Here is a 72,089-nt window from a genome sequence, read left to right on the forward strand (position 1 = left end):
TTTATAACTGCACGAATTGTATTGTAATAAAAATAAAATACAATGTGTATACGTTAAAATCAGTAACATTTCACAGAGTTTAATTTTACAAAGATTTATTGTGTGCGTGTGTTTTTTTTTTAAACCTAACAATGAGTTCGATATCTACTTGAGTAGCGGTGTGGCGTCTCATGGTGTCATTTGTAGACTGCTGTGCCGGTTGAATATAATATCCAAATAAAGTACGTGTATAATAAGAATAGTATTATTGAATACTCTCGAAGGGTCAATTTCGATTTTCTACTCCAATCACATTTTCAATACACATGCCAAATATATCGGACATATAAGTATGTATGTATAGAAGAAATATTGTTTCCGGACACCATAAATCGGTGACATATACATAAAATATGTAATCTGGTCAAACCGAAACGCACGCAAAAGTCAAAATCACCACATGCACGTTTCGCACCAAACCCCCGTTAAAATTTAAGCACGTTATACGGTTCGATATGCGTTTCTCTTTTGTCCACATTTTCTGCGATACAAATTCCATTGAATAAAAGTACCTATATCATCATATTAAGTATTATAGTATAGTATATCGAAAGCAAAACGCTTGTACGTTTGTACCACAAATTCAAAAAAAACTTCACCAGAAGACACGGCTCCACGACAATATGGTCAAACGAACATTATTCGTAAATCGTAATAGTATTACAGTATTACACCTAGGTTATAGTTACTATTATGACTGTATAATATATTACGCACACTTCACTTGATTCTGTGTTGAGATTTTAGATTTTAAATTTTAAAAACGCGACAGTAATAATAATATAAGTGCAGTAAAAACTCGACTGCAACTCATAATTATAGCTCTAGTGCGAGTGCATTACACGCGCTGGCGTGTTAAACGAATGTTCTTTAATGTCTTTTATACTTTTATTAATTGTCTTATAATTTCGTTAACTTGTTTACATTTTTTTTCTTTAAAAATTCCATCAATATAGTAATCACTGAATTTATATTCCATGTTTATGATTCTCTTATTTTTAGTACATAGGCGTGTTTTAATCTGTCGATGCGGTTATCTGCTGCTATTACTTCGAGTAGTTATATTTTTTTTTTTTTACTAATTAAACAACAGTGTTTAAAACATATTGCTCTAAATTATTACGATTTTAAGGGCTGAAATAAAATAAACTAAGTCATAGAAAATACAACCGCCAAAATTAAAAATCCTTCCAAAAAAAATACAAAAATAAAAAACACTTCTCATAATAATATGATGAAATCGTTTTCATGTAGAAAATAACACAAAAAAAACGGTCCTACCCAAATATTTTGTACTGGACACGCCACTGTTTACGCAGTTACGCACACACAATACTGGATGAGCGTATAAATAGATAATATAACAGTGTGATGGGTTTTTTATAAGGCATACGATAAACTATCAACCGATTGATAGGTACCGTGCGAGCATAATATAGACAGCCAAAATATACATTTTCGACATTCGAAGTTCGTCGCGGTGAAGATTTATGCGCAAATGTAACAACTGCGATATTATGTTCCAGAAAAATGGAATTTCTAAGTACGGTTTATTACTGCATCGATGAGTGCACGGCGGGTCGTGCACCCATTACAGTTCCGTACAACAGTTACTATTATTTTTATTATTAGGTGCACTACACACTCCATTAAATATTCTTCATTTTTTGGAGGGACGCGATCTGTTTTTGACGGAACGACGCCGAATCGCGCTCAAAGCTTCCTCGTTACTAATGCGAGCACATCATAGCAGTACCGACAGTTTAGATTTTCCTAGAAATTTCATTATTATACAAAATCGTTTAATAGCGTCGGCGATAGTATAATGATGGTATAATAATCATTAGGTGAACTAAATTGACGGTATTATTACTATTTTTTTTTTCAATCGATTCGTTCCTATTAACAGCGCGAGAGCAAAAAAAAAAAGAATAAAATAAAATAAAAAAAAAAGATGTCGCGTTTGACGGTGTAACGATCTCGTGGAATCGGTCGTCGACGAGAGAGGTATATATACATTATTATTATTATTATTATTATACGTCGCACATAATGCAAATAATTTACGACAGCCGGTTGTCTGCATGTGCGGGACGGAGGGAACAAAAGTATATGCGAACTACGGGTGACGACGGTAATATGATTGCGCGCGACGGTACAAGTGCAATGCGAGAATACGCCTACTATAACGGCTTTATAAAAGAGATAAAAAATAAAAAAATTATAAATAAATAAAAAAATAAAACGTCGCAGCAAACCACGTTTGACCTCGACGGCGGCGGCGCATAATTCGTGCGGGGTTATAGAACCGCCCGAGAAAGACGAGATGAGTGGTTGGCGTCAAAACGCTCGAGTTAAAAAAAAAGTATATAATATATAAATATATATATATATAATTTATCACAGCGATATATGATAAATCAAAAAACAATGATTTGTCGGTATCGTAATAGGTATTCGTCACCGATTCAAGAGTAAATGATTCGCGACAAAACGAATGGATAATATCATATAGGTAATACCTATATTGCATAACACCTTTACGCGGCTACCGACGAAAAACGGCCATGTCGAACGGACTTGTGTTTAATATAATATAATAGTTCTCGATTTCTCATCATAAATCAAAATATTATACGTTTCAACGTGAGCTGTTTGGCCAACACGGAAATGTTTCTCCGAATAACTACATTAATAACAATAATATGATGGTGGGTTATGGGAGTTTATCCCCTTATTATAATATTCCAAGTTGCCTAAGCCACTTTTTTCGTTTAATTATCTTATATACCTTTTATAATATTCGCATGATATTTTGTTTGTTATTCTGAAATCATAAATCATAAATTGGATTCTATTTCGCTAGATTCGTGTCTCAATCCAGGAATAAAGAGAATACTATATAGTATATAATATTATTATTATTGGTGTAAAACATTGTCTGGCCGTTTCAAACTCGTGAATACAGCTATCAGAAGGATTTTACACTTAAAATTAGGATATACTTATCATGGGGAAGGACGAAGCTAACTTTTTTACATACTCAATACTTATTGATCATTAAAACATAATTTCAGAAACCACGACTTATTAATTAACAACATAAACTAAACAATTGTATCTAAATTATTAGTAAATCAGTTTTTATTTAGGCAGTTTATCTATACTTTATTTGGAATTATAATATATTTATAGTCCAACGATACACATCATTATAGTCATGTTCTAGAATAAAATAATAACTATTCAGTTAATAAAATATATAAAAGTTTAAGATTAATGTTTTAATTATAATATATTTAGAAAAAAAAATGATATTTTATGCTTCTTGATAAAGTGCTTTATGTTTGAACTATTTATTTGATAATTATTTTATTTATGCAAATATTTCTTTTTAGCCTAAAACGCGTTTTATAAATTATGCGTTTGTATAATGTATTTTTTGATGAATCTTCAGCAACCACGAAATGAGATCAAAACAAACTAACAATAATTTTAAGAGAAGTTAATTTGAGTATATTTCAAAAGTAAGTCTACCTACAGTCATCATTGGTAACCAGTCAATTTTTTTATTAGTGTCTATTATAACAATACAGTCATATAGAATAATACAATGTATATGCAATGTGCCAACTCCGCTAATGTGAAAAACGGCTTACAAAAGACAGAGCCTGTAAACAGTAATCAGATATACAGATGACATTAATTATTCGTGTTGCGCCGATTATTTTTATCATTTCTGTTGGATTTTAATAGCATTCATATCATCGGAGAGTCAGATTGAAGAACAATAAAAGTGCTGTTTATATTATAATATACTATAGCAGTCGTTTTTTGTCCTAAAATGGTCGTGAATCGTCTCTAGTAATAGTCAACACCCTGTACACATGTTTTGGTATAAAACCATAATATTTTCGTCTTAGTGTAATAATGCGGTGTAATTGAATAATTCGAGCACTTTATACTTCGATTACGGGTTGAATGCGACGTACGATAACCGCGGCGAACGGCATGGAAACAAATTATGACTAGTAAATTCAACGCGAACAATCGGTCTCCTGATAATAAGTTTTAAACGATTCTTCGTCTACGATCGTAGACGATTGAATCTATTCGTATAATATAACTCATGACATCATTATGAGTCATATGATACACGCACAACACCAATGACACATAATACCGACGAAATATTAATAATACCTAAATAATATTATATAGTAACCTTAATTCCTTTGCGTTACTTTATAAGCCCATACACACATATATATATATACGTATATAAGTTATAGGTTTATGTATAGATAATGTACGCGAACGAATGATGGGGTCATTAACTGGATAATATTATATATTAGCTAATTGGAAATGCAAGCGATGAACATTATGCTCTATGATCGAAACGGCGGTCAACCGAGGCGGATTATTATCGACATAATTCGAGTACCCGCCACTGAAGTATATTATATACCACAATAATATAGTATACCTACGTATATTATAATACGCTACTATCATGACCCACCGGATAACACACGTTTTATGTCTCAGCTTCTTCTTATAATATTAATATTCAATGATACAAAACGGAGCCGATGTCCTATCGATTCCTTTATTTCGCGAGCGCATACGTGCCCATATATATATTAGGTATATACATAAAGCATTGTAATATACTAATATTGTCTCTGCATATTATATACGATAATAATGTGCATCGTGAATATTATGTATATATTATGGACTGCTGCAGAGTCGATGCGCAAAAACCACACCGTCGCACACGCGCGCCGTGGGCCATCGCCGCGCGTAATGCATATATATTGTAAACCTGACCTACCGGGTATACCGCGGTATATACCTAGTAATAATGTGTGTGTGTGCGTACATGTGTAAATAGGTATTATAGTGCGATGATATCGCGAGTGTACAATAAACGTGCATGTGATGGTTGGCGACTGGAGTCGGCGAGGTGAAAAAACTCGGCTATATAGGTATATGCACCTAGGTATAGGTATATTTTTATATTCTCGTTCGGTTCGCGGAGCGCGCTGCACCAGCGGGTGGTTAGATCCGGTAAAGGCACGTCACATTATAATAAGTATAAAATATATACGTATAGGTACCTACCTCATCTGTACATATACTCTCATCGCTAGAGCACCTGCCACGGTGCGTTACCACCGACGACGACGACGACGAAGCGACCATATTATACACACATATATATATATAGGTAAGGTACGTCCTTACCTGTACACGCCCGTACACAATAATAATATAATACGTATAAATAATAATATGTGTAACGCGCATATAATATAATACGATATATACGTATTTATAGGCACATAAAATGGCCAAGGACGGCCCTAAAACTCACCCGATCGCATATATACATTATAAATAATATGTACGTATGTGTATGTGTGTGTGTGCTGGTATATAAATATATTATACGAATAATAATGTTTCTCTCTGCGAAGAGAAAAAAAAATGCCCCGTTTTTCCCGAGAAACTGCCAATCTGATTGATGATGGTCCGCCTGTCCATTTAACGGTTCGCTTGGTCCGTTCAATATCGCGTGTATATACACCACGACGTGTATAATATATATATTTATATGTATATGTGTATAAATAATATTCCATAAGTATAATATATATTATACGTACATATAGTAACGCAGACTGCACTGGCGGCAAAGGCGGCGGCGGCGGCGTTTTTATTTTTGCCGCCTGAAATTGCTTATGCATGCGCGAAAGGGCTCGGCCGAGTGCTGTGATGTGCTCACCCGCAGTCGCGCCCTTAACACATACTAACGCAGCACCACAAGTAGATTAAGGCTTGACCGTTCGCTCTTCGACGCACGTCGTTTATAATGGCGAGTATAAAAGATAAAACCGTATATAATATATTTTATGGTGTTTATTGTAGATATAATATAGTGGCGGTTCTATTGTCGCCGCCGCAAAAAAAAAAATACCTCCTCGAGACGCGTGAAACCAAAATATGAGAATATTATAATAATGTTAGGTATTTATGCAAAAGTCTAATACAAAACTATATAGTTACGCCTACGCGTTATAAGTCAGAAATCTATTTCTATAATTTCAAATCGACCTCAATCGTATTCTTTTAATAGTTTAATACATAATATTGTTGTCCATCGAGTCTAAATTTGTTCGTTATTTACATTCAGGAAAATAATATATCGGTTGTTTTTAACGTCTTGGCTCTAACCTAACGATTTGCATTTCAAGTTTTTAACCATTATATTATTGTATATTATCAAAACGTATTTGTCATTGGGTTTGCGTTTAGTTGTGTTTACAGTATACAATTATTATTGTGTACATTGTATATTCTTATAGAATACTTCATTTTTATATTTCTGCAATGTTTCAAAATTAAAATGATGCAAATTAATATACAATTTAATATTAAACCGGTCATTTGTGTATTAATTCTATCGACAATATCTTTTCTATAATATAAAAAAATAAATATTATTCAAATATTCATTAAAAATCTAAACGCACCTATACATATTATAATAAACGACGAGCCAATACGAAATTATGTCAAACAGTTATTATTTTGTTCCAAAACGATTTTCGAATATCTATGAAATACAAAAAAATTAATAAATATACCTGTCATTTTTCGAGAAAAGTAAAAAACGCTTTTTAGCTGATTGAAAATAAGCGCAACTTATATAAAATTTAAAATACCAAGTAACAATTTTTTTTCAACACACTTCAAAAAAAAAAAAAAAAATCTGATTCATTATTATGTTTTTATTATCATGTTGTACATTGTTTACATTTTAAAATGCTAAGATTCCTACAAATTGTGAATTTGCAGGAAAATGTGTTTGTTCTGCCTGTAAGGATGTACTTTTCTTTTTAGTCTTGTTGTGTACATTACGGTTCCTATAATGTATAAATATATAAGGTGTACTCTAAATATATATATTAATTAGTAAACGATAACTACCTATTATTGTGTATTTAGTATTCATTTATTATTATTATTTTTTTTTAAAGTGTGTATAATGAGTAACTAATTAATTTTGTGTTTTGAAATATATTTACTTAATGTTTAAACACGGTACAATCTATAATATAGGTATATATGGTTTTCTATTCAACAATGAAAATAATATATTAACGCACACTCGTTATTTCACAATCGACATTGTTCATTTCGACAACTACACGTGTACAGGTATATCGAAAATCGTAGGAATTGCAATCATTCAGCATTCCTACAACTGCGGTACAATCGTTATACAATGATTAAATAGATACGACCGGTTTGCGATTAACAGATCACCAGGACCGTCGAAGCCGTCTACCCCAAATAACATTTTAATTTGACTAATGTGTATTATAATTGAAATGAGTACGCGTACCCATAAAACATATACTAATAAATAATAATAATAATAATAATACACGGTTTGAAATAAAGTACACAATCATCGTTTGAAAATAAACGACTAGCTAATGACCGTTCGGAATTCAATTTTTCCGACACGTGTCTAAATAAATTATAATAATAAATAATAATAAGTGAAAAATAGACTACTGTGGGTGGGTGTGTACAGGGTATACACACATTATGTGCTTGTTTGTGTGAGCATATATATATATACATATAATACATGTATATTTATACTCATTTTGATTATACACTACAGAACGAGTATTTTTCGTTGAACACATGTATATTATATTCGTTATTCTATGAACTCCGCGCGCGTATGAATGAAAAAAAAAATCAATTTTTGTAAATTAAAAAGAGCCTTCTCTGTATAAAGTTTTTTTTTTTTTTTCAATATACGACCTCTCTCTGATTATCCAAATATCCCCGACTCAAATTGCTCACAATGCGTTTTGTTTTCAAACAGCCAGCCATCATCGTTCCGAAGTAAAAACCGCGCTGTTCATTGTTTCCGGGTACCCAAAAGTTCCATATCCTCCTAGGAGGGGCGTTGCGTCAGCTATCCGCTCGTGTACCACATAAAACAAAAATACGCGTTCATACGTATCCCGGCCAAAAGTCAATTTTTCCGATTCTTTTACTTTCTGCGTCTGCACCTCCCTTTGCATTGTTGTCGTTTTCGTCGTCGCACACGCGTCATCATGCGTACTTCCTACACGCAGTGCAGTATTCATTTTTGGGTATATATATATATATATATATATATTTAATATATAATGTGTATTGTGCATGTACTGCACGAGCAGTGCATATGGCCTTTTTAAGCGACGGTGCGGGGGCGTACGCGAAAAACGCGCTTGTTCATAAAGTTTTTTGTTATCTATCGCCATACGGATTTCAAAGACACAAAACGTGGTCCACGTTAGGTTTTACTACTATTTTTTAAAACACAAAAATAGGTATTACACGTCAATAAAAATATTTTTATATTATTATTTCTATTAAAAGTAATTAGTATATTAAATGTCATAAACACTTAGCTCATGAAAGTTTATAATAATATAATATGTTATTTGTCTTTATTAAAAACGACGAAACATACTTTCATTATTTATTTAATTACACCGGCCGTACCTATACCCCAACATGAAAATTTCACCGAATAGTTAAATCAGTACCTATACACCTAAGTAACTCTCGTCCGAACGTGAAAACAAAAATTGCAATTTTAAACAAAATGCGTTATCTGAAACGACGCAACTAGTTTGTGTATATATATATTATATATAGGCATACCTTCCGAAGAGAATAGGTCGGGCGAGGAAGTTTATCCCCTCGCACGGCACCGCTCTTACTTATACTATTCTACTACTATCTACTATTACTATTATTATACCATACTTCTGTACTAATACTTCCGCTGCTAATACTACTACTACTACGTACCTCTACTACATTAGTATTTCTACGGCGAAGCGCATAATACTCGTTACGACGAGCAGACCTCGTTCTAAGCTGATTTATATACTTGAATGGCTACAAAGTTAAACTCGGCGAGCGCGCCCGTCCGCATTTTCAATGGCGTACGACTGTGTATATATATATAGGTACACTGTGTGTGTGTGTGTGTGTATATATATTTTCGTCTTCAAACCATTAACTAATAGCGTTCTGAAAGCGCACTGGTGAAATCCATTTGCAATTTACGATAATTTAATTCGGCCGCCGTATATATCTGCAGACTTGTTGTTCCACGCGCGGGAATTGAAGACGAATATTATATACGGTAGGTATACACGCTAAAAACGCACAGCCGCGTGCATCACATCAAAAGTACATAATATTATCGAGCGATATACCTACACGTATCGTATATTTATTAAATATAAAACATGTACTGAAACACAGCGCGGTATAACTCCGTAATAATATGATATATAAATATTAGGCGTAATACAATTTTAACGTTATTAAATCATTTAACGTAAATATTATACAAACCTTATATACCGTAATTACTGTAATAGCATAAAAACAAAAAATATAAATATACATATAGGTACTTAATAAAGACTCCACAGTCTGCACACACGCGCACAATTGTGTATATTAATGATGTATGATTTATACAAAATCGTTTGTTAGAACATCGAACAGTTCTCTCGTATAGGTAAGTACACATTAAATAAAATTGCATACAATATTATTTTCCATTGATTAGAGCTGCATTATATATAATATATAGTTTGTCTACGGTATAATAACTTTCTTTTTAATAAAAATCTTTGATGGGTAATTTTTATACGATTTTGGAATATCGCATTAATAATCTGCAAAAAGCTACATCTATTAAATATAATATAGTATTCACTCGATGCATTTTTCCGTTTACCCAAAAACACGAATCGATAAGATTTAAAACACCCGTTTCCTCATCCGTATTAATCAACACGAGATAAAATCAACGATTATTTCCAAAAATCTAACAAACCTGTTCCAAGAAATATTCGCACGCCCTTTTTTTTTATATAATGTAGTTACTTGTATTCAAAATCTGATTTTCGGAATTCTTAAATATTTTTAAATCCTTGAAATTGTTTGTACCTACTACTCACTTGAGGACTGCCCTGAGAAGATTTAATCTCTGTTTTTCAAATCGTAATCCTCTTTTCATCTGTAAATTATTTAGTAAATATTTTTACCGAACATTTTGGTCTGTCAGAATCAAAATTAAACCATGACCGCGTGTAAACATATCCAGGACCGTATTTACTATTATACATAGTATAGGTACTAAATGTTAAAATAAAAAACAAAACAAAAACGTTGTCTATGACAAATGATAGACAAAAACCTATGTTCGATTAAATATCAAAGTATTATAATAAGTATAATGATGAGATTATTAACTGACATTGTGTGTTTAATAAAATCGAATATACTGCTGTAAATAGTCGAATTGAAAACACATAGAAGTAAACTCGCAGTTTGTTTAAATCGGTTTAAACCTTCTATAGTTGAGGGGGTCATGTATAATACACTTTATCTATGATGTTTATTTATTTACCAAAGTAAGACATAACATTAATCGTATTATTCGTTCAGACGTCGCAGAACAGAATATTATATATTTTAATATTATTATTGATGTAAGATATACTTTTTTTCAATTATTTCTACGAACTGTAGAAATAAAATAATAGTTAATCAAAAATAAATTATATTATAATCTCTACAATGCGAATAGGCATTATCTATAACGTCATATTTTCTTCGCCCGAAATCCGTGGGCCTCGTTCGCCCCACAGAGCCCGGCAATAATTAGCGGGCGTATAATAACATTAGGTTTTCGCGTCATTCGTCACTCTCATTGTCCACGGCGTTCGGATTTTATTTAAATGTAAATCTCGTATTTTTATCGCAAACACACACACGATGTGATATTACGGCCGTCCGACTGTAACATTCGATCGCAATATAATATATATTATTATATAATCGTGATATTATTCCGTGTTATTTTTATGTCGTCATTGTGTGTACCTACGCGTATATATAAAATGTCGTCCGCCGCCATCGCATCGAAATCCGTGCGTGCACCGGGCCGGTGTGTCGGAATGCCGACGCACGCACCGCTGCGACAAATATTCCCATAAATCGCGAGGTCGTAAATAGCGGGGTGCACGCCGCGGCAGACACTGTGGCCACGGGGCAGCTGCAGCAGCCTTTCAAAAAAAAAAAAAATAATAATAATAATAATAATAATATTATACGCATCGCCGTCGTTTGCATCTACGCGCGTTTTATTTATTTATTTATTATTATTTTTTGCGCTAAACGAAATTCGGGGAAAATAAAAATAATAATAATAAGACTTCGGGATCGCTCGCCGCTGCAGCGTGTGTTCTTTCTATAAATGTCGTATTATTTTAACGTGCCGAAGAGCTCTCAAAACGAATCGCGAGATTTGAGACCTACCCCTCAACGGTGAAACGGAAACGTCGTAGGTACGTATACCTATAACGTCATGTGCATATTATATATTATATGTACCCACGCGATCACGTCATTAACTCTACGCGTATAATATACGATATATACGATATATATATATACAGCTATTATGCAGCACTCTGCTCAGGCATCAGTAATATAATACATATGTGTGTGTGAGTGTGTACATAATACGCGCATTGTAATTCTGGTTTCCGGAAGTCCGTCAACGGTGCTCCGCGGAGGAGATGAAAATATAACGAACACCGAGGTCTTGAGGGGACCTACGTGTGGCAATCATCGTCGAAAAAGAAAATGAAAAAAGTATAGTGTTTAGAGTGTTTGGACCGGTTTAGTCTCGTAAACGGATTTTGATTCAAGTTTATGCTGCATAATAATATTATATTATGTCGGGTGCATGTATATAGGGTATGTACCAGGAATTAATTTTCAATAATATTCCAAAAAATATTCATTACATTTTGATAAAAAATTAAAAACGAATAATTTATTGAAATTGAAGGTAATTTATATTGTTTACTATCGAGAGCACACCGGGTTAAAAATAAATATTAAAATGTTCTCCGGTTACAGTATATTTTTTGATAAATCAAATTTCATTTTAAAAATGTATATCCATATAATATGTCAAGTCAAATTAAATTTTGTTAAGCTGTAACATAATACTTATATATTGAATTGAATGGTTTTAAAATAATGATCGTTCTTTGTCAAGTGCCTTTGCATACGACTGCAGTGTATGATTGTCATACTACACGCACTGCACATTATAATAACAAATAAATAGTTTATTCGAGTCGTTCGACTTATATATAGTTGCCATAAGATTTCAAATTAGAATCAGGGAAACTATATCTAATGATATTTTTATGATAAAATGGTAACGAAATATCGCCATACCAAATCAGTACACTTTTCTGCCGATGGACTTGCAACAGCTATAATAATATCCTCATGTTGCGAAAATGCGCACTGTAACCCGTGGCAATAAAAAATATAATTATTACCTTTTAGTCAATTAAAGTAAGTATCGTAATAATTATTGTTCGTTAACTGATACATAAGTCGTGTAATTAGGAAAACGTTATGAAATGAAACAATTTTAATGCTTAATGTACAATTTAATTTTTTTTTTCAATATAATCCTGAGATATTTTCCCTTGATGAAGCAACGATTTTTTTTTTTTTTATTATTTGAACGTAACTATTTAACAAGGTTTTAACTATATATATTTCATTACAGAGTAATATAATATATCGATTTATATGTTCGCCATTTTCAATATTCGCGTACGTTATTAAAATATAATATTTAGGTACGTATGTTTATGGTGAAGTACACAATTTATAACGCATTTCGGTAAGCGTTGAGAGGGTGGTGGTTACACCAATCCAACGTAAAACGACGACGTAATAATATGTACCTATACTATATACTAAATAAATGTACGAAGTTCGCATATTTATAAAATGTATATAATATGTATATATTTATATTATATATTATGTATATATAAATATATAATATAAACATTATAAACACGCGCATTTGTAACGACGTAATTTGTAATTTTAATGGCGTCCTTCGATTCGTTTGGCGTGTAAATGTGTACACAGCATTATTATTTTATTTTCACGAAAACGTCTACGCCATAATATAATTTAAATAATGTAATATATATTTATATACATGGTTTGCTGTTCGCATATTCGTATCTTCCGCGTCACCCTTCCGGTGATCGCGCGATTATATGTGCGTGTCACTCGTAGTATTAGAGCTTTTTATTTATTTTTTTTTTTTTTATCCACACACTTTTCGATTTTTCTACCAACACACCTTCGCAATATTATTACATTTTATAATATATAATATAACGAGCGAATTTCAAATTACCGACGACGGTATCAAGTACCCACCTACCTATATATATTAATATATTTGCGCCACTCACACTGTTCACACGTTCTGATGACGGTCCCAGCACATTTCCGTTCCACTCGTATTTTTTAATAGTGTGCAATAAAATATAAATACCATAGGCTTGTTATAACAGTGGCGCGACAGTATATAGTGTTATTGTAGACGTGCGCTTTACGTGCACGTTTAATACGACGTATAATATAGCATATCATTATTATTCATTATTAGGCGTGCAAAAATACAAAAAATAAAACAGAATAAACGACGACGTCTCTGCAAAAATCATATATAATTATATCGATTTATTTATTGATCCTGTATTGCCGAATGACCGATTATGAAAATCGATTCGAAATCTTATCACCATTATTATATGTAATACCATTACACACAATTACACCTGTTGTGGCCTGGAAATATATGCAAATAATAACTTTAACAATAATACACCGGCGTACAATGATAATAATAATAATAATAATATATTATAACAGCGTATCGGAGAAAACGGTGCATTATCAATGTTCGGCTGAAAGGCTGTACTTATATGTGACAATAATCACAACAATGTTTACAGATGCCGGCTCAAACAGTATGCTGATATTTATGTATTGGTATACCGATTGCTCCGTCCCAAAATTAAAAACTTAGAAATACATGAAAACTAAAAAAAATCACGCTAGACAATCGTTGGAGTCATTATATTACACACATGTATGCAAACGACAACAACAAAAACTGCTAATTTACAAAACTCTCTTACTACCTATACGTCGACTTCAGTTTAAGAGACATTAGCTGCAAGTAAGTGCTGTAAACTAATGCATAAATAAAATTCGAATTTTCCAAAATAATGCCCACAACAATTGAACTAAATATGATTCCCGTGTTTATATCGCTGTGATAATGTGCATTTCATAAACATTTGCGATGAAGTCAATTCTTTTTTATAAACGTTTCCACAATAATAACCTACCTCAACATTCCTACACCCTTATAAACAATGCCTATCTTCTTGTTTCATATCGGAAAGTCTCCCTTATAACGCCCTAAATCAAAAATATTGTTATTATGTTCGAAGTAACCGAAATAATGTTATAACATTAATTTCGTTAAATAATTATTCAAAATGTATAAACAGTGAATTAATTCATCATTGCGTGTCGATTTTTCCATTCAAAAGATTCATACATTTATATATATTATAATATTATGTCCGTTAACACATTAATTATTTACATGTTGTTATCATATTATAAAAAGATAGTTAATATCTTATGGGGAGGAAAAATGTATGAATTTATTATTTTGTCGTGTGGAGATAAAATACAAAAAAAAAAACCTTTTTATAAACGATCGCTGCAATATAGCGATTTGGAAACATTTAATTGTTTAGCTGGTCACCCGAACACAACGCACTGTCCACATTGCAGAATCAAACGTAAAAAAAAAAATCCGGGGAACTCACTTCTGCAGCTGTATATTCATGATAAATGATTGGTGTCAAGTGTGACAATTTAATTCAATGATAAATCATTGTACACGAAAAACGATTCCGAGCAAAGGAGACTGATAGATCAACATCTACTTCGATGTACAGTTTATATTATATTGCCCTACACCTATTGTTGTCAGAAATTTCCTTAATTCAAAAGGCGGAACTCATTTTTGTCAAAAATATCGCATATACCCTATAAGGCTATAACTTATAATTCATTTTATCGACGGCCGTAACATTTTGCAAATAATTTCGCGTCTAAATGATAATCATTTAAATGTAGGTTAACGATGTGTAACGATGAATAATTTAAAACTAGTATTAATATTTTAAAAACGTATTTGTTTAAAAATAGGTAACCTATTTTTTGAACAAAATCGATTAAGTCAAGCACTAATGTTTCGTAAATACGAGTATTCCACTTTACTCGTGAAATTTGTTACCACTAAATGCTAAAAATTGGATTGATTAATTGTCTGCTCCAAAACCTCTCGCTCAGCCCAGACCTTAAACACTTGATATCTTTAATTCCTGCAGGATTTCTATTTCTATTTTAAACTTTTTCACATAAAAACCGCTTAGCTAACATTTACTTACTCGTATGAACCACGATTAGTCCATTAAATTTGAACGAATCATTAAATTAATTAATTTTGTATGCAATCCGGTATAATGCATTTATTATCATACTAAATAATATTTATGCTATAACACAATAAGTATTATGTGTACACTGCTACACTAATAATTTAAGTATTGCGTATGCAATGTTGTAGGTACACACTACACACTTATGGTTCTCAAAGTAAATACCTACATTTAAGGAACACGGATGTATTTTCATATTATATTTACAGGTATTTACCAAAGTCAAATAAACAATTACAAAACCGTAAAGCGCTAGATAAATATTAGCATACGAGTTTAATGTGAATATCATTAGGATAATAATATGACGAATATCGAATGCAAACGTCAATGTGTATTCATTTTTTAATTTAGTGCGTCTCGTAAATATATATAATTTTTCGAATCGCATCGGTCCACAAATCAATACGATACAACTAGTTTTATATACGCGATTTTATTGCATTCAATTTATATATGATTGGATATTGGAATGAAGTCAAATTAAAAATCATATACACACACAAACATATATGTATATATATTATTACATACAAATGTATAATATATAAGTGTATTTATTCGTTTTGAATTTAAATGAGTTTTTCGATTAGGTTTTAACGGAGCACATAATATTTTAATTACGGTGCATTTCGAACGATCGGGAACAGTGTATTGTTGTTGTGTTCTATCTACTGATTCTATCGATAAAATATTCATGAAAATAATACACACGTGTGGAAATATATACAAATTATGTCTGAAAAAAAAATTAGTAATAATAAAAATGTATTGTTGATTTTACATTCAAAAATCAAAATATTTACTTAACGTTACATATTATCGTGCAAAGTATATGACCAAACAGTTTTATAGTATAAACAAAGCTAAATCGTAATTATAATAATTAGCTCATGAATTATTTAATTATAATATTATAATACGGTGGTATATCGTATGAGTAAGGTATGAGAAAAACAAAAAATAGTGCAAGTAACCCTAAGAATTGGAAGTCTATGTTATATTTAAATTTTAAATTTAGTCTTTTATGAGCGTAAAAATGATTATTATTTATTTCCAACGACAATTCATAATAATAATAAAAATAAAAAAAAAACGGTAAATCCGTGCGTAGTAATTATACACAAGTCTGCCTCTATATTATTATATAGGAGTACGATTTTATCACAATACAAGCGTATGACATTATATCGTTGAAATATTATTTTCCACGCGCTCGCAATACCTACGCCTCTCGTAATAATAATAAAAATAATGATATAATCGACGACGACGAATTTCGTATGGGTACCGCCTTATCTATAAAAATCACGGTACCCGCGTACGTACAATATATATATAATAATATAATGTAGTCGATCTCACGAGGACTTCCGGACGTCGAACTCGATTAGCGATGGATTTATACGACGAACAAGAACAATGATAATATACCGGTGTGCCGGGCGACTCTCTGGCGTGGCGGTGCGCGGTCGTCGTCGTCGGAGGAGTAGAAGAGTGACAGCGGAGGAGAAAAAAAAACCGAAAACGCGCACCACCTACGTATTCTTTGCGGGCATACCGTGGAAGGAAAAAAAAATAAAAATATAAAAAAAAAAAAAAAAAAGGAAGAAATAATATAAGAAGGCAGGGAAAAAAATATTATTTCCCATCGTGTACAAAATCGGTACAGCGTCGTGCTTACACGTATATACGTACCTATACATTATAGGTACGCTGCAGAACGGGGCGGCAGCGATACAGCACCACGCTGTGAATTTATATCCCGACAAACGCATTTTCTCGCGGACTAAGTATATTGTACATTACCTACACACACACATGTACGCGTGACCGTGATTGATGCTGCCCCCGTGTATATCATCAGGTCGCACAGGTAAATACGAGCGGGTAGGTTAGGTTCCTACACCGATTTATATATATAATTATATGCGTGACATTTATATACATATTGTATGCGGTATTCACGAACACGAACCGGTCTGGTAATTTTTTCACCATCACCCCCGAACCCATCTGCATATCCCACCCTCTTTTCGACGCTCGCCTATAATATTAAATAATATATACGCATAATATACATAGGTACCCACTACCCGGGCGTGGGCGTACGCACGATGTAGGTACCTATATATATATATAGGTAGGTAGGTGAACACGTGAAGGATTATTTATTTATTATTTTAATATTTTATACCCATCGTAAAAATTCTAATCGGCTGTCAGAGGGGTGGTGCGCGAGGATCGGAATTGGGGCAACGGCTGCTGCGGCGGCGGAGATTTTTCTCAATGAAATGTCAACCCGAAGTGTTCGGCCCGCGAACAATAGGGCGGACCGCGGGCGCGGAGAGGCGGTGGCCTCGGCGGTACTACGACGGCGGAGGGGGCGGGTCGCGGTCGGTCGGTGAGAAAAGGTATTCCACTCACACACACACACACTCACACACGCTGCCAGCTGGCAATGTCTAACCCCTCGTCATCCCTTACCCTTCGACAAGCCGCCGCACCGTAAGTCTTCGACGTCGTCGTCGTCCCCCGCGCTCGACATCACGGTGCGATTTATCTCGTATTATTATTATTATTATATGCTCGTGTGTGCGTGTAATGAAGGTATTTTGTACGGACGGCCGCCGGACACAACCCCTACCCTGCAGGTAGAAATTTATTTTATTATTATCATATATATATATAGGTACCTACTTTTTTTTTTTTTTCATTCGTTTTGGCAACGATATCGGCCGTGGCGGCGTTTCTTATGTCGTGCAGGACGTACATATATATATATATATATGCATGTGTGTTGTTCAGCGGGGGGGACAGCTCTGTATATAAAGTTGCACCTGGACTCCGCGATCCCCGCGTGAGTGTGTGTGTGTGTGTGTGACCCTTTTTATCCAGTTTCACAGAACGAAATGTACTGCTGTATATAAGACGTTCACACACACACGCACACGCATAACGAGAATATACAGTGACGGGGAGGTTACGCGTTATCGATCAAAAAAAAAAAAAAAAAATAATAATAATAATAAATAAATAAAAGGAAACCGCGATTTCTCCGCGGGTGTGTGTGTGTGTGTGTGTGTGAGCGGCGTAGTGTTTTCGAGGGCGAGGGCGGCGATGCGGTGTACGTTGCCAGCTACAGAGCAGACAGCGATGCGCCTTCGCGGAGAATATAATAATAACATATATACGTTTTTCCCACCCCCGCGCGAAGGAATGCCGTCCACGATGGTTTCATTCAGCCTTATACCGAGAATTTGTATTTTTATTATTTTTTAAATAATCGGTTGCCGCGCGGTCAGAGATTAATGGCAACTCGTATTCTCCTACCCTCATCATATATATATATATACATATACTTTTACGCCCCTCGCTACACACATCACATGCCTGTGTACCGTATGAATTATTATATATGTGTGTATAAAAATGTACCTATTATAAGTATTTTATGTGCATAATACGCGCGCACATACGACGATGCACCCGGCATCGTCCGACGACAACGACGTGAACCATTAATAAAAATTATTATTAGCTATGTTGTTTTTTTTTTTATTATTATTTCTTCTTCGCTCTTCTCCCATTACTCTTTTGGACGACCGTCTCTTCGAGGAAACGAGTGCATTATAATCCGTATATTGTTATAAAAGCGTTGCACGCATTGCACTTAACTATTTCTTCCGCATCTGCGCACTAAATAGGTAATAATAATGATAATAAACATGCATTGCGAATTAAAATACCGCGTACACTGCACCACTACCGGAAATCATTTGTTTGTTAAATTAGTAACCGAGTTACCTGAAATATTTTCGAGTGATGAAACTCTGACATTTAAACAAGTCGATATTTGACATAGTGTTAGCTGAAAACTACGATCCGTCAAAATGGCCGAAATGTATTTGGTCCGAATGTGATCGTGCGCACTCAAAGATGTTTATTGCCTAATGCCATGTATTTCGTTGTGTAGACAAGAATTAATTTCTAAAATATTTCGACTCTTTTAAAGCTATTTGTTGACATTTTCTATTTATTTTCTATAGATAACGAAGAAAAATATTTCACTTTGTCGAAATGTTTGAAAAAATTGATGATACAATACAATATTTCTCATAATGTAGTAAAAAAAAAAAATCTAATCTAAGGGACTTTTTTTTTCGTGGACATTTGAAGTTCCAATTTCAACAAAATTAAATATTTAATTGAAGAATAATTTATTTCAGTGATTTTATATTAATTCAAAAATACTGTACGCTATTATTATATTTTATGTACATAATGACATTTTCAAAGCATTTAAATTAATTTTAAGGGATTTCCTATGTATACTACGAACGACGTGGACCTAGCTATACTGCTATAAATGTTTTTATTTTGTGTTATTTACGTAAATTTAACGATAGTTTAATATTATATTAATTTTAAATTTAATTTAAAGATTGAATTATTAACTTTTTTTATTTTGTATTATTTACGTAAATTTAATGATAGTTTTTTTTTAAATAACATTTTTTTAATATTATATCATTCTTATAGTTTCTGAAATAATGTATCTGTATTTAAATATTAAAAATAATAATAAATTTGGCAACGTCGTACCTACCCAATTTCACGCGCAACCGTACACCTTTGAGTAAATAAAATTTTGTCTTTTGTTATTCTGACACTGCGCGCAATCGTACTCCGCCACTGCTATAGACACTGTTCTACGGTAAGCCGGTATTGGTCTCAAAAATGAATAATAAAATGTTAATTTTATTGGCATAATCTAAATCAATTCACTGTATAAATAATAGTAAAATAAATTATTTTAGTAGAAATATAAATGTATATAATAAAATAAATATATATGCCATGTACAGTGTACACTGTACACTCAAAATAAAATTCCGTATACATGATTTATCAATGAATTCAAAGTATACAGATTTATTACGGTTACAGACTCAATTAATAGGTTTTATATTTGAAATATTTAATATCTGCAATACACCAGAGAATTTTTCCCAGGTTAGTTAATTGTTTCTGTTTTTTTTTATTTTACATAATATAAGTCGTACCTACTCACTACTTAGCTTATTAGTTTGCATCAAATGTTCACAGATAGAATAATATTATTATAAAATAAATATAAATACTTACCTAATAATAATATAGTATATTCAAGTCGTATGTGTAGACTAACTGTTATCCATACACAATCAGAGTATTTGAGAAAACCGTGACGGTTGGATTCACAATAAATTGTTATTTAAGTTTTTCCCATATCATTTATTATAATAGTTGTTGAAAAATGTATTACTTTTCTGTAAATCACGAAAAATAACTTACTATAATGATTTTAGTGATTAGGTTATATTATGTAGTTTATAATGTTTGTGTATTAATATGGGGTATTTTAAAAATGCGAGTTCAATTTTAAAAATATACAAACATTTTTTTAATTAATCACAATATAAATTAGCATGATCCGAAAATTAAGACAAATAGAGACATATCTATATCTCGTCTACTCGATTATAATTTACAGGTTGAAATCGAGACTAACCTATATATATGTATTATATATTATATATATACCTACGTAACTTCAAGCTCGTAAGTGTATTCAAATTTATCTATTTTTGTAGGGTTTACAGTATTTTGCTTATCGATTAGAAAATCGAAATTTTATCATTTAATTAAAATAATTTTTAACCTAACGAAGTTCAAAATATATTATGCCGACTTTCAAACTTAATTTGACAAGTTATAAACACATTTTTGACTTTCTTAGCCTTGCTTTATGAGATTTAAATAATATTATTATAAAATATTTATAGTACACGGGTATATACAATAACATAATAAATAATAATAATTAATAACTATTATAATATGTATATTGTCCGTCACACACAATGAAAGCAAAACGTTGACGATTTTTAAAATATACCTACTTGTGTAGCACAAAATAAAATAAATACCAATGGTAAAAGGGTCGTAACAAAAGGATGCAATAGTTTTGTATCAAAAAAATTAGTGCCCCGATCCCGTAGTAATATTACCACATACCCACAATAGGTACACGTAAAGTTTGTGATGCGATACAGTGAATTTTGATCCAACAACTTAATATATTTTCAAACGTCATATATCATAATAAAATGTTAATATATTATATTATATGTTACGGGCAGTGCGTGCAATACTGTTCAATGTACACACTGCCCGATCAATATGGCCCTGCCCGGGCAACATATACCTAATTTATAATATCGATCTTTATTTTATTAAATTTTAACATATTAGGTTCGCAAACTTTAAAACAATAAGCTAGAATAATAATCAAAATGGTATTAAGTTTATGAAATAACAAAGAAAAGATAACTGATTATTATTGTTTTATTTTTATTATGAATTTAATTCGATTGAATTTTATAATAAACTAACACATTTTTGAAATACGCTGTTATATAAACTTATTTTTATTAATAAACTATTAAGAACTATAGTTGTCCCGTATGACCATATCGGAATGATAAAAGTAATAGCTATATTTTGATAAAATTAGTCAAAAATATTATATGAACAATAATGTTGATATTTTCAACTGACCTGCGGTCGAGTTTTTGTACTTTACAAGACACTATACCCTAGTTTTAGTCGCAAGAAGCAGCAGTCCGCTCCTTTTCTAATTTAGGAGAATATGATCGGTGTACTTGTACGCAGCTTTGTAAAACAAATAAACGCAAGTTTAGGAAAGCCGGAAAACTATGCAATTCCAAGTGCCTTTCTACTAAATCTTGAACAAATAAATAGGTAATAATAAAACATTAGGTAAACAATACATACATTAATATTATATCATTTTGATTACCTGTTAATCTAATTATTGTTTTACAATTTGGGTAATATGTAAAGATTTAATAAAATAAAAGATCACTACAATAAATTTGATATTTTTATTCACGGTTCAGGACCACATTGACCGGGCAATGTGTACATTGTCCTTAATATGTATAATAACATAACATCACATTTTTTTTTATTATAACATATAAAATGCGTATAGTCGACCGGAGCACCACTGAATGATGCCGATTCGCCTGTGTATTAATATATGATAATAATATTAATACGTGTACGCGAGGTGAGAATATATATCGGACGAGGCGGTAACCCTTTTGGATTACGTTATATAATAATACAACACGACCGCGGTAATTGGTATTTTCGAATCGATTTTTCCGATCGATTTTCGGTCACTCCTGCACAGTTGCCCAACGCATACGCGCGTTTTCCCCGCGGCGGCGACCTACGTCTACTACACACCGCCACACAATTTTTTGATTGCGGGCCGGCGCCCATTGTTCTCCGACACTGCCGCCCGTGCATATAATAATATAAACGTACTCACACATGTCCTATATATACACATAATATTATAAGAATATTGTCCGCGCCGCCAGTGAAACGCGAGCGTATTAATTATTTTATTTATTTTTTTTTTTTTTTTGGTCTGCTGGCAGCAACGTGTGATGTAATAATAATAATATAATATTGTCCATGGTCTTCAACCACCGCGTCTATATATACCTATCTATAATATAATGTTACGTATAAGGCCGTCACCGCGGAGAGTGGAGACCACTGTGCGGTATAAGTAATTTACCAAAGTTAATAACTTCTCTCGCGTGTCTTATAATATCGATATTTTCCCGTCGTACTATACACAGTGTACACACACACACACACACACACACACACATTCACATATTATTATGAGATCGTTCGTGGTAGGTACATATTATTATGTATGTATATAGATAAGTACACTCGATATTATACGTGTAGGCCTCATTGGCGCCAGACGAATTTTCACAGTCCTATTAGTTACGGTCCGGTATATACGCGTGTTATATAGTCATATATTATATATATAATATCGTCCTTGGGACGCCTTGTTTTTTTTTTTTTTTGTTTTTTTCCAGTATATTTTTTCCGTCTCTCTCTCGTTCGCTACTCCTCTCTCGATTTCCCCTCCTCTTTCGACGCTCACCTCCCCGACATCCACCCCTTTACTCCTTCCCACTGCTGCTATCGCGTTAGGTTATAGACACATCATATACGGTGTACTACATATATACATGGTAATATATAATGTACACCAATATACCTGTACCTGTACTATACCTGCATACATATGTTATTATTATAACCGTCAGTCATCATACGATCTGATATCGGTGTGAAACGCTTATTATTATTATTATTATTATTATTATTCAATATTATAATGTCACATACGTAGGTCAAGGGCCCCCACTGCAGCAGCAGCAGCAGCAGCAGCAGTAGTAGGCGTTGGAACAGACACACAATGTACCTACACTCTATCGGATGCAGGTAGAAAACAAAAACAAAAAAAAAATTCAATTTTTTTTCTCTTTACAAAAAAAAAAAACCGATAGTATTGTCGATACGATTGAAAACGTTGAGACGGACGAATTGAGCTGTAAGCACTACTAACGACCTAACATAACCGCTGTAGACGAAATGTCTGACGAAAACAAAACAGACGTCAAAACGGATGACAACCCCCGAAACCTGTGCCCGTGCAGGACCCGCTTCTTTAAGCGTACGATACGTCTTACTGTGCCGAAAAACAAGGGGCTTGTGGCGAAATAAATTTACATATCACACAATACTGCGATACAGCCTTCCCAGCAGGACCTGCAACGACCTGCAACACAAACATAAATCATGTCACTATATAATGTATTAAAATATATACGCGCGACATCGGTTTCGGACAAGATGATTGTGCGCGTTATTGTTACATTTCGACACGAAACCATAATATATTATACGACAATCTTGATACTCTGATCATTGGTCGTCGAATTATGAATAATGGTTGAAATTCATACCAAAACCCTAAACATTCAGACAAGAACAAACATCAAGATCTACCTACATGTCGCGGGTCGTATGTTGTATTCAATTTTTACAATGTCGCTTTTTATTGCACCTTATCGGTGACAATAATTAATTTTATATTTGTGAAAAAAATAAATAAATACAAGACAAACAATATTTTGGTTGAACTTGTATGTACTCTAAAAGAGTGATAAATGAATCGATCTCACAATGATGTGTGTATTTTTTTTTTTTAATTTTTTTTTTCATGTCTGAAGACATTTTTTTATAATAGAAAAGATGCTTCAATCTTCAACTTCAATATAATATTGTCTGGTAAGAAAATTAATCTAGTTGGTACTTGAAGGGCAAATAGGGTCAAAAGTAAAAAAAAAACACCACTATTTTCTTAATACTAAGAAAAATGAATAATAAAAAAAAAAAATAGAGGAAAACGGGAATTTTTACGCTCTAGCTGATTTAGTTATTTTGTTGTAATTCTGCAAATACGAAGAAATACGAAGAAACTTAAAATTTTTACCAAAGTTTTGTATTAGCATATTCTATACATAATATGATTTTCATATTTGACTCTTTGAGCTATTTATAGATATTTTACATTGTTGACTCTTTTTTAGTAGATTTTTATATTATCTATAAATGTCAATAAAAATGTATACTTTGTAAAAAAACTTAAAAATGTAATATAAGATTCCTCATGTATTTTTATTAGCGGGGTTAAAAAGAAAGTTGAGCATAAAATCACTAATACTTTCTTAGAAGCGTTTGAAGTTGGAATTTGTACAAAATTCATCAAAACTGCTGAAATTCATAAATTATTTTGTTGATAGTTAAACATTTATAATATCTTTAAAATACCTATTTCTATGATTTTAAAATGTAATCAATAGGTTCCACATAAGTTTTAATTAAAAGATTGAATTATAAAAAATAAATATTTTTTATTAGCATCTGCAGCTTAATTATAATATAATGAAATATTCACGCATAAAATAAGGATTTCTCATCTAACGTTTTTAGTTTTTATTTCATTGTAATTAAAAACTCTTAACTCTAGAAACTTGAAACTTTCCACTGTAACTAAAATTATTATTTTCTATTATTTTCTAATTTTGATTCCATTATTATAACGATACTACATACATATTTTATTTCGTGTAACTACAGTTTTTAAATTTTAATAACATGTTTATACATGAAAATAACGAGCTTAAAACATAACTATTTTCTAAAAATTGATACAAAAAAACGTTTTCTCAGAAGGACAAGGGTACATATGATACTTGAAAAGGGAAAACTTTTATTAAACAAATAATTAATTGTTCAAATAGTTATATTAAAGACGTGTGTGTCAGTGAATGATTAATAAAATCAGTATACTACTATATTATGTGATATAAATATTAATAGTATAATATCTAAAAGTATTTTATATGAAAATTATACGTGGTGATCACTGATCATATACCTCCTGTTAAGTTATATGTATTTAAATTCTTATTAATTTATTTCTACCCATTATGCTTGTATCGTACTAGTCCGTATATTAAGAGCACCAAAAGACGTAGTGAGTTTTGATTCTAAAAATAATGATAATAATAATAATTAAATTTATTAACATACGCGTATTTGATTATCATCTAAAATTCTATAAAACTGTATAAACTTTTACAAGCTTTATTATATTTTACACGATTTCATTATTTAAATCATAATCTAGTCAAAAACATTTATATACATTCTATAACTTATATACCTACTATATTTTTACCATGATAAATTTAATTTAATTTATTATGAGTTTTACATATACTTTTCTTTTTCTTTTAAATAATATGTAGAATATATGTAGTTAGTTGGCACATGAGAGAATTATAGTAAAATATTAATGTTATAAATTAGGTAGAAGTGTGACAAATGACAACTTCAAAAAGGGTATAAAATAATGATGAAATCATAGTGTATAGATGTACATATCATTATTTCACTATAATGTTATGTTTATACTTTATATTATAATATATGATATGAACAACGTACTTACATTCTTTTATTACCATACGAATAAAATATTGTTTTTATATTTTTTAATTAATCAATATCGTATGTTAAATTAATTTTATGTATGATTAATATTATATTTACACCATATTTCTCATTAAATAATCAACTTTAATCAGTGATTTTTTAAAGGCCATACTTTTATATGAAATATTAATTTTAGATGATAGGTACCTAGGCTTATTTTTAGTATGGATAAAATCGAATTAATTGGTCGGTAGTCAATACGAGTCCTATCGGCTCTTACTAGACTCTTATATTGTGTTAAATCATTTTGCAATTTATTGATTAAAATACGTCTTAAATTTTTCTGTGTAATAGTTATTATTTTATTAATATAGACATACAGTGTGACATTCTCACCTCCATGAATTTATAAAAATTCTGATTTTTAGAAATTTTTAATAAATTCAAATACCATATTTTTGAATTCTTGATATTTTTTAATATTTAAGTGTTCCGTGATGATACAAACTTCTATTTTTAAAACAAGAACCTTCATTTTTACTGTAAGTTATTTGGTACGTATTTAAAAATTAGAAAAAATAATTTAGTTATTTAAATGTTAAATGTTAAGGACAATAGATTTTAAAAATGATTTTATAAAGATATAAAGTAGATATAATTTTGGATCTGTATGTTTGTATCTACTTATGTTTACAAATTATTACTGTCGATAGATTAATATTAAATAATTTTAATTATAATAATTTTGAAATCACCATTTAGTTATGTATTATGTATCAAAGTACAACGAAAAATATTCTGTTTTGGTGTTGGAAATTTAAAACGCACGATGGTGACAATTTTATTTTCATCAAAGTTAAAGCTAACGAGGTGTGAACACTTAAACGAATCACCTTGTAACTATAACGCAGATAAACTTTATCAAATCAACGATCGCCAATGCCGTACAGTTTCAATGTAACATAAAATACTTCACATCATTGTGACGCAACTATATACATACAGCAGTATTTTTTTTTTCGGATTTATAATATAATAATAATATGAACCTAACCACTAAGCATAACCAGTCACAGCCCATAGGTAAAATAATAAAATTAAAAATAATTATCATCGTTAATATCCGGTGTACAATGTACATAATATCATATTAATATGGTGTAGTTATGGATTTTCCACGAGGTAGGAAACGCTTTTGTGATTTATTCCATTGCAGTCGGTAGTAATATTATTACGCTGTAAATTTCCACAACTTTACTACAGTCGTGTGCGCCGAAGAAGCACGTATAGTGTCCCAGAATCCATACACACACGAGTAAATATTATTATAATGTGTACCGTATGAGATCCATTATTGTGCTGAACTATTAACGTAAGTCGTGCAACACTCGGAGTTACGAGGAATGGCTTATAGATTACTCGTCATCGGTGTATTTCGCGTACGCGTCAAACTTATATTTTCGTCGCGTTTTCCAGCTGATCTCGACATTTCCACTGTAAAATTACACTACTTCGTACAATATAACATATTGCGCACATTGCGTACATCGTAATTTTATATTTTGATGCGCACCGATTATTATTATATAACATCGCACAAAATAATATACCGAAACACTACGATTTCCGCACCGATGAGACCGAAATGACATTCCGGTAAACGAATCTGATTTTACCGAATACGACTATGTTATCTAAGTCTTTTTAGTGAATTAAGTCCAACTTGTATACACCGATTATACGAACGATCGAGGCAATTCATTTTTCCTCGACGACCGTCGTCATCACTATCGTTATTCGTTTCTAATGTAGATACTCATCTGTACAAACAGAAATGATTACGATTTTAGTCGAACAACAATAAAATCATTTACATTTTGAGTTTTGACTAGTGCCACGGAGTTTCGATAAAACCTTTGACATAATCGCAACGTTCTGGAAATAGACGCGAGCGCGTCTTTAGACGGTAGAAATCCAGGGCAACAATGTCGGTATATTTTAAGTATATATACATGTATATAATATATACCTCTAACACAATATTACGCGCACACACACCGTCTCACTGCGAGGATTGTGTCTGCCGGCGTTTGTGTAATATGCTTGCAAAATCACAATTGACGCACTTTCGCAGATTACTATCGAAATAATTATAAAACTACCGTTCCGACGGTCGGTCGTTCGGTTATTAGAAAGTTGCGAGAGACGGCGTTCGGAGATTATTATCATTGTACTCGCGTCGATGTTTGTACAATTATATATTATATTATGTTGAAGCGAACCTCCTGACAGCGGGAGCAGGGATATTCCTTCTCGGATATAGAACGCACAGCGATTTCTTGAATGCGGCAGTTCAAATACGTGAATGCATATAGTATAATAATATGATAATAAAATCGTAATTTTTATATCGATCGGTGTTAGTTGGTCGATTCAAGACTTTTGTGGAACCGCCAACTCAATTGGTACATAATATATTGAATATAATGTTTGAGTTGTTATAATCATCCGTATTGCTTAAAAAATACGCTATAGAATAATTCAATATTACACACACACGGTGAAAAATTCCATTGAATTCGGATTAGAGGAATTATTAGGGGAAACTTTCGGAATACAGGCGAATGCGATCATCGTGCTTCGTCGAAATTCATTAGATCTATAGTTGATAAAGTCTGTATGCAGTACAGTAACCACGGTATATAATCTCGTTCAAAGCGTCCACTGTTCGTATTAAAGTCGGACATTAATTTATTATATACGTATTGTGCTTATTTGGGTAATCACAGTAGGTATTTTTGGTTGTTCGTAAAAATTTTACGGAAAATGTACAATTTTATCTTAATAATTTATTTTACAATGCTGCAGTATCAAACAAAACGGTATTAAAATTTTTCATATTAAATCAAAGGAGATATAATTATAACAAAATATACTCAATAACAATAAAATATTTTATAAAACTTTGTAAAATATTGTCTCAAAAATATTAATTTTGATATGTTTAACTTAAATAAGTGTTAGTAGTTAGAACAACAATAATAATAAAAAAAAAACATTGTAAAGTGTTAAATTGGGTTAATACGTAGAGTTGTTAATGCATAATATATTATTGAAGTAATCGTTATAATGGTGCATCTGATGAAAAACTGCAGAACAAATTAATCATACAGTTGAACATGTAAAATGTAATTAATTTCTAAAATTCATACTATATTTCTTTATTTTCAAATACTTACACGGCCTGTATTTGCAAAAAGTTGCAAATGATACTTATATAATATATATACCTATTAATATAATACAATAATATTATGCGAGTGAAATATATTATCCGTTTTACATAGCTTGACAAAAAGCTACTATCAGTGGCAACACTTCCAATATATATATTTTATTTTAATACATAAGTTAATTTATATCAATTTATTAAATCTCCACGCCATCACGCTTTAATAAGTATCTTAGAGAATTAACAGGGATGTTACTTTTTTATAAGCCTTGGATCAATGGGTTAGGCTGTTAAAAAGACAGCCAAGGCGAAAAATAAACGAAAAAAAATATATAAACACTTATTCAGTTTTATACGATAATCATTAATCACCAATCACAAACACACGCATACACATATGTATTTATATAGCGTATAGGAATGTCTTTGTATAGTAATATTTCGGTGATTATAAGCCCCTCACTTACAATAATATGTTTGAAAGTCACAATATAATACGTGAGAAATATAAGAATAACAATTATTATTATTAAGATCGAAATCACAGACGTCTGACGTCGGACCTCCCCTATCGAATAAAACCCCCTGAACAATCGTATAAATAAACAAGTATTGGTACCTATTCACAGAATTTTCGATTATTGTTATAACGCTGATAACACGCATGATAACCGTCATCGCGACAATTCCAAATAATATCTGTTGTCGCTGTTTCGTATCATTAACATTGTAATGACATCGACTCTTTTGAATAGGTACTGTATACATAAGGTGGCCAGTGGCGCCATTATTATAATTTTTTTTATATACAAAATATATTTGTGTGCATGCTACACACAAACCCTGTCTGAAACTTATCTATTTGTTACCAGAACGGTGGTAAACTCTCATCGATTCTCAAAATGATAATTAGTAAACTATCTGAAGTCAACATTTACTCATAATATGTCCGTAGAGTGTATATCGTACGTATTATTATATGTGTATTCAAAGTCGTAGTCTACTGCAACGGGGTAGTTCGTATACTGAACCGTTTCAAAGACGTGTACATATGTATTAGCACCCCCATCGGGGGAGTGTTAACCGCGTCCGGAGACGACGAGGTTACAATCGTCCTTTTCGGGCAACTATAGGATACCTAAGAAACGGGCCACAATACATAAGGATCGCGAAATTGTATTACAACATTTGCAGACCTGAACTTTACTATAATTATACATGATATATACTCGCAGAATACCCGCAAACGCGTAGCGGTGAACATCGCTCGGTCCAAAAGACTCGTGCACCGTGTGCGACGGTTATACCGACCTACCAAAGTATGTATACCTACATAATATAATACTATATACTACACACAAGCATATGTATAATATAATGCTATTTTCAGTGTACGTGCGTGGAGCGTTTCGTGCGGATTGACCTAATTACATCGCCGGCGAGAACAACATAATGTAATATATGTGGGTAAAATAATAATAACGACGGCGGCGGCGACACAGGCCTCCGCCATCCACGTCGGTAATTAGCTCGCTCGCGCCAAGACTAGGAGGCGCGCGCGCGCGTGGTGTGTACGTGCAGCATCTCGGCCGGGCCAAAGACGCCATGGTGTGAGAACGACGACGACGACGACGACGACGGCGGATTCGCCCGGCTCAGCATGGAACTATCGTCGGTGTTCGCCGCCGGCAGCCCAGGCCGACACGACCTTTCTCCCTGCGCGTCGTCCGATTTCACGGCTCATTTTTCTTCGACGATCCTCCTCCTCCTCTCCGCTGCCCGCCGACGACGCTCGCCCCGCGCGGTCTCCCGAGGAAATAATATTATTACTATTATCATTATCGTTATTATTATTATTATATACGGGTTTTTTGTTTTTTTTTTTTTTTATTTCAACTTCTTTTCTTTTATATCCGCGTTACGATCCTTTGTTATTGTACTCTACACACGTGATTTCGCGCGCGGCGTTAATTAATGATCGGCGCGGCGGCGTACACGTCGTATAGCGCAGTCGACTTCGTCCTAGTCGTCGCAGTCGTCGTCTTCGTCGGGCGGCTATCGTACATATATTATTGTTGTTATATATATATATATATATATATAGGTATGTGTTATATACACATGTAGAGTTTATGTGTACGCGCCCGCCGCCGCCGCCGTACACAATCTCGCAGGCCGTCGAGTAGGTTTACCCGACAAACAATGCTCAATCAACGAGATCGAATTTCGATCTTAATTATATACACGCACGCACACACACACACATATTATACTTGATACACACACACGCTCGCGCGCGCGGTTATATGGGTTAGATTACATAGCGAGCGAACGGAGAAACTACCTCGCGGTATCTTCAAAAAACCAAAAAAAAAAAACTCCCGTCGTCAGTTTTCGGGATAACCGCGATCAGGGCCCTGTTCAGATAGAAGTGGGCACCGTGTACCGTGTACCGTGTTTCCACCCGGAACGCGCGTTGTAGGACTACGATCTCAGAGGGGTCCCCCTAAAATATTCCTGCAGACCGACGATCGAGCGAGTTAACTAGGATATGAGAAAATCCGTATCTGACTTCGATTTCAACGATTTTATTCCGTTTTTGGAATTGTGTAAAACTTTGTCGCGAGACTTGCGTATATAACAGGTTATTGCTCACGTTCCACGTTTTTCGTGGGTATACATAGAGTGTTATGGTTGCAATACCGAAAACTGTATAAACTACGCGTCCACGAGTTTGTATATTCCTCGGTTGTTCAAATTCCTTAACATTTTGCAAATCTCAGTGACTGTTTTAAAAACAAATAATAATAATACATCGTGTCGTGGCGATCGGGGCAGGAGGAAGGACGACCACGCTTTAATTAATTTGTCTCCGGTCCGAAAAAAACTTTGGGACGCGTCTGATGACCGTCGTCGGGTTAGGTTATTCGATCGAATAGCTTTATGCGTCGTCCTTTTTCCGCAGTCGATTCACGCGTGATTTTTTTTGTTGTTTTTTTTTTGTCGTTGTCGAACTCGGCATCAGTTTTTTACGCCGACTAATGAACTCTCGGCTGCGGCGTTAATGAGCCCGGCCCCCGAGGAAGAGGACGTTTACCGTCGGAATCCGGTCGAAACCGCGGTCATCGTCGTCGACGTCGCGATCGGACCGAAAGTCAGGTTTTGACGACCGTTCGCGTCGGAAATAATGTATACAGCATGTGCGCCGGATGCGGCCGTCGTCGACGCATAAATGAATAATAAATAAACGCCGAAAACAAAATGGTAATGACGTCGACGCGTCGTCGGCTGTCGGCTGTCGCTGCTGCTGCTATACAGAGTCTCCGCCGTCGTCGGTGGCGCCGCGTCTGAAGACACCACCGTCCGACGTCGTTTTATTTTCGTTATACTTATCGTAAATCTTGTGCGACCGGAAAAATAGGTCACGGGAATACTACATGTGTAACAAACCTTTTGTGCCCGCGGTCTATATAAATAGACTCGTATACCTGCGTACATAATATTATTACGACGTATACCTATAGGTAGGTATAACATACACGCGCGGTTTCGGTGCCGGTACGTTCGGATAACGCCAAAGATTTTATAACACCTAAAAAGCGTTTTTTGTTCGTTTGTTTTTTGTACACGTTCCGCTAGCGTTCAGGTGTGATGGCGACAGAAAAAGAGAGAGCCGAATTCGGATTTTTAAAAATAAAACGGCGCCATACGACGGGTCATAAATAAAACGTCCATGCGCGCCGTTATTGTGCGATGTGGGCCCGAGTTTATGCACAGGTACCTACATAATATTATACACCCACATATCATTTTGGTTCAACAGACGATGCGTATACCGCTCGAGGTCGACTGCACGAACATCATCCGTTGTACTTGCTCCTATATAACTGCGTGTGTACCATGTATTATTATTAAATTGTATGCACGAGGCATCGACGTGTTAATAATAATGATTATAGTCGCACGAATAATATTCAACGAAATAATTTAAAATTGTTTATTGACTTAACACTTGTCAACTTTGAGATAATGCAATGTTTTTTTTTTCAATTATTACTCCGATTCAATTGGTTTTGCGCTTTCATTACTATATTGCAACTATAACCAGCTATATATATAATGTTCACGTGATATTTGTAAATCACACTTGCTACATTATAGCAGCGACTTCAGATCGTCTCTAATTACCTAAATAATTTTAGAAGTAACTAATTTTTCATTATAATTACAGTACCTATACTATTTTTTCGACAAATTGCATTGCTTATCATTATAAACATTATATTTATTTGTCTGAATCTAAGTTGGGGTACCGAATTAAAAACTGTTATACTAGTTGATTCCAGGATTTTACAGTTACTACAATAGTTGGGTCCCTAATTTTCTTTTGGTGAGTACTACACTGTAATACAAATTTCTATAAATTGCGTCATGTATTAAGACTAAACAGTAATGAACTAATATTATACTTTAGGTTCACTCTGTGACACCCCAAAAACAAAAAACAAAAATCCTTTTTTTGTATTTACGAGCATTATATTTTTAGAAAACTAGAAATTATATAGAAATATTTACAAAATGTTAAAAGACATAATAATAAATAGGTATTGTACGTTAAGAGTAAAATTAGTTCCATTCGATGGATGTACCACGTACACATATGATATTATCTTGTATGTATACCGCATTATAATAGTATCACATGTGTGACAAACCTCGTACATGTAATACATACGTCCGTCGAGAATATGCTGTACGATATTTTCGAACGACCTCAAAGACCGAAAATTCTATCGAACTGTCAAATCTACCCCTCTCGACCCGCCACTGTTGCGGTGTGAAACGCAAAAAACCTTGATTTTCAAATTGCGTCATGTGCCCGCCGCGTATGTTTGACAATATCATAATATTGACGAATTTTTTTCATGGCCCACATAAGACATAAAGCAAAATATTATAATTAAATTTCGGCGTTTTGATGATTGATCCGTGACGATAAGCGCGTGCGTGTATGAGACATGAGTGTGCGTTCGTGTGTTGTTCGCGACAACATAGTGTGAGTGAATTTATCGAATTGTACTACACACATTATGTCTATGATAATGATAATAATAGGTAATAATATGTGGTATTAAATTATAATTTATAGCACCGGAAGGGAGAACAATGCAATAAATTATGTTTTCTAACATTTGTTTTTTAGATTTTTCAATTATACCGAACTGGTTTTTGGCTGTTTTTCGATGTTGGCGGAATAATGAACGCATTTAATCGGTGTCATATTTCACGAGTTTGCTGCAAACAATACCGAATATACCTGCTTAGAATAATGTTTTTTAGTTATTTTGATGATTTTCGACGTACAGCGTTTCAAAAGGTCGATGCAAATCTAAGCTAAGCTCTCCAGTCTATATTTAAATCAAAATCGAAATACTCATTTATTCCACGGAGGTACCTAAGTAATAATATTATTATTATTATTATTATTATAGCTATACGTATTTGCACGCGCGCGCGCTCGCGCATGTGGAAGACACGACTATATATACGATGACGATGATGACGACGACAGAGTTGATTAAATTTCCAGTACGAAGACCGCAATAGAGCCTGCAGGCTTCTCTCTTATTAATCTAGATTGTAATTAACCGACAGACAGTAGGTGGCCTCCGAGGCGCTAGCGGGGGGTCCGGCTAAATTAGGACGGCCTAAGTGCACCAGAACTCGTAGCTACTTGTACGTATAATATTATACTATATACACACACAGGCACACAACTCTATGATCGCAAGCGTCATAATGCACCCGGCAACAGCAGTCGTCGCGTATATAATATTATTATCGTGTACCTATATTATAATAATATTATAATATATTCTCTGATGTTGGCATACCTATAGTAAATATATACAAAGTCCGCGTTCGATTTACAAATAGATTGCATCGAATTGTGCATAATAATATTATTCTATAAGTTCCATTGCCACCAAATAGTGTTTACTATATTTATATAGGTGTAGTCACCTATTCGTAATACGTACAATGTATGGGCCATTTGCATGTAATATAGTCAAGTACAGTAAACAGTAATAGTATACGACTATACGAGTATTGAAAGCGTACGGTCGCATCATCACTCACAATCCGTATGATGATTATACCTCATCATAACGTCCATCGTCTGTTAGATCATAAAATTATAAAAAATATAATTATACTCACGCCGTCAACACGTGTCTTACTTTGCATTTATATTTTTGGCTAATTTATTGATTTCATTCGACTTATGAAATGTATTAGGTTTCATATATTATTATATACTAGTTTAATAATATGGATTCGTAATTTTAAAAAAATAATAGTATTTATATAAATATATATCCATACAAAAATTATAAATTTAAAGAGCTTGTACGTTTCAACACTGTAGCCTTATAAATTCTCGAACCACTTTCGATAAAATTAGATTTCCGGATTTTTTAGCTTTTTTTCCTGCTCTTTCGAAAATCGAATAATTGTTTGTTTATAATACATAGGGTTGCTATTTGTTACAAAAATAGAAATTTAAAAATAAAATCAGTAGGTAAAAACTAGCCGGCATGCGTTACTACGTGATTTTATTTTTGAATAAAATTATAATATTTAATTTATTGTTTGTATTATTCAAAAGTACAACAAAAGACGATCTGATGACTTATGTTTGTAGCCTATAGACTCGACAACTATATTCGACCGATGTTGACGAAAATTTCAGAGATCGTTTTTAGAGATATCAGAAAAGTTTAGAGAGTTGTTTGAACTACGTTTGAAAATATACCGAGTGCTACATCCAACCCGCCACTGGCAGATTGCCCAACTCGGTCAAATTATTTCAAAGAGAGAGATACACAGATTCCGATTGGCCCGTAACCCGAGGTACACTACAACTGAAACACACCGATATAGCGCCATGTTTTATAACGTTAATTTATTCTCAGGCTAAGTCGAATTATTATGGTTTATCATAGCTAGTCTTAAATACATACAAATTATTTTCACAATAACGCATTTATTATTATTATTATTATTTGTCATCAACTTAAAGAGTAAACAACGTACTTCAATTATTAACATTACGGGTGTGGTTTAATGCGGTGGTAAATATAAGAAAACCTTAGTACCAGTTTTTAAAAAAAATATCTTGGTATTTTTATTGTGATTTATGAGTTGAAGATTTATAAGTGAAAATTCTAGAGACTTTCAAAGATCAAAAATACTTCAACTAGAGTTTTTAGTAACAATAACATAGGTTTTAAAAAACTATTATATTGCTGGTAATTTTGAGATACTCATTGACATTTTCTAAATCTTTTTCGATTTATGCTGATGTACCTATGAGCAATTTGATTTTATGTATATACTTGTGCTGAATAACAATCCATGTTATAGGAATATGTTTAATTTTAATCCAATTACTATTTTCTAATATAGGTCTTAAATACATCATAATATTATATTAAATAAATTTATTTAACAGTAAATAAATTGTTTTACACAACTTTATAATATATAGGTACTCGCTTCTATACAATAGCATTACGTATTTTGCTGTGTACAGTTTTTATAATTTATATAGACGTGATACGAAGAAAAACTTATGTATTGATGAATCATGAAAATCATAATATTATGCACAGTGAATTTTAGTTTCCTAATTAGATTATATATTGTAATACGCGATTGTACCATAGTATTTAACCGAATAATTTTTGTAAATTATAAAAATAATAACATCACATTGGCATATCTGAAAACTATATATAGTATATATTCTATGAGAGGTATATGAAAAAATGTATTTAATAATGTATAAATTATTAATTGTTACCGACAGAAATCCAAATTAATTTAAGATTGGACGGTTTATATTTAATTGTCTTTAATTATTTACAATTCAGTTCTGACTTAGTCTCATATAGAAGCTCACTTCCCACATTGTTTTTATTGCTTTATGAGGTTTATAAAGCTTAATTACCCGAAGAGTTTCTACTTTTCTGCGCAGAATGCTTTATTTTTACAGACATCTACGCTGCTGTTTAGAAAGAGCATTTGTGGCTACTCAGTGTACTCTATTCAATAATATTTTGCTTCAAGTGTATACGTTAAAGCTAAATAATAATACCTACAGATTAAACTTTCATCTAAAGACTAAAATATTATAATAATTATATTATGTACATAAACTAGGTACAGTTATCGTACACTTAAGCCTTAAATGTACTCGTATTCTGTATTTTATGTATATTATATTTTATAACTTATACTCGTGTTTAAATAGCATTGCCGATTAATGGTGATAATTGCTTAAAGTAATACATAATATTTTCCACAGTAGTTGTAGAAGTGTCAATACTGCTCTAATTAACGGTGTTTTACAACATTTAATGTCAACGTTAAACATTATTACTTTACAAAACACCTGCGAATGTGTCGTGTTCAAAAACAAAAAAAAAACATTTTATGAATTAAAAAATACTAGGCATACAAAGGTCGCCTAGCTATTTTATAATTTACTAACGGACCCGACAGAGTTGTCCTACATGATATTTCAAGCGATTAGGATATTAAACAAAGTATGAAATTAAAGACAAATAATGTAATAATTTCATTATTCTTAATTTTGAAATAATAAATAATATTATAAAATATAATAATAAAAAATAAAAAATAAAATAAATATTATTAATATAATTAATATTTTATCAATTTTTCTAAAAACAATTCGTTATAGTCAATAACGTTGCGAATTGATGAATAATATTTTCAGTCGATTCCAGAGGAGTATAAATGAATAAACTTGACGGTTTTCTAACGCGAGAACATGCCACATATAGTTGGCCATGTGAAAAGACAGGATTTTCTATATCCAACCCACAAATCGACATTGTTTGACCTTGTGACTTATTTATAGTCATGGCAAATTGTAGACTTCTGAATTGAATGGGTGAGTGTGAGTCTGAAAGGATCATTGGGATTCATGGCAGGAGACTACTTCACCTTTAAATTTTCCGTTCAAAATTGTAACTTCAAGAACATTGCCCATAATTTTTTGGCAATACCGCAATTCTAATTTCATCCCATTTTGGATTACACGTAAATGTATTGGAAGTACCGATGTCGTTGATATTATTATTCCATTAATAGTTATTAATTTTAACAATTATAATTTTATTTTTCTGTTGTGGCTTCATGGTGCGATAACTGTTAATAACAATATATAAGCGATAGAAATGCGTGATTTAATTTAATTATTTCGTTTATAATATAATTAAATTACTTACTAATAATATTGCAGATATAATATTAAAACAATCGAGAAAACTTTCGGACGAAGTAAGCTTAGGTTTTTGTTAAGTGCCTCAATCACAGCGATAAATAAATAAATACAATACAGCATAACTTAAGGTAATATTTAAAAATATATTTTGTAATTTTTATGTAGAATGACTAAAATGTACTAATTGAAATCTTATTTGTAGTTTAGAAACTATACAAAACAAGAAAAGTATCATAAATATGTTTACCATGTTTACTCGTTTATATCCTTGGTTACACGTACACAATAATAGTTCGCGTATATCAGAGAATGTCTGGAAAAAAAACATCATCGTAGTTCATACACAAAGCAAAAAAAAAAAAAATCTCGCTTAGTGAATAACAATTGACCTATAGGCTATAGGTACATTGCAACTCGCTTATCGCGAATAAACACTTGCGAATGATGCGTTTTTCTAGCCGTTTTCTTTTAAAACGATAATCCTGTTAAAATTATAGGTATAGTGTATACTGTATACTAGTTTTTTTTATATAATAAATAACAATAGTATTGATAAAAATATGTGTTCAATAATAATATAGATTATAGCATTATGCTTTTCGCTCATTAAAATCTAAAAAATAAAAAATAAAATTATGTGAAAAAATAATAATATGTAAAGAGATGCCTATAAAAATAAAAAAACAAATCAACAAATCAAACTGTAAATAAAAACACGATTGTTTTGTGCAACTCATTTTATGAGTATTTGTGAGAAAATTGATTGAATAAATGTACCCATAAACGCCTTATTATTATAAACAAATAATATTTATTTTGCAATTTTATATTATGAGTGGAGTGCTGAATTTATCGATATTGTTATACAATGATAAAATTAGATCAAAATATTTTATTATTTTGTTGTGGCTCAAAAAATATTAACCGTTTGACTTGAAGTCTTACCGTTTTGTATATATTATTTTTTCTAATAAACACAATAATAGATATCACACCTATTATAATTATACAGTGGCATACTGAATGACGAGATACATTCAAAATTTACTATATTATGGCAAAGTGACTTTTCCGTTTTTTTTTTATTATTTAAACTAAAGTGTCTTTTATTATATGTATACTTAATATTTAATATTAAATTTTATTTATAAGCATATAAGGTACATATGAACATACTTGTAATATTATGAAAAACTAGATTAAAATAATAATAAACATGTTTATTTAAATTCTTTTTATGATTTATTATACTAATAATATATTAACTTTTAAATGTCTCATGTTTCAACAATATCTCCGGCATATATACAATAATTTTTTTTTTTAATGTGTTAAGATTGCAATGTACCTACTAATAGAATGTATCATTCTAGCTTTAATAATATTTTGTTAACAGCAAAGAAACTGTTTTTACGAAAGTTGTCTATCTGAATATTATCAATTATGTGTTGGAAAAATTTGACATTTGCATTTAACAAAAAGTAATTGGCACTGTGCAAACGAGCACCGTAAGTGGTACTGATAAAAAATGTATATCAATTTATAATTTATATACACTTGCCCACTACACATTGTCTCCCTAAAAATAGCAATTAAATTCAAGCCAATCAAACTGAAATATTTAGCGGTGCCTCTATTAGCATAAACACTGAGCCAGCGTGTCTACACGACGTGTATTAAAAGGTCGACACGGCCGTCGGATATAATAATTATATATACGCACAGTATTAACACGTCGTGTTGTTCTATATGTGATCCGGTCGTAGCAAAACTTCGTCGTCGTCGCCGTGAAAAGAAGTGTAAAATAAAATCGAAATAAAAAAAAAAAATGTTGGAAAACAAGGGAAAAAAAACGTCATCAATCAGTCAAAACACGCCACGCGAGTATTTATTTGGGGCGTGTGACATGTAATAATAATAGTAATAATGATGACGACGATCGCTGCGATGACTGTGACGTTGATGATGATAATAATAATGACTCGGATATTAATAATATATCGTATCGTATTAAATTAATGGACAAAATATTATTATTGATACAGCAGTATTCGGTGTAAAATAAAACGACGCTGCGCCGCAATATATAATATCCCACCTAAAGCGTTACAATTACGTATATTTATATAATATAATATATAGGAAAATAAAACGATAAAAGGGAAATCACGACCGTATGCGTGAGCGTGGGCGTGTGTGTGTGCATACGGGCACATTCTATTGCTCTACTATTGCCGCGTATAAACATTTATATAAATGATTTTTTTTTTTTTTATTAATAATAATAACGTCGGGAAAAAAATGAAATAAAAAGCAATAATAATAATAATAATAATAAATAAATACAAAATATAATAATAATATCTGTTCGGCCGCCGCCGTGTTTAGTAAAAGAGTTCTTTAATATACCATCTCGGGGTGCTTATGGAGGTAGTGGCGGTATGGAAGGGGGGTCGACCCATGATTTCCCCATTGTTGTCTAATTGAGTGTATTTTTTATCCATTACCCGACGGCCGAGGGTCAATTAAAACAACGTGTTTGTGACCGCAAAAAGGCAGTGGAGGCGGCGGCGGTGGGCTAATATGATATAATAATGATGATAATAGTATAAAAACGTCGTCCAAAGAATATATCATACTCGTCCCATGACGGTAATGATAAAATATTTGTGTACATATTATCTACCGTTACAATAATATTACACTCAGCAGCGATTCCAGAGTGCTAGAGCACAAAATATTCACCTTGTACTGATAAAATAATATAATAGGTACATTATAATCTTTATCGAAATAATAACATACTTATTAAAAATAAATTTTAAATTAAATTATTTTAAAGGTGCAATATAATAATATAATCGTGAGTTGATATATTATGATCAAATTTAAAAGTAGGAACAATACCTTTCAGACGAATCTATCTCTTATGATTTGCAAATTGCAAATATAACCGAGTCTCGGTAACTCGAATTTCAAGGGAATTAAAAATTAATTTTACATATGTATTTTTCGAGTTACAAATATTGCATTGAGTGTATAGGAATTCCATAGGGACAAAAAGAAATTCGAGACTCAACTGTATACGTTATAATGATTCGGACCATTGAGGTATATTTTCATCCCGTCATAATAATTTAAGATTTAGATTAGAATATCATATATAATAGGTATAAGGTATAACTTATATCTATATATAATATGTATGCTATACTATAATACTGTATAATGTAACATAGATACAGTGTATATACAAACGCTGAAATGAGGAAATAATTAGCATCATTATCCGTGTAGATGTTATATTTGCCGGCTTTATTAAAAATATTTTATTCATAAAGTCACATTTAATTAATTATCATTTAGGTTTAAATGAGTTGAAAAAAATGTCGCATCCTATTATATTTGTCTCTTACGACTATTATTATGACGTTATGCTTTTTTTTTTTTTTTTTGTATAAAATTTAATATCAATTTTTCGTCATTGAACATACTCACGATATTGCTCTGGATAATTTCATACGATATCGATGGGAGACTGTATTATTATTATACTTCGCTATTATTTCGTTCCATATTATTATTCACGAGCGCCCGGCTTATTGGACGTGTGCGAATAATGGAAAAAAAAATTAATATGACAATTTTCACGTGTAAAATAATGATAATAAAACGACAGAGGAGAATTAAAAATGTATGATATACGTACCTGAATAATATAATAATATAGAAAAACACTTTCTAGCGTGACATTGAAACGTCAACGGAAAACATATTTTGTTCGTGATGTATAGGAAAAATATTTCGGCAAGGTGACACTGGACCATGATAGCATGTGTCATAACACGTATACATAATATATTATTATTTCAGTCAAAACTAAAAATAAACCATAGTTCATTATAAATTATCATATTTATTTTAATATTATGTATACCGGCATAATATTATACAGTGTTGAATCCGCTACCGATAATTGTAAGTTATTTCTCAGTATCGTACAAACATTATATTCTGACATAACAATATAAACCAATTTTTATTTTTTTAAATATGTAAAACAATAATCAAATAACAATTGTACATCCCTCGAATCACTGTGTATAACTATAAATTAAAATACAATTTTCCCATAATCATTTCGACAATTGTGATGACAACGAAAACATTCATTCGACCAACACATTAAATAAAACAAATACGCGGAAAGTATATAAACGTTGATTATTATTTTAGAATTTCTTATGATAATAATAATAAACAAATAATAAATAAACTAATGAAGACTACTTCATTGTGCGTTACGTATAAAATTTAAACTTGAGTTAGAAAAGAATAAATTAGTACCTAAAAGGGTAAACCAAATCGATGAAACGAAGAATGATAAAATTTGTAAATATTTGTACTCGGACACATTTTAAACATAGTCATAGATAAATCCATAAATTATTGAAGTTTAATCGATAAAAACAATAAACTATGTAAACTATTTCTATTTAAGTCTATTGTGATGTCATAACAATACATATTAAAATATATTAAATAAATAAATTAGGTAAATGAAGTGTGCGGCTGTGTACTATATCTACATAGACAAAAAATTGTTGGTTAATGTTACGTAGAGTGCAGCTTCTTGCGAACTTGTCTGACCCATAAAGTACTTAAAATTCCTTGGTACACCATTGTGCAGGTGTAATTTATATATATTATTATTGTAGGTATATCATGAATCATGCAAAATATGAAGTATATATTTATTTCAAAACCATATCACCTACATAATAATATGTATATATATATATATTAATAAAAATAGTGTCCAGTACACACACACACACACACACACACACACACACACACACACACACACACACACACACACTCACACACACAAAGTTGTAAATTATTAAATATTAAACCTTAGCCGTCTCGTGAAGTCGTTTATATTATATTTTCTAAACTCGCGCCGGTTGCAAGATGACGGACAAAAATAATATTACATGGACGTGACTTGCATTCGCGATAATTTTCATCTGAAAAATAAACGCGTCATGTAATAACTTGAATTTGTTATTATTATTATTATTATTAATACTATTTTTTTTCACTCTATCCCGTCGTCAAATTATACGTGGGTGTGAAAATTTTTTCTTACGATAAACACAAAACTAAGTATGTGCTTGTGTAGTGTATAATAAACCATAATATTCGTGTACGACGCTTAAAAATACCGCGATGTCTCGTTATTAACTTAATACATCCATACTGCATGGTATTACATTATACCTATAAATACCCGAATGTCTTTTGTCAACATTAATCAAATATTAAATTTCATTATACGCTTCGTTTACACTGCGCACACACGTACCCTTACACCCACACACCCACGCGTACACTTACACACGGTTTTCAATTTTCAAAGAATAATAACCGTAGAAGGAAATTTAATTTTATGACTTTTCGAAAACAATCATATTGTTTTGTCTTTTTACGAGTTTGAAAACATATTTTGTTAATTAATTTCCCGTTATAATTTTAACTTCATATCGCTCAAATATTAAATTGATAATTCGATCATATATATTATGCATTACGATGCGCTGTTCTAATAGTTTGTTTGTTTTTTCCGATGTAATATAATGCGTATTTTTTCCGTTAAGTTTTCCTCTTGTTCAAAACGTGTAAAATCCATTAGAATATAAAGTGGGTAATAAATAATTACCCTTTACAGTCAATATTGTACTTAACATAATATTATTATTTCGATAGAATTATAATATTTTATTAAATTAGATATCTGCTACAGTACAAAACAAACAAGTAATAAATGCTTCGGTTATTAAATATTTAGCCACACGGCGGCGCGTCAATATGCAAATGTTTGCAGACGACGTTCGTGAAAGAAAAATACAGTGATAATATCTATACGCTTTACCATGAATATTATAATATTATTTGGTATATCAGTACATGATATGCGTGTTGGATATTTGATGTATATGTATTAGTGATTATAAATTACTATAGTAAATTTTTTTTATCATTTCGTTTTTTGAACTCGATGTTATAGGTACATAATCTGATAGGTTTTTATACCCAAGCTATGTGTAATTTGTGTATTTTATTACGTGTGTACCCGCAGCAGAGCAAGCCATCAACTCGCCCAATGCGAATATAGACCTTTTGTCATATTATATAAGCTAATATACATTTTAGTATATCTATATCACGAATCACCGAAGAAAAGGTTATTAAGCCGGAATTACAAAAAGGTATATATAGGTACATTGTGGGTTATTTATTTTGTTATTCAAAAAGTGCACCGGTGCTGTGTATAATGTATTCTTTGCAAGTGCCTATAGAACAATATATGTATATACCTAATACATAATATTATTTTAAGTTGTTTGCGTTTTAATAATTGTTTTCGTACACACGGAAAATGTTTACAGTCGCTATAATAATATAATATGACCAATTCACGTATAACATTGTCATTTTGAGAAAATTAGAAAAAACGTCGATGTCGTCTACAATATATACCAATACATAATATTATATTATATCGTCGTGCAGGTCGTGCTATATTTTATTTCAAAAGTCGTTTGGGGTTTGTAACAAAGTCCATCGCCGACGCTAAAAAAAAAAAAACAATTTATTATAAATTATTATAATGCACATATTATACGTACATCTGATATCGTTTGTAAGAAAAAAAAGGGTGTGTGTGCTTGCGGGTTACAGCGGTTCGTGTGGTTCGATACATTTCATCTTTGATATCACGTCACGATTGTTGTATATATATATATATACTGCAGTATTGTACACATCTAGTTTAGGTACACTATATATATTGTTGTTACACTGATGGTACTCCGGTGAACTGATATGTATATAATATAAATTGTGTTTCTATATATGTACATTTACGTCTACTCGAACGACTGCTAAGGTTAACCTATGGCCGAAAATGAATGGAAGGGGAAAAAAACGAAATCGAAATATTCGATCAAATGTCGCGCATGACGTAGGGTATTGAATTTGAATAGGGCGGACCACCTCGGACCTCGTATACACATTACATTATACATAGGTATATATTATTATATAGGATATTACGGATCGCCGCAAATTTTCGTGCCGGACCATCCGTACTGATGCTGCAGGTGAATGTAATAATATATGAATATGCGCTCACCGCGGGAATACACAAGCTTAATATATACCTATATAATATGTGTGTACATGTAAAAACGGTCGGCCGAACACGGTACCGCGTATATAGGTAATAATATTATATATTATATAGTCCTTTGTCGGTATTTCGGCTCACCTGCTGCACACAGCACACCGATGCCGCCCATGGCCCGGCACATCGATCGTTTATAATAATGTTATGTTATTATTTATTATGTTATATCGACGTATCGTATATTCATCACGCGGCGAGCGGTAATTTTTATTTTACTACGTTTTATTTTATTTTTTTTTTTTTTACCTCCGCCGCCGCCGCCGCCGACAACACATATTTTGGACTTCCAAATCGTTTTATAATATAGGTATATGTATCCCCGATAACGAGGAGTGCGTGCAAGCACGTGTGGTGGCCAAGTGTTGGCCGGGCGTTGATTAAATCACGTATGTGTTATAGGTGTCGAGAAATTGGAAGCCATCACTACACGACGGCGGAGATGACGACAGCGACGGCGACGACGGGGACGACGACGACGACGACGTCCTTGATCGTCAAATTGAATACGCTATATATAATATCACACTCTCGCGTTATATATATATATATATTATTATACATGTACACAACACTCACGTCAACGTCGCGTACAAAGCGAATAGCCTTGCTCTAAAAAATAAAAAAAAAATAATAAAAAAATAATAATAATAATAAAAACCAATTGGCGATATCTCTCTACACGCGTGTATATAATATATTAGATACATATATATATATATATCATATATAGCGTATATATGTATATAGATTATAGACACATCGTATGGTATAATACATTATTATCATTTCACGTCATTGCAGACGACGTGCGTCGACTACGCGCGCTCGCGACGAGACAAGGAGATCGCACATTCGCACCATAACACATCGGAACGGATGAACGATCGAGATTGTGACGTGTGTAGCCCGCGGGGTGCGGCGAAAATCCGATTTTATATTTTTGTTCTCGTACATCGAGGCTACAATGCAATATAGTACGCACTTATTAACGTCACGCGAGATAAAAACGTGTACGTCTGTATACCAGGGATTTTATTAGACGTGATACTGCAGTGTAACACATTATACGTAGTGTTATCCTGCGGGGAAGGATTTTTACGCGAATAAGTTTTAGTCCTTAGTATGGACGGTTTTATGTCTGTATAATAATAATCATTATATAAACATAGATACTTAAAACCAATTGCAGGGTTTACTTTATATGAATATGGCTGTTCGTAATAATCGTGAATCAATAAAATTATTGTAAGTCGAAGTGATCGATAATAATTTGGACAAAAAATTTCGATTGTGTATTTTTGCACTTTGGTCAGTTTTAATAGTCTGTATTGGTATAACAAAATATGTTACTACATACACCATGATGCATATATGATACATATCTTTGTTATACATATTTGTTCTTAGTAAATTCATTTTCATTTTTTAACTTTGATATGCACCTGTTAATCTCATTTTTAAATGTATAAAAAGTGCTCATCCCGTATATTATATTTTAAAATAAAATAAATATCGGTACTAAAAATTGGAGTTTTTTTTTTTGCAGAAAATTCAATAATGTTACATGATATGGGAAAAACGCAGCTGAAATGGATATTTAAAGTCATTTGTACAGACCACACTATAAATAGTATATTATTATACAGGGGCTTGGTCGATTTACATCTCATCACACATTTATGCGAATGGAGAACATGCCGTACGGTCAAACGCGAGTATATATGTGTGTGTATATGCGTATTATAAGTCTACAGATGCAGGGACGTATATATAGAATTCCTTTTTTAACCCTCCGTGAATGATATATCGTATAAATAGTACCGGTCGCGAAAATTACCAGATTAAGACTGCACCCTCGTCGGCTGGTAAGCATTCCGGCCACCCCGGATTTCTTCAGTTTTTTATTATTTCGGTACTTTTTTTTTTTATACACACACATACCCTCCGAATCCTGCAGCGACCAGACCATTGTTTTTTATTATTTATTTCCCCGGATTTTTATACGTTTTTTTCGTCCCTCGCGCCCGAGGTCCGTGATTGTATGGAAAACAGATGTACCCTATATATTTATTATACATAGACACATATATGTGTAATAAATATATGTATATTATATATATATATACGGGTGCGGTGGCGGTGGTGAGCACAGAATATTTTCCCATTGATGACGAAGGAACTCATAAAAAGCAATTCGCGATCCCCCGACCGCGCCCGGTCTTAACTCTTGAACCCCCGAAAACATTCATTGGCCGTCCGCACAAATTACACCAGTTTTTTTTTTTTTTTATCATTCTTTCCCTGCTGCTTTTATTTATTAGTATACGGTTTTATTACTTTTTTTCCCGACCATTTCTTTTACATTCGTCCGTACAAATATTGCGGTCTGTATAATAATATAATAATATGTACACATAATAATAATATACATATATACGTACATTCTACACGCACGAATATAATGTAAATATAGGAAACGTGAACGGCGTACGACTAAATATTATATTATGTATGTATACAACAACTACTTACGCTGTTTATATACTATTCGTCCGCTGCTTCGATTTTCATTATTCCGTGTGTAACCGAGTTTTACGCACTCTTTACTAGCACTGTAACGTACATATTTATAGTAACATACAGCGGCTATTACAGTATTAAACGTTAAAACGTTAATTTATTCAAATCGATGTGCCCGAAATGTGCATCTGCAGTTTTCCACCTTACAAAATTGCTACTTGCAGTCATCGTCTTCAGCTGTTAACTCACAACCTCCTAAAATCCGCGCGTTCCTCGCTTACGTATAAGTATATGCCCGACTCACGAGAAGAATTATAATATATTATTGTCATGTGTTAGGATTTTGATTTCACGATTTTTAGTCAAAAGTAAACGTTTTAAGTGACTATAATATTATTATATATGTTTTACTTTTTTCGCTATTGTAAAAATATTATATCACTCTTATAATCTCCACAAAATTAACAATTATAATAACGAATAATCGTACAATAATGATGTACACGCACAATCACAATAATTAACCACGATGGTTCGATGCGTAACATTAAAATGGTTACATAACGTAGCCATAATAGAGTTTACGCGAACATCATTGATAAAAATAAAAAATACTATGCCTATACAAAATAACAACAATACGATAATCCAAATTACTCGTTTCTCTTTAAATTACCCCGCGTGGCCGCAGTACCTGATACACACACACATATATATATATATATTATATATACATACGTATATGCATACATTCATATGTAGTTTATATGTATATACTGTAATATATCGTGTTCCCATAGAAATTGTGACCAATCCCATTCAGGATTTGACCCACTGAGATGAGGTGGATGTGAGCAGAACAAACCTCGATGGCACAATACAACAATCAACAATGCAGCGGCAGTGTTGTATTGTCGTACAATAACACCTGTTTTGCCGGGAATCGTTCGTTTTAAAATTTTTGACGCGACGCACCCCCTCGGCCCACAGTCGCCGCCCGCCGTTCGAAAACGGTCAAACCAAACAACATTACGGCAGTCGCCAGGGATTATGTAATATATATATTTGTATATTATTATTATTATTGTCGTTATTTTTTTGGTACAATAGTGATATTTTTTTACACCATCAATTATTCGACAGACAAGCGCAATAAAATGTGTAATATATTTTAAGACGGTATGCGCCTATTATAATACGACCTGTGTGTGCATTATTTATTTATTTATTTGATTTTTTTTTTCATGCGATAAATGATAAATATAACAATGTGAAAATCTCGATCGGATGTATAAATTATTAAATTATTTATAATTTTCGGACGCCTGCAGAGATGCGTATTATTTTCTGTCGTTCTGCCGATATTTTCACACGATATTTTCACTGTCAAATAGTTTGAGGTGCGGGTACGCCGCGCCGCTGTGATTATATGTAGAAACGAAATTCACATTGAAATCGAAGGTCACTGCGCGAAATATTAATAAACGCGAAGAGTGTTTTGTGCAGGGTGGCTGAAAAAACTTGGTAGCTTTCAATAATTGAAGCGTGTCCCGCCTATATTATATCCTTGGGCTTTAATTCCAAGTCACCGGATTGCTTGTATTGTTCCGTGGGCGTGTTTTCCTCTTATTTCTCCCCCTTTTTATATTTTGTTGAAAAAAAAGTTTTGACGTGAAATCTGAAACATTTAAAACTCGATTTTTCTACTTCTTTATTATTATTATTATTTTCCACTACACCAGAAAATAAAACAACTACCCAAATCACGCGAAACAAAGGGGCCCAAATGATTGGGTAGGTATTTCAATTTGTCAAATTGGTCACCCGGAGCAGGTATATATTGTATATAATCACTATAATCGAATGATGTATGACGCCACTTTGTTACCCAAGTCCTTGTGGTCACGGTGAGTCGCCAAATAATATTATATAATGTTAATGATATTATTTGTTTCATATTTTAAAACACTTTTGTTAAAAAATAAAAATATGGAGCGCAATATGCGATCAAAAACTGCCACTGCTGCGAATATCGGAAAATTCACGGTTTATTGATTTTCGTCGCGTTTTATTTTCGGTTATGGTTTAAGCACAATATAATATTATAGCCATGGCTGTGAATATATAATGCATTAGACAAACGATACAATAGCCATCTACCTACTTTTGCACTTAAAAATTGAAAAGTAACTGGTAACTAAGCACAAACAACTCTAAAATTATCTAAAAAAGAGAAAAATAAACTTAATAAGTTTATAATTATATAATCTAAAAAATGAATTAAAAATTACTGTTGAAAGTTGTATAGGTAATAAAACCAGCCAATTTATATTAATTGTTTATACTTATACATAAACTAATTTCAATTTGATAGGAATATAAAATAAAAACACATTATAAATAAAGATACTTTTTTCGAAGAACTTATGCAACATACATATTTTATATTGTTATTATAAAATTAAAAGATCATAAGGGTCCCGAATTTGGTCATTCTTTAGTTTTTAGTTATCTGAAACTCACACTAGAGCGTAAAAAATAAAAAAAAATGTCATATAAAGGCATTACTTAGTTGCACAAATAAAAACTAATTTGAATTTATATAGAACAATGATTTGTCGAAACAATTTTGTACTTGATTTATTTTTAATTAAGAATAAAATTAATTAATATGAAAAGTCATAATATATTAATATCTACAATTGTTATCATAATTTTATAACTTGAAATTATATTGTTAAAAAAAAAATAACACGAACTTGTGAACAAAGAGTGTTTTTCAGTAATCATTGACATTCTCGAAAATCTTCAATCTTGTATTCGTAATTTTTAACATAATAATATGAATCAATTGAATTATTTTAATAACAAATTGTTCACTACAAACACACGACGAGGGACAGGTACCAAATGGATACTATATCATATCGCGGATTAGATTGTGGTTGATTACTATTATTCAATAATATTTTAAGTCAAAAAAATATAAAACCAAGTATCGTAACTTATATTTACTGTGAATTTGCATAAGTAAATTATCGCAATATTTTTGACATCCAACTTTTAAAATGCACACACATATTTTTTTCAAACTTTAATCTGTACTCGACGTTTGAATTTTTAGATATTATTATTCATTACAATGTTGCCGAGTGTGCGCGAAACAATCACTCTTTCGTGACATTTTCGCGAAAAACTATGTACAGGAGACGCATATTTTTGTATACAAAAATACAACACCTATATATTATATACCATATAGGTGTAGTGCTAACTACCAACAAATAATATTATTAACTATATTTATGTTTACGGTTAACAATTCTATCTCTGCGGCGATGTCCGGTTTCGGAATAGGTTGTTTTAAATATCGTGCGGAAGTATGCTCCGCGGACCGAGGAGATTTCGATCTGCGTGCCGCAGCGGCGTGGCGGTGCGACGGCGGCAGCGGCGGCGGGTCACAGCAGGAGAGGAAGTAATCAGGAACGCGGAGTGTACAAAAACGCAATTACCTCGGTTGTGTTTTTGGATCCGTTTTAAAGAACAAAGACCATCAGCTGTATAATATATAGTGCCTACGGGTGTATAAGCGGAATTTCTTGCAATACAAATTATTATTATATTATTATTATTATTATCAGTGTATATATATGTATATAGAGGTACTCTCGACGAACTCTGTGCAGCAGCGCACAGAAACAATAATTGTATAATCCATTTATATTAAATTTATATTTATTGCACAGTGTTTAATACGCGAATGAGTGTGATAACTGATAAGAGATGGTTGAGATAAGTAACTGATCGATTCGGATGTACGCATGACCTGCGTGTCCGTGTTTATTTTGTCACGAGGGCTTGAACCCTGCAAAACCAGAGTTAAAAATAAGTTGTGAGTGTAAATCCCATCACTTCCTCTTATACGCTTTAATGAAAAAGCTTTTCATTTAGCACACTAACAATAACGTACCATATTATGTCTTTACGTATCGGTTTAAGCAACCGACGAGGGGAGAGGGGTTACATTTTCTTAAGTTTATTACTATTTTCGTTCGGCTATTTTTTTTTTTTTTAAGACGAGATAACGATAATTGTCTGGTAGATTACTAGAAGGAATATCGAAAATAAAAGGATGACGTTTTATGTATATAGCAATAAGATGTGCTAATGCGACGATAAAAAACGTTTGGACTTATGAGGTCGTGATACAATGTATAGTTTTTTACGTGTCATCTACTAAGATAGAAACGTTTACCATAAATCAAAGATTTATAGATTGTAGTAACTTTGACTCGGAAAAGGCCCACAAAGTTAAATTCCATGTAGCTAAGTCATTGAAGGACAAACCAATTGTTGAAAATTATTATTCTGTTTTCTAGAGAGTTTTTAGTACGAAGAAGTTTTATTGGTACGTGGTCAGGGACTTGTATGCTTTTATACGGGTATTTAAAGATAATAAATATTAGTTAATGGCTGTTTGGGGTTTTGCCTTTCGCTGAAACTTTAAGGTGAAACATAAAATGATGATTGTAATACTATTCTATTTTACATAGTAATTACATTACGCATGCCGAAAATTGTAATAACTACGACAGTAAACTATAATGTAACTTTGAATTCATATAAATTATTAAACAAAAATAGGTGTAAACGGTATGGTAAATATAGTTAAACTTTATAATCTATAATATTATAAAAAATTACATTAAATTATAAACCGATAATTAAAATAGACGCTAAAACAGATATTTCTGATTTTTGCTAGAATTATATAAAATACAGTATCGTGATGTTTAATGGATTCTCAACTTCCCTAATAATTTACCTTTTTCGGAAATCTATCTCGAAATTTATGTTATAAAAAATATTATTACCATCGAAAAAATTATAAAAAATAATCATAGGTAAATATATTTATTTTATTTATTAATTAAACTTTTTTGATCAATGAAAACTTAAAATAAAAAAAACACTTTGAAATAGGTATGTACTATATGTACAGCAGATTGTCAGCAGTATTCAATAAACAAATACGATTTTACAAAGAAATAACCAATTAAAAACAATGAAATTCTTAGCAAAGTTTTTTAATAAGAATAAAAACTATCTAACTAATTATAATAGATTCGATTTTTTTTTAATTAAAGAAAAGTCATCAAAAAAAACCAACGAGTATCAATATGCACGTGACATAAAGCTGTATGTATTGTTGAAATTCCTTGTGCAGTATCATTTTATTTTTCCTAGGAATAAAATTATGAACACAATTTACACATGGTCAAACTTAAAAATTTTCAAAATCAAAACTAACGAACCCGGTATTGTTATTTAAAAGCTTGACAAATAACGTTATTTTTTTTAAAAAAAAAGAAGAAAAACATACACTTTAAGATGCAATTAACATTGAAAACGCAAATGGCGAACGCATTAAAAAAAATATTGTATTCAGTAGCTGTACTGAAATGTATTAACTAGCTGTCATTGTGATGAAGGTTAACTGCGCGATGATCATCCGTTAAGAAACTTAATCGTTTCGTAGGTATTTTAAATATTAAATTATTAATAATATCGTTGTGATATAAAAAAAAAACTGTGGGTAAACAACAATTAACTGTGCAATTTGATATTTTTTACTTAAACTTTTATTTCAAATCAAAGTATAATTTTTATTTTATGTTGTGTATTTTAATTATATTGTAAAATTTGTTCTTAGTTAATAATAATTACCTACACAAACTACAAAAATTATATAACTATAGCTTTACGCCTTAGACGTACCTATGTACAGTGCGTACTTGAGCACCTAAATTTAAAATGACAACTAATTTTGTATTCATTATTTAAATAGGTACATATATTATATAGTGTATATGAGTAGTGTAGCAAAATAATACTTATAGGTATGTAATTCTAAACATAAATAGTTTTCTCCGCACCATAAATCGTACATAATATAATAATTATCATTTATCTTATATATTGCAGTGCATGTGTAATATGAGATAAAAGATTTATTTAATACATTTTTCGTTCACTGATACTTTGAAAACGGTTAAGAAAATATTAGTTTATCCTCTTGGGAAAGATACGAAATAATTCAATGCACCGACTGAACTTGAATAGACCTATACACACAAGCCCCCGAGGAGGCTTTAGGGGTTTAAATCTGCCCGGATTTATTTCGCAATCTTGAACGAATGTTCGATGCGGTTAGGCGTTTTAGAAATAATACTGTATAGAGGTGTACATAGGATATAATATATAGAAGAAAAAAAAATTATAGAATCGGTACAAACCGCACGATGATTCTCTCCTTAAACCAAATATTTATTTTAACCGCTATAATAATATAATATATATTATGACATCTGGGTATGATATGTTTAATACATATTATAATAGACAGTGTTCGTTACACCCGATGTGTATTTACTTTTAACGGCGACAAACACAATAAGAAAGAAACGATCTGAACAGGTATTTTACACAAGTTGTATTCGTGTTATAGGTACAAAATAATTTGGGGCGGGATGTAAATATATTATGATGATATCGATATCGCACTGTTTTTTCTTTTCATTGTCACAGAACGAAATTTATCTGCAACGTGCAGCAGCAATAATATTCATTGCATTATTTTCTATAAATACATTATTAATGTAACGTTGAAAATAAAAAAATTTAACCATAATTTAGATTTTAGTATCCTGTTTTATCTTCATATTTTGTACTTACAGTATTTTACATATTGTTTATATCTACATTAAGAATTAAACACAGTTATCACTACTTATTAGTATAAGATTTAATAATTATAATATTATAGTCAAATACAATATAAAACGATATGAATATATTATGATTATAGTTACAATGTAATACATCATAATTGGCAAGCCTGGGCATAAACGAGTTAAAAAGTTAAAGTTAAGTTAAAAGTTAAGTTAATTTAACTTTTAACTTAACTTTTTTGAATTTAATTTTCATTAACTTAATTTTAACTTAATGATGTTTATTGATATTAACTTAATAAATAACGAGTTAGTTTTAATAAAATCTAAATTACGTTATTTTATAAATAATTAAATATAAATAAATCTGACCTAAGCTAACATATAAAAAAATAACTTTTTTTTAACTTTTAATTTATAAAAAATTAAAAAAATATATGTATTAACTTTTAACTTAACTGAGTTAACCAAAAATTTTATTAACTTTTAACTTTTAACTTTTTCTTATTGATGCATATTAACTTAACTTAACTAAGTTAAAAAAAATTATTAACTTGCCCAGCCTTGATAATTGGTACAGTTACAGCATATAGCATACACGCGTATTTAACAGAAAAATATAACATGCAGCTTGACAATATTATTAATATGATATTTTCCGCGTAGGATCTCCAATCTCGGAACGCCAGACGATGGCAAATATAATATATAGGTACCTAGTATCCTTTTTGCGTGGTAAATGGCAAGAAAAGTAATTATCAAAGTGTTTTTTATAAGTCATTAATTTTTTTTTACTCTTCGGAATTCGTCGATCCTCGCTGCAGTACGTTCAAAATTGACTCTCTGGCCTCCGATGCTTTCCCCCTCACCGCCCCTTTTAAAATGGGTAATGATTTCGAAGTCTGCGTTTTCGCCCTATTATTCCGTTTATTTTGACGAATACCTCCGTGTATGGTTATTATATTGATACAACGCGTGCGGCTTTATTTGCTCTGACAAAAGACGTTTTATTTGCGATCAGTATTATTCCGTTTCAATTCATATTATAATAATAATATACGCGTTTGTAATATGTTTGGGTGTATTATATGTATATAAAACACTATTTTGGTCCCGAATCCTATCGTAAGAAAAACTTCAATGACATAAATAGGTATATGGAATAAAAATATAAATAGGCGACTATATATACATATAGTATATAAACAATATACATATTATTACAGATGGCAGAACGATGACATATTATGTAATAATATGATTATGATTTTATTATTATTGTCACACGACGACACCGCGTTTGCCTGGACGTTATATTATATAATAATATAGTATTAATACTATAATAATGAAAATCCGAACTCCGTCGGTCGTGCGATCGGTGTCTGTGACGTAGTTAACGCGTACCGTTTCCGCGAGGGAGGCGTAGTTTCGGTAGCTATACGGCGGCGGCGGCGGCGGTAGTAGGTACCTTTCTGCCGAATGATTAATCGCACGAAACACGACGTCGGCCAACTGCGAAAACGTCGCGCCCCGGTCGTCCGGAGCGCGTTTACGATTAGATTCTGTCGGAGGCCGCCGCCGCCGTCGACGCAGCCCGCCCGTCCCGCGGTCGTGTACATAATAAATCACGCGACACTCTGCTGTTCAGCTCGCCGTGTACGAGTATTATGTATATATATCGTATCGTATCGTATCGCATCGCATCGTATCGTACCGTATTGTATTGTACGCGCGCGGTATATAGAGGGATACGACTACGGCACGCAGGTCGACCGCGGGTTAGAGAGAGAGACTGCAGCGGCGACGTGTGAGATTAAAACGAATATTATAATATTTTATATAATAATTTTATCACGACGTAAACCCCCCGAGTTGGGGCTGAACGGTAGTTCGTACTATATGTACGAGACGACCGAGAGACGCATTACGTATTATTATATTGTTGTATATAATTATTACACTCGCCTCGCTAAATAATGCGTATTAGTCGATATCGCATGCCGCTCTCGTACGTTATGCAGTACTATATCGTCGGAATATAAGTCTGGTCGCGGTCTCGTCACTGACCGTGTAAAAATTAGAGGGACTATTTATATGCGGGTGTGTGTGTGTGTGTGTGCGAGGGTGGGAGCTCGCGTGTGCACCAGCCCAGGGAACGTTCATTAGCGGCTATTCAACCGCTCTTAACGCGTCCGGAGCGTCCGACCCCGTCACCGTCAATTTATACGACGACGATGTGACCGTCTGCGTGTGCACATATACGTGTACCACACACACACTCCTGCCGCCACCTCCCCGTCACGGGTGTATACACACATATACGTATATATATGGTTTTTCGGGGATGATGTGTCGCGAGTCGAACTACGACTTTTGTAAGCGCATTATCATATTTATCATAATTATTATTATTACGACGTTACGCGATAAATTATTACACGATATGGTGTACGACCGCCGCCGTCGACGGTCTGGCACCAGCTATATAGACGCGTACCTGGCCTACCCGTATCACACGTCTTTTGGGAGGGTCGTAGTTTGAAAATCTGTGAGAGTATAGTCGCTGTATTTAATACGTATTATATATTATATACTATAGCTGATGCTGACACGAATTCGAGCGCGTTAAACACCTGCCCGGCAAACGCATATCGCTCGAGACCGACTTTTGGGGATGTGACTTTTACATCGCGAAACGGCACCACGGGCCTATTTATAGAATCGATTTTTAAGCCGCGAACAGACGAATTATTAGCCTACAATATTTCTCCCGCAGCAATTAACGTTTGTATTGTAGTGATATCCAATTAAACATTATTATAGCTTGTGTTGTGTTTTTATTATACTTGAAAAGTCAATCGGATAGTGTATTTTGGTTCGACCGTTCTTATATTTTATGTACTTATGCGGTTTGTAACATCAATATGCATTACTATATTATTCGTATACGAATTTTTGAAATTTGGATTTTTTAGAATTTCTTCGTTAGACGAGGTCAAGGGTTTGAGTTTGTTTCGGGTGCCTTGAGCATCGTATTAAAATATTACGGTGGGCCGCGATTAAAAGTCGACTGTTATTATTATTTATTATTTTTATGCCTTACGCATTTATATATATATATGTTTTCAACAACATTATATATTATACTCGCGTTTTATGTACATGTATACACTATATTTCCGTTGTACATAATTTCCGCATTCGTCGAGGCATAAATCATAATAATATAATACATAGCGCGTACTTTCGACCCTACTCCACTCACCGCTGTACATACTATATATATGTATGTATATAGAGCGATCGTGTATATAAGTACTTTAGCGGATTTTCATATTTTGTCTCATATATGTGTATATACGTTACTGAAACGCCGTATTTCACGTCGTTGTGTGCAACAACTGCAGAGACGTATATCACGGTTGTTATACATATATCATATCGATTGATTGATACTATTATAATATAACACTAACACGAGCCGTTGCAGGACAGAACAGAAATGAAACTGATTTTATTTGTTCGCCTTAATTTTATTTTACCCGACCTGTGGTATTTATCAAACGCTGTGTTAAAAGTTTGAAATGTAGGTGGACATTTTTAGCTATATAGTTTTTTCCAGTCTTCGTAACTGTAGACGGAGTCGTTATATTTATGTATAAACGATCTCCAAAGTATATAATGTCTGTTTAAGTGGGTTTTTATTTCGAAAAATGAAAAAAAAGTCACATATGCCGAGATCAGTCAAACGAGGTGACAGAGAAAACACAGGCGAATCTCTTTTTTTCGTGAAAACCGAAGATGAAGAAGATTTCTGTATGGAAGGGAACATCATCGTGGTGGAGCAATGTCTATTCTGACGCAAATCACCCTTATTTTTTTTCATCTTTTTATTTTTCTGTCACATATCGTATAAATACGAATACATCATTATGTATTAGTAATCCCCAATAATACCGTGTGAGATATATAAAAATGAGTACCGTGATACTAAATACTAGATACTTGTCTTTGGAGTGTCGCTATATAAATATGATGGATTATCAATATTTCAAATATTTCTGTAACTAACTACTAGATACTCGATCGACACTGAATGTATTAAAAAATTTGGCAAATACGATATTGATTGGCGATTTTTATTGTAGAAATAAAATTGAAATCGGTTTATTACCCGAATAATTTCATATTTAATAATATAATCAGGTTCTTAAAACGATTTCAATGTTAATGTTAATAATAAAATGCAAGACTAGGTGTCATAAGTATAATCTAATAAAATATTAATAAAAAAAATTGTAACCTTATGAAAAATAAAACAATAATAATTTAATAAGGGATAAAATAATAATGGTTTTAAATAAAATTTAATAAAAATTTAGTAGTAGTAGTCGTAGTAGTAGTAGTAGTAGTAGTAGTAGTAGTAGTAGTAGTAGTAGTAGTAGGTATAATAATATAAAAAGCCCATTTTTTTTATCTATTATATTATATTGTTAAGTTTTATTAAATATTATTACCATGATAGATAAAAATAATTAAAAAAATTATATTCATATTATAATGATACAAAATGTGTTCGAAGTAGAATGTTATATAAAGCTAGTTGTCAATTTATTAATATTATATTATAATTTACAATCAATTAAATAATAATCTTTCATTTTAAAAGTTGTACAATACCATAAACAAAATAAAATTGTTAAAAAATAAAAATGAAAGTTCAGTTCTAAGTATCTCATTATTATTATGTAGACTGTAGAGTATCATAGCTTGTTAAAATTATATTTTGAAATAATCCATACATAATATATGTATATACATTAAATATTGTTTCGGTATATAACACTCAACACTTTACAGAAGAGTATCATGATACGAGATAAAATTGAATTTGTGTATTAAGTAATGATAATTACAATAATTAATAATAAGGTATGCCTGGGATTCATGTTTTGTTCTATGCAGTTCAACTACATAATAATAATAATGAATTTGAACTTATAACAACATATTATATATCTGTAAAAGTTGTACATTTTTTGTATTTTTCATGTGTCGGGAAAACTAAATACAGTCGTCTCAGTAATTCAAATATCTAAGGCGATAAAAGTTAATTTGACTTGCGTATTTTTCTAGTTATGTCCTTGTAGAATTGTACAAAAATATATTTTAAAAATGTGACAATAAAAAAAAAACTCTAGTTATCATAGTTTTCGTGTGTGAGTCCAAATATTGAACATTCGAACGTATATAAATATACAACTTTATTATATACTTACTGTATATTATAATTTATAACAGTAGAGGTTAGTCTTAAGAATTCTTATAAGCTATGGTGGAAAATCTTTTTCTTGATTACTTGGAAATATTACAAATGTACATAGTACATTACAATAAGGTCCGGATTTCGAAAGATCGCCTTAAGCGTCTAAAGACAATGATTTTGTCTGTGCCCCAGTATCCTATTTTTTTTCATGAAAGCTTTGTTCACACACCGTTACACCCCTGCCAATTCTTTTTTTTTAACACGTCTATATTTTGTGCATATACATATAACATTTGAGGTACTTTAACGTCTACCCGTCACTGTAGTGTTTCGTATGACTTACCACATCACTCGACTGTCTACAAAAGAAAAAGAAAATCTGCAGAGTACAAAATATGATGCGAATTCGTTATTTATCTTTAAACACGATATTATGAAATATACATTTTACGTTGATTACAATTTTTAGAGTAAAAGGTTTACTTTATCTCGCAAAAAGTTTACGATGCGAATACGGTCGTCGACAATTTACGGTCGGTTTTTTTATCGTCACCCTCGAGAAGACTTAATATAAAAATCATAACTTATATAAATATATATTTATATTATATTCACGTGAAAATAACATAGCGGAAACTTTATTTTTTAAATGTATTAATAGTATATGCGACGGACACAATGGACTCGCGTGGCCCTCAGCCAACTATATAATATTAATAATAAAAGTGCAATCCGCGGAAACCCTTCCGAAAAGTCATTACAGCTAAAATATTATATATCATATCTTTGCTTCATTTTCTGTCTGTCTGTTCTCGTCTCCGTCTTCCCGTTCCTCATTCTCTCTCACTCCTCGCCGTATTTCAAAGCATTCATCGTTACCGCAACGACGGATTTCGCGCGCTCTCGTTCATCCTAACCATAATAATTATTATAATGTATATTATACGCGAGTACAACTTCCGCAACGCGGGGCAATATAATATTATTATCAATTTTAATAATATATACGCTCCGTACTCATATATATATATTATTATGTATATACACGCCTTATTCGGTATACAGGTACATGATATATAGTAATAGACGCGATATAACGGAGAAGGTAATTATTTACAGCCAGAACGACGTCAACCGAGCGCGTTTTCTGAACGACGTAATTTCTGTTTTTTTTTTTTTTTTTTTTTAAATAAAACGGATTTTTTTTTCCCCAGTCGACTTTGAATTGTCTCTCGAGTGTCGAGTGTAATGAGCGTCTATTCACTCGGCTCGCGTTCGGCACACACACGCCCATATAATATGTATATATCTGTATATAGGTATATATATATGTCCTCGTGACGAAGCGGCGGCGGATATAGAGGATATACGCGGACACGAGACACGATTAGCGGCATACCTAAATAATATATATATATATTTATACGTGTAATTCGTCAACCGATATTTATTTATACAAATTAGTCCGTGACGACCACGACAGTCGAAGTAGTGACTTTAATGGACTGTGAACGATTGTTTTTGTTTCGTTACGTGTTTTTTTTTTTTTTTTTTTTTTTTATTCTCATATTATAAAATGTGCACTGTATACATAAATTATATTATTCGTTACTCATCGCCGGCTAGATGGAAACCATTCGGGCGGAGAGCCTCCGTAAAGGACGACGTTGCAGCGCGCGTCAGACGATCGTTGGCTGTCGTATTATATAAGTATAGTGGCGTACGCGCAGTGATATATACCTACACACTTACAACAGCAGCAGCAGCAGCAGCAGTATTATATAGGTATAAATTGAAACGTCACTGAAACAAATGTCCGGGACCCTTATTATTCCCGATAATACGTGCGCCCGAAAACGTTATTAACTACGTTATAGATTCGACGTGAAAAAAAAAATAAAAATATGTACGACAACAAAGACCGTCGTTAGCGCAAAATTTAAGGTTCACCGGGCGCGCTATACCGCTAAACCGCTGCTCAGAGGAGTCTTGTCTCGATGCGCAGTGTACGATAAAAAAAAAAATACAAAATAAAAAAACCATCGTAGATCGTATTATATTATATATACTTTACCACTATCTCGAAGACAGCTGCTGCACATAGTGCTCACACCATAATAATATTATCTATAACACAGCTGCTATATGAATGACATATTATACATATACATATAGCTTAAAACGTATATACCTACCTATATACAGCTATAGAGTCGCAAATTTTCAGAAAGTTGTTCGCGATACGCGATGTTTATAATATTATGTAGACAGATACTCTCCGTCGTCACACATAGGCGTACCTACGTCGACGTCGTATATTACTTTATATTATTTTATATTGTGCGTATGGGTTATTTATTGAGTGTGTGTGTGTGTGTAGGTTTTGCTTTCGCCGGTCTACGCGCGCGTGTGTGCGCGTGAAAAGTGTCAAGAACAATGGAGGCAAATAAGCTACAGGAGACGGTGCGCTCGCGCCGCGGGAGGTGCGTGAAAGACTTGGTCGGCCGAATGTGTGCGCTCGTGGAATTCCGCCGCCGTAAAAGTAGATCGCACACTGCACGGCGTAAGTGGCTCATCGCCGCCGCCAGTTATCTGTCACGACGACGTGTGTTCCTCGGGATTTTGTCGATTCGTCCGCGTTCCGTGGCCGACATACTAGAAAATAATAATATGATATTATTTTACTATATACGACGAAATGTCAATCGCATCGTCTAACGGTCGTCGTCCGTAATATAGGGGTTTTCTCTCTCGTCAACCGTCGGAGAACAATCATTGGAGTTGAAGGCTCTTTCTGCAGCACACGAGGAAGTGTGTGGGAGAGAGGTCGATACTCGATAAGACAGAATTTAACAAAAAAAATAAATAAATTCACAGCCAGAAGACGATTAAACAAACGATTGACGTGGATTGTAATGCATTATAATATTATTAGTAAAATACTAGGTATATAAGTACCTATATTATGACTTTAAGTTTATCACTGTAGTAGATAATCTGCAGGTATTAAAATCAAACGGGTAAGAAAATTCAGCTTAGAAAAAAAACTCAAACTGATAGAGAATACTAATAATTCGTAAATAATTAATAAGTCAATATTTAAAATATAATAACATATTTTGAGTATTAGAAATAGGTAATATAAATGCATTTCAATAGAAAATTGAACTGTCATAATAATATTATATGCTCGTGACACTACATTGTCGTATAAGTATTCACCGTTGTATTAAATTATTATATCCCCAATTGCTATAACATTTTATAAAACCCCTAAACGCATATATTCTTCTAAAGATAACAATATTATAAAGGTGGCCAAATAAAATAAAGAACTCTTAATACCATTATAACGTACCTACGAATCAAAAGAATAACATTTTGAAAGTAATTCATAAAAAACATTTGGGTAGTCAAAATTGTATAAAGCGCGCTATAAAACTTTCTATATATTGGTTTTTACAAATAACTATCATGATGGTTAATGTTTGCAAACATAGATTATGATACACTGACCTAATCTCAAACTATGTTCAACTAAAAAATTAAAATTCTAAATTCTAATCAATGGAATTGGACAAAAGAACCAGAGTTACAGACTTACTAGACGTTGGCAAGTGATATTGTCGGATTTGTTTTATTTTTATTTAATATTTTTCTGGATGTTTAAAATTTGAAAAGTTAAATAATGCAAAATTATTAAAGGAAGTAACACTATTTATAAAAAAAATATTTTCGATCCTTAACAGAAAGAAAAAATTATGTCGAAGAAACTTTACCTGAATAAACAATTGAAAATATTTCTTATAAAGAATGTTAGGTTTCGTACTGATTCTAACTGCTCAACCAACCAAATTATATTAAAAATACAAGGTTTAAAATAACCATATAACCATTTTGATAATTAATTTTGTATAAGTATTTTAATTTATACTCTTTTTTAGGAACAAAAGAGAAGATGTACCGATAGACAGTGTTCTATTACATTATGGTGTTCAATGCTTTTAAGTTTATATATCACACATTTTTAGATATAGGTATTGTAAATAAAATATTAAATTATCTAACTATTTATAAAGTATCTATATATAATCAATGCCTACTGCAATTGTATAATTCATGAATGAAATTATTATGCGGCGTTACTACGTTATATTATATAAATTTACAATACATATTATACACAATGCACATACAGACATACACAATAATATTATAAGAAATCAACTACGTGAAAAAAAAATAATCTACCTATGTACTTTAAAAACGCACGAAGACGCATATATATATATATTATATATATATAGAATATAGATTTATTAATAAAATTAATAATGATTATTAAGCTGCGTTGTTATTTATCGGGTGTTCGGATCTCCACGCAAATAATTTACGAACATCCGTTCGGTGTGTACACGATATTTTATTATTAAATAGATACACACACACACATAATATATAATTAAGGGTGAAGCGCCGTCCGGATAGGCGCTTCTAAGACGTCGTGAGAAAGCCACCACAAAAGGGTGCACGTGCTCCGGGGTGGCGAAATTCGCACGGGTATACTTCTAATAATATGATAAATGCGTGGCCACACACACACACACACACACACACACACACACACACTGATATATATCTAAAAGCGTAAGTTGTATATATACCGCTGTGTTTAACGGGGTTGCATTTCCCGTAGAAGAAGTACCGCTTTCCACGGCCGCCCTGAAATGTGAAAAGAGTAAATAATTTATTAATATATAGATGACTGATAAATTAAACCTAATTTTTTTTTCATGTGTAAGTAGTACATTTTAATTGCATAATAAAATATATTTACCGTCGTCTCTAGCACCCACGAGCAGTATTTTGAGCGAACACTCCAAAAACTGAGCAGTCGTGCGTACGACGAACGTCGAAATCTCCGGCGTGTCGGCCGCGATAGCGAACCGACGATCGATCATGACAATCCGTCATAGGTGAAAAAAAACTACCACCATTAACACACATAATATATAGGTAGGTGCTTGGCACTATTACTAATAAAATACTAGAGTTCGCGTCGTGCAAAAGGTCGATATTATATAAATAATTTCGCATTTCGCATTATATATTATATCATTCGTCAACTCAACGATATGCGCCTATGACGCGTTATTACGATTATCACGAAAGGCGTACCTCGACGAGTAAATTAAACTTTGTGCATAGGTACAACTTGATTTAATGTTACACTGTCACTGCGTTGTGCTTACAATCTGGGTGAATCGAGGGTTTTTTTTTTATCTAAAACCGTAGGTATTTAATCAAAATAATGTAGTTGTACACTATAAAATAATGCGCTTTGCACCGATGGAAATTCCGCTAGACACGACTTTTTGTAGAATTTTCGATGTCGACCGTCGATTAAAATATTTTTTTCTCGTATAGGCACAGATTTCCGTTTATTATTTTAGCCTATAGTAGGTTATATATGAAACAGTTTATGCGTGTGTGTTTAATATTGAATAGGACGCGTCAGAGTTTGGCGGACTCGTATATAATGTACAACATAAAACACTATAAAAACCAATTAAACCATCCGTCCGTATCTTTTCATAATCTATCCCCGTATCACGTACGCTAAAAATATGAATCTAATTATAATCGAACAATTGTATTACGCCGCAGGCCCGATTTCCATAATCAAATTTTGTAAATAAATTAACACCGTACGTCAAATATAGTTATATTATATTATTATTATTATTATTATGATATGTTCCTAGGCAGCAATGATATTATTATCACGGTTGTGCACGTGCATTTTCCGAAAACTCTGCAACGATGAAAACTCATTTCGGTCGGTTCATTATACGAATTATTGTGTACCATATCCTCCATACGCAGTACAGGTTATAAAAAGTTATAAATTCTAACCTAACGGTTATCCCGTATATTATAATATGTACGCATTGTAAATTTATTATATTTCATATGATGTACAGCGAGCATTGTCAAAGCACTAAATTAACTTTACGCGCAGACCTTAAAACCGTTTATGTATGGAATAATGATAATACTCGAAATGTAAATAATAATAAATCATTGTATCGATGCGTTTAAGGTGCTTCGGTAATGTTTTGATTTGGCTTCAATGAACTTCACGCTGGTCTTGGGTAAAGAGTATGATTCCGGTCGAGTCCTTTTATGCTCCCATTGTTTCCTAATCGCCCGTTTCCTGGTAATATCTATCACTCGTTTTCATTGTCCTATTCACATTCTATACCGAGTGAGGGTGCAACTTTATATTCTACTTATAGGTATTATATAATAACCTATCTGTTTCATAACAGTTTTTCTATTTAATAATTCTCTCTTAAATAACGCCACATTAAAATCCTTGAACGTGTGAATTAGTACCTATTGAGTATACTTCAAAGTACCAACCAAAGTTCATGATCAGAACATATTTTTTATACTGTAAATAGTGTTTTTAGACACAAAATAATAATAACTACACATCGTTGTAAAATCAATACATTCATCTCCATCCGAAATCTGATATAAATCAATAATATTATTACCGGGATACCAAATAACAATATTAACTACTATTCCGCCTATTAAAACGGACAATGAACTAATAACATTCAAACTAAACTTGGCAAAACAAATTTTCATTAAGGGGCCCTGTACCAGATTTTCAAATTTTCCGCAATTCTATAAAATTTGAAAATTAAATTTTGTATTTTAGTAACCAACTTAATTATTATACTTTTTCACTTATTTACTACCCGATATATATTTAAGGGGGGTTGATAGGGAGTATTATATCGAAAAAAAATTACTTCACAGGAATAATTCTCAGGCCTTGTAGAATTTTGGTAACTATATTTTTGTTTGAAAGAAGAAGACTTCTTATAGGCCGCATAGAACTCAGATTTTTATTTTATTCAAAATAATAATAGAATATAATTTATACAAAATTACTTAAAATTGTATTATTTTTGAAGACAAATTAGAAAAATTGAAATTAAAATATTGAAAAACGGAGATCGATGCAGCCTGTAGAATATTACCCTCTATTAGTTAAAAAAAAATTATCAAATTTGGTTGATTCTACAAAACAGGATCCTTATTCTTGTAGAGCGTATTTTTTCGTACAAAATTACTTTGGCACCGGGTGCCTTAAACTATACACAATAAAACTGCAAGTAATAAGTAATTAAAATTATTTATTTACAGTTACACGCACAACCAGTATGATTTATGACTTATAAAACAAACAATGTTCATAAAAATTAAAAATTAAAATATTTCCACAGTATTTTTAAGAATAGTCTAATAGGGTTAGCCATCTTCAAAATATTGGAAAATTGCAATAATTGTAATAATACAATATTATTCTATGCTCCTCTTTTTTTGGTAATAATTTATCTTCAATATTTACTATACGCGTGCATTTGTAGAGATGTTTTGGATAATAACCATTTGCACATTTGCACATTGCCCAAATCGATTGAGTATTGTATGCAGTGCCCGACTATAAATGTATAGTTATATTAATTCGTCTAAAAAAATAAAAAAATAAAATAAACAACCGAAGCGGTGAAGTCATCGCGTTTTGACGTGCGTGAAACTCTTCACGTATAACCGGAGTATATATTTGCACCGTAAACCGTATATTATTATTATTATTACGTTAAAAAAAATATTTTTTTATATTATTAAGCTACGTCGAAATAACAGTCGACGACGATATTATAGTGACGTGCTTGGAACAAACTACGTAACCATCGTACGTTTAGGTACATAATAATAATATTATAACGTATAGGTAATAATATGGTATATTTGCGTTTGTCAGCGCAGTCATCGCTCGTGATTTCACAAATTCGTCTGTAATTTTGAATCACAGCAATTTTACGCCGTGTGATTATTATCATAAGATATAACCGATAGAAATGATATTATTATAATACATACGCATCGTCGCCGTCGGGGGACACAGGACCGACGAGTATGGCAAAGACGTGCTCAGCAGATAAGTAAACACGATGTATACATCCAGTGTGTAAAAGCGTATATGCATAAATATATATAATATTTAAGTAGGTACGCGTGTTATTTTCGCACAGTCACACGGTGTTCGAGAGTGTTAACACCATTATAATATGACGTGTACCATCGTTATTAATACGCTCGCACACTGCACACACATATAGGTGTAATATATTATTATTATTTGCACGCGTACATAATAACTAAATAAGCTTCCACGCAGGCATATCAAAGAATTTTAATTACGACGCGCACGGCCGGTGGCGGAGAGTGCACCGCACATACCTGTACCGTAATAATATTATACCTATATACACATTTTGCGATATATATATATATATATATAATATATTATATACTATAATATAAATACTCGCACGCGGTGAAAATAAAGACGGAATATTATATTATATATTAGAGAGCGGACGGACGGACGAGTAGAGATGAGACGCGAGAGGCTGCGGTGCTGCTGGAGCACGGCGAAATGCGGGATATATAATAATAATAATAATATGGTCTGCTAGCGAGAGGAGGGTGGGGGTGGGGCGCACAAAGCCGAAACATGGCTGAAAAGACTCGGGCGCGCACACGCGGATAAAGGGTAAAGCCGATTTCCGGGAAAAATAAACGGCGAAATCGGTTTTAATCTTAAATCCGGTATAAGTATTATATATATATATATATATATATATATAGGTATGCATGCGGGTAGGTGCGGTACTCGATGACATTATCGTCTCTTTTTATCGACGAATTCAATGGATCCGTTTACCAATAATTATTATTCCGACGGATCAGTCATTATATGATATTATATTATTATATACAGACGTGAGTATTCAATTAGATCAATATCAATTAGAATACCATTATAATACGAATGACTATATTATTATTAATATATTATATAATACAATAATAATATTAGGTATAGTATATTATAACGTTGTACTGTTGTGGCGTATCCACACGATGCTGTCCAAACGTCACTATATGTTATTATAATATACAGTGTGTATTTCATAGGTGTATATTATAATACACACAAAGATATATAATTGGGATAATTAATTATTACATTCGCGGGACCCGTTGATCGATTAGCATAATAATTAGAATGGATATTATGGTAAATAAAAGTCGAACGCATATATACTCTCAAAATTTAATTAATTAAAACCGTAGAATTTGATAAAATAAATTCGTGCATACCTACACATAAAGGTCCTATATATTACATATTATATAATAGTTTTATCTATATATAATGTTATATTCTGAATCACATTCATTATTGGAATAATTTACAACAAGTACGACATAAAATTGTATTTAACTGATAAACACACAAAAAAATTCCTCCAGTGACCGTGGATGTAAGTTAGTAAAATATATATTTATTAGAACTTTCAGCCCTATAACGATAGTACTGCAGACGCAGAGAGACAACGGTATATCAACTTATGGTAAATATCAGTTCTTTCGTTACGCGTGTCTCTACGATTGCAGTTGCAACGATCCGATACAACGAACAATTATGTCATCGGAGGTGTGTATAATATACAGTGTGAACGGTCAATAATTATTATAAGATTAGAATAATGCTTTTATAGGTATCGTAAAATTTTGTATACACGGCTCTCTATTCCAGTGTTACTCGGAGAGCCTAGTAAATAAAATCGCGTGCTTATAAGTATAACTTAATATTTTGATCTATACAAATTAAATTTCTAGTGATATGTTTATTAGTCATAATTTTTATAAAGATAAAATGATGAACGTCGAAATGAACTAACATTTTGTGATGAGGTACCCTTTTACCACCTCAATCTGCCCATCAAACTTTCAATATACCTATAATATTATAACTCATAAACTAATTGTGCAAAATTCAATTTTTTTAAATTGAAGTATTCGTAAAAACATTTTGTTTTGAAATAATAAATTATAAATTGTCTCTAAAAACGTAAAAATTAAAACAATAAAAAAAAAATATTTTTTATACTTAAATTTAAATATTTTTTATACTTTTTATGACTTAAAACTGTATGGAAATTTATTTTCAAAAAATAATGGTTAATAGTTATTGAAATGTGCGTTCCTTAAGTTAAATAGATCACCTGATATATGAGCGTAATACAATTATACCTATAGTGTTTGGTAGAGCGTCGATGATTGTCATCGGTTCATTTGCACCGCTCTGAAAACCGTTTGCTGGCGTTCAAATATCGAATATCAAAACCGTAATGACGTCCTAAATTATTATTTTCCTCAAATTACATAGGCGGAGGGTGACTTTTTTCCTTGAGTGCATGGCAATTGAACAAATCGTCGAAAACTACGATTACTCGGTCATTTCTTGAACGGCGTAACGCTCGAAAGCTCTCCCCTCTGCAGCGATATATAATATATATATACATACATATTGTTTATACAAAGGGCTGAAACGTTTTAAAAAGACATCTTTTAAATGTATGTCTCGGATACGCTTTGTGTGTACGTCTTGTTTGCAGTTATTGTTTGTTTGATGTTGTTTATTTATTTATTATTATTATTATTTTTATAAAGAACTGATGGTAGAAAAGAGGAAAAAAATAATAAAAGGAATGGGATTCGAACGATCACCGTTGATACTTAATTAAAAAGACATTGTTTTAACAATATATGTTTATAGTTCAGTGATATTATACATAATATGTTCTAAAGTACACACACACATATAAATTAATAAATAAATATATACCTATATAGTATATATGTATATTGTATATGCATCAATTTACCTACCTCTTTTAATCATAGTTTTTGTAAAAATATAATTAAATATAATTTATTAGAACCATTCATTATAGCACTGACTTATTTATCTACATCGGCCACATAAGCTCACGTGGATTTTTAAATTCGATAAAAAACCATTAAATTATATTAGGTATATAAAATTTGTCAAAAAAATCGTTTATTTAATTATATTATATAGTACACAATACTCACGATAGTATATCATAAACTCAATACTGTTATATACTTATATAATATGTATATTATGTGGTACTATTACAGTAGGCTGTCAGTCACAAAGAAGTAACGATACAAAGTTTTTTTTTGATAACAATGTGTTTACTCGCATAATTGACTAGCTTTGTTATTACAAAGTACTGATTTATGAAACATATGATATACCATTATGTATCCTGCTCAGTG

The 72,089-nt window shown here is 32.1% G+C and overlaps 1 long non-coding RNA gene across 1 annotated transcript; it reads right to left on the reverse strand.

Annotated features, from left to right (window-relative positions):
• Nucleotides 1-38,461: 38,461 nt before the first annotated feature.
• Nucleotides 38,462-39,303, reverse strand: LOC126552713 (uncharacterized). Its single transcript, XR_007606125.1, has 2 exons — nt 39,075-39,303; nt 38,462-38,994 (listed from the first exon to the last, which is right to left on the reverse strand). It is a non-coding gene; the product is annotated as an uncharacterized LOC126552713 (long non-coding RNA).
• Nucleotides 39,304-72,089: the final 32,786 nt, after the last annotated feature.

This window comes from Aphis gossypii, chromosome X (genome assembly GCF_020184175.1).
Source record: "Aphis gossypii isolate Hap1 chromosome X, ASM2018417v2, whole genome shotgun sequence".
NCBI classification, from domain to species: Eukaryota; Metazoa; Arthropoda; class Insecta; order Hemiptera; family Aphididae; genus Aphis; species Aphis gossypii.